At 33.6% G+C, this 60,948-nt stretch overlaps 1 protein-coding gene and 2 long non-coding RNA genes across 10 annotated transcripts; 1 reads left to right on the top strand and 2 right to left on the bottom strand.

The window, feature by feature from the left end:
• The first annotated feature begins 5,067 nt into the window (after positions 1–5,067).
• On the top strand, positions 5,068–36,246 carry LOC127241498 (2-alkenal reductase (NADP(+)-dependent)-like). Of its 7 annotated transcripts, none has more exons than XM_051260589.1 (5): positions 5,068–5,507; positions 5,677–5,857; positions 6,564–6,730; positions 34,734–34,811; positions 36,178–36,246. In XM_051260589.1, exons 1-5 carry the CDS (start codon positions 5,256–5,258, stop codon positions 36,229–36,231), a joined length of 732 nt encoding a protein of 243 aa, XP_051116546.1. In that variant the 5' UTR covers positions 5,068–5,255; the 3' UTR covers positions 36,232–36,246. The 7 variants fall into 7 exon arrangements, with proteins under 7 accessions (XP_051116546.1, XP_051116548.1, XP_051116547.1 ...); XM_051260591.1 differs by having other exon boundaries at positions 36,191–36,226; XM_051260590.1 differs by having other exon boundaries at positions 36,167–36,226.
• On the bottom strand, positions 19,242–24,988 carry LOC127241500 (uncharacterized). 2 transcript variants are annotated; one of them, XR_007836545.1, is made up of 10 exons: positions 24,871–24,988; positions 24,672–24,738; positions 24,008–24,062; positions 21,310–21,408; positions 20,949–21,211; positions 20,797–20,858; positions 20,611–20,695; positions 19,671–19,810; positions 19,485–19,576; positions 19,242–19,363 (listed from the first exon to the last, which is right to left on the bottom strand). It is a non-coding gene; the product is annotated as an uncharacterized LOC127241500 (long non-coding RNA). The 2 variants fall into 2 exon arrangements; XR_007836544.1 differs by having other exon boundaries at positions 19,242–19,576.
• Positions 36,247–40,430: 4,184 nt separating the features above from the next.
• Positions 40,431–41,290, bottom strand: LOC127241503 (uncharacterized). The gene is made up of 3 exons (XR_007836549.1): positions 41,175–41,290; positions 40,676–41,096; positions 40,431–40,600 (listed from the first exon to the last, which is right to left on the bottom strand). It is a non-coding gene; the product is annotated as an uncharacterized LOC127241503 (long non-coding RNA).
• Positions 41,291–60,948: the final 19,658 nt, after the last annotated feature.

The following is a 60,948-nucleotide window of genomic DNA, read 5'->3' as shown; positions in this document are numbered from 1 at the left end:
TGATCTTTGTAATCACCAAATATTCATTATTTGTCTCGTTCATGGTTTCAATATGATATCCGTTTCTACGAATATCAGTGAAACTCAGCAAATTTCTTCGAGCTTTACTCGAGAATAGTGCATTTTGTATTTCAAACTTGATTCCTTCGGGGAAACAGATCAGGGCTCTTCCACAGCCTTCAATTGTTGCATTGCCACTTATTGTGCTGACTTTTGATTTTCCCAACTTCAGGTGGGAGAAATACCTTTGTATTTCAATATTGTGTGCGTAGTCGCCTTATCAATTAAGCAAATATTTTCCTCTTTATAATGTGTATTTTGACACATGGCATCCATATTCGTGCCGAAAAAGCTGATCGTGCTAATAACGTGTTGTAAATATTAATATTATAGGAATAACAAATATTAATTATCCCTACTGTTAATCACTATTTTGTATATAAATATATATATTAATGTATTATAATATATGTATGATATTGTATATATGTACTTAAGTGTATATATATATACACATGTATAGGTATGCTAGGTGTTGCTATATATATATTTATATGTATATTGTAATATTAATAAAAGAAGTAATGATGGAGAAATGCAGGGAGAGAAGGATAAAGTAAATATTAAGCGTGTCTTTCATTTATGGTATCAACATATATATATATATATATATAGAGGAGATTTACACCGCCTAATTGCTTGGATGGGATTCAGCCATTAATTAAGCAAATGATAGTGATGTACATACCATCCACATAGTATACTACGAAATATATATGCATACTTTACGTGTATATATTGTACAACAATAAGACGTAAAAATATTTAATGCATTCATATTTATATTTAGTATTGTATATATGTACAATAAATATAATTTTTTTTAATAAAAAGAAAAGAATACATTTTACATTTGAAGGAGTGAATATTTTTATTTTTTTTAAAAAAAAGTTGTTGATATACTACTATTTTAAATGAAAAAAAATATAATTAAAATAATATTTTTAGGAAATAAAAATATATAATTTGAAAATATAAATGATTCAATATTTTATTTTTATATATTTATTTTCATTTTAAAAGTTTAATAGTCTAAATTTTAAATATGGCGGCGGCTACTGTGCTGACATATTTTTTTGTCAGCACTGTACTGATTTGTTTTCAATTGTTATATCAAAAATTTATAAAATCTGAGGTGTATATTAAATAGGGGTAATGTTGTAATTTTATTTTACTTAAATATTTAATGTGTTGTTTAAACGTTGTTTACTTGTAATATTTTACACATGATTTTACTATTCTAATTTTATTTTCCCTCCAAAAATATCAAATCAAATATTTAATTATAATTTATTTTATTACACTAAAATCTAATTTTACATACAAAATATCACATCAATACATATTTATATAAGATCAAACAACTATTTCAATTCAAAATTTTACTATTCAAAATCAAAACATCTCAAATAAACAGTGTGCTTTTATGTTCAATTAAATAGGATTGTTGTACTTTTTTGTTGTACCGTGCGTGATTTGTTGTTTTGTTTATATTAGTGTAATCGAAGTTTTAAATAAAAACCTATTTGTGTGTTTTTATTATGTTATATCCGAGATTTATTTATTTTTAATATGTGCTATTTATATATTTATATGAAATTTATTTTAATAAAATTATTAAATAATTATAAAAATATAATAATTACTTTTTACTGGCAAATAAAAAAAATATAGTGTGGCCGACAAATAACTTTTAAGATTTTAACTATTTATATTTATTTTATTATATATATATATTTATATTCGCTCTTGTGACATGCTATGTTTCCCCTCTCTATTCCCAAGTAAGGGGTGAGTCCCATGCGTCAGTTTGTGGATCGCGGTCTCACACACTAATGGTATTGTTATTTAAATAAAATTATTAAATAATTATAAAAATATAATGATTATTTGTTATTGACTCGTTAAAGAATACATTGTGGTCTACATATAACTTAGAGTTGTTAGAATTTATATATATTTTTATTGTATATATATATATTGAAATATAATAAATATGCTTTTTTGTTGCAGTGCATGCGATTTTTTAAACATATAAAATTGTTGTTTTGTTTATATTTTTATAATTTAAGTTTTAATTGAAAATATGTGTGTGCTTTTATTGTGTTGTGTATATAATTTATTTATTCGTAATATGTGCTATTTATATATTTATATGAAATATAGTATTAATATTTTAATAAAATTATTAAGTAATTATAAATATATAATGGTTATTTTTTTACTATACACGCCAAAAATGCAGTGCCATCAATAGATAAGTTTTAGTAAGATTTATATTTATTTTATTATATAAATATATTTTTAAATATATATTTGTTGTGTTTTTGTATTGCAATGGATGTGAATCTCTACCTATATAAAGTTGCTGTGTTTTTTAATATTTCTGCAATAGAAATTTTAATTGAAAATATATGTTTATGCTTTTATTATGTTATATATGTAATTTATTTATTTATAACGTGTGTTATTTATATATTTATATAAAAATATGATATTGTTAGTTAAATATAATTATTAAATAATTATAAAATACATAATGATTACTTTTAATGACATATAAAGAAAAATATAATGCGATCAACCGGTAATTTTTAATGTTTTTAGAATTTATATTTTATTATATATATTTTTTAAATATATTTTCTATGCTTTTTTGTTGTACCATATGTGATTTTTTAGCCATATAGTTTTGCTGTTTTGTATATATTAGTGCAATTAAAGTTTTAAATAATAATCTATATGTGTGCTTTTATTATGTTCTATATGTAATTTATTTATTTCTATTGTGTGTTATTTATATATTTGTATGAAATATGATATTATTATTTTAATAAAATTATTAAATAATTATAAAAATATAATGATTATATTTTACTGACACACAAAAATGCAGTGCAACCAATAAATAAGTTTTAATAAGGTTTATATTTATTTTATTATATAGATATATTTTTAAATATATGTTTGTTGTGCTTTTTTGTTGCAATGTATGCGCTTTTCTCCCTATATAAAGTAGCTATTTTTTTTTTTTTTTAATATTTGTGTAATAGAAGTTTTAATTGAAAACATCTGTGTGCTTTTATTACATTATGTATGTTATTTATTTATTTGTAATGTGTGCTATTTATATATTTATATAAATTATGCTATTATTATTTACAAAAAATTATTAAAAAAATTATAAAAATATAATGATTACTTTATACTGATATATAAAAAAAATTACAGTGCTGCCAACAGATAACTTTTAATAGTTTTAGGATTTATATTTTATTATATATATATTAAAATATTTGGTGTGTTTTTTTGTTACACTGCTTGTGATTTTCTAGCAATATAAAGTTATTGTTTTCCTTATATCTTTGTAATTAAAGTTTCAATTAAAATCATGTGTATATACTTTTACTACGTTTATATATATGATTTATTTATTTGTAAATGTGTGGTTTTTATATATTTATATAAAATATGATATTATTATTTTAATAAAATTATTAAATAATTATAAAAATATAATGATTAATTTATACTGACATATAAAAGAAAATAATGTGGTCAATGTATAATTTTTAGGGTTTTTAGGGTTTATATTTATTTTATTATATATATATATATATTTAAAGTATTTGTTGTGTTTTTTTGTTGTAACTTGTGTGATTTTCTAACCATATAGTGTTGTTTGTTTTGTTTATATTTGTGTAATAGAGGTTTTAATTGAAAATTTGTGTGCTTTTATTACCTTAAGTATGTGATTTATTTATTTGTAATGTGTACTCTTTATATATTTATGTGAAATATGATATTATTATTTAAATCAATTTCTTGTCTGATTACATTTTCTTCTGTTACGATCGTCTGTTTTCCATGATCAAATACGAACGTGTGCTCTTCCTTAACATGGTTTTTTTCATATCTGATTGCACTGACTTATCTTTTTATGATTTATAATCGTTGTTGATTAATCTGTTGTTTTATTATAAAAAAAAAAAAAAAATTGATATCTAGTTATAGGAGAGAATATTATCTTGTTATATTATTATACTCTCTCTGTTCTACGGAAAGGTTACCATTTTTTATTTTCGTCCGTCCCAAAACAATGTTATTATTTCCTAATTTAGTAATTGTACTATCTACTTAACCTAATAAATACCTTTCAACTTACAAATGCTATTATTTTTATATTACACCATACTATTAGGGATATTTTTTTTTTACTACAATCCAATATAATAATAATATTAAAAAATTTACGTGCAAAAAGCAAATACCATCCATCCAAAAGTATTTATATTTCCTTATATATTTTATAATAATAAAGGATATGTTAATAAAAACAATACTCATTCCCACCATCCAAAATAATTTTCTAAAATTTTGTAAATTATTATGAAATAATAATATTTTAATAATTTATAAATGTGTAAGATGATTTTGATATTTTTATATATAGATTAATTGTATATACTTCCTTAGTCATTTAAATCTATTTCAATTTTGTTTGTATTTTACAAAAAAATATAAAAGTAAATTTCAATAACAGAGATAGTATAACGAAATATTTGTAATTTATGTAAAATTTTAAAAAATATTTTAATATTAATATATAATTATTTTATAATAAAAACAAATATTTTTAACAAAAAGAATAAAAAAATAGTAAAAAAATATTTTAACTTTTAAAAATTTAAATTTAATTGATATACTCTCTCCTTCCTTGCTACAGTGTTTCCCCTGCCGTATATACTTGAATTTAGAAAAAATATAATTAGTAAATAATTAAAAATATATTAGTAAAAATAATTATTTTATAATAAAAGTAATTAAAATTAAAATTAAAATAATTAATTAGTATAATTAAATTTAAAAAATTTAAAATAACATTAAACTTTATAATAATTTTCAAAGAAAAGAAAATGATAGACGTGGACAAGGCAGATAAGCGGCAAGGGAGTAATATACATCTGTTGACCTTTTGTTGAAGATCTTCCCATTAAAAAGGAGACCGGTAAGTGCACCTACTCGCCGTCCTGGTGGAATCACACACAGTGACAGCCAGTGGCTAGGATTGAATCTGAAGCGACATTGATTGATTGATGATTGAGGAGGGAGGTTCAAGATCAGGCTCATTCATTCATTTCTCACATTTAGTTTAATTTAGTTTGTTTCGAGGATTCAAAGAGGAAAGGGAAAAGATGAGTGCAGCAGCAGTAGGTTTGGGGAAAATGGTGGATAACAAGCAGATTATATTCAAAGGATACATAGAGCAGCGAGCACCTGAGGAGACAGACATGGAAGTGAAGGTGGGAAACAAGATGAAGCTGGAAGCTCCAAAAGGCTCTGGCGCCATCCTCGTCAAGAATCTCTACCTCTCTTGCGATCCCTACATGCGTGCCCGAATGCGCGACTTCCATGGCTCCTACTTTCCGCCTTTTGTTCCTCATTCCGTATGCTAATTAATTAATTTCTTGTTCCTTCCTTAGATTGAAATGCAATGCAATGCTTCTTAATTAATTTCTTGTTCCTTCCTTAGATTGAAATGCAATGCAATGCAATGCTTCTTAATTAGCAGTTTAAGTTTTAACTTACTTTCTGGGGGGTTTTGTTTTGGATAAGGTTGTTGAGGGATTCGGTGTGTCCAAAATAATCGATTCAGATAATCCCAACTTCAAAGGGGGAGAGTTTGTTGCTGGATTTACTGGGTGGGAAGAGTATACTTTGATTTACAAGACTGAGCAGTTGAGAAAAGTTGAGCCTGATCATCGTATTCCACTGTCGTATCATATCGGCCTCCTCGGTATGTATGTATGTATATAGTTCATTAACTTGTCTATGTTTTGGATTGAACTCTTCGATTATATTGTATGTTCTTCTGAATAAAGCTAATCTAACTGGAGGGGGGTTGTACATATCTTATAGATCGAGGAAATGATTATACACATTGTGTGCTGGCATTGCATTGCTAAAAGATATAAGAGTTTGTTGATGATGAGTATTTGAGCAAGTAAGAACCACAACATGTGGCTGCAGTCTGCAGAGTCATTTTTACCAGCTGATAAATCAATCATTATATATATATATATATGTATAAAACATGTTTTGTGAACTTGGGTGTAGCAAATCCAATAGGGAGAAGAATTTGCCTTGAACTTGGACAATAGTGTAGTGAATAGAATAGCAAGTTTGATATTCTTAGCTCTTAATATAATTTAGGCAAAATTACTTATTGGATTAAATACAATATTTTAAAAATTATAAGAAAGTCTCGTGCAATTCTTTTTTAGGATTATGTGTAATGGTTCATGAAATATGAGGGAGTCTTGTGGAATTTCGAAATCACGAGGAAGTATGGTATTGATTTTTCAAATTACAAGTAAACTATATGTGATTTTGCGAATAAATTTATATCATGAGGAATGCCTTGTATGTGTTGATCAAGGAGGGAATGGCATCTTTATATTGCATTTATAACTTGTTTAAGCAAGTAGTTGGAACTTGTGTAGGGATGCCCGGCTTCACAGCTTATGCTGGATTCTATGAGGTTTGTAGCCCTAAGAAAAACGAATATGTGTTCGTATCTGCTGCCTCTGGAGCTGTCGGGCAACTTGTTGGCCAGCTTGCAAAACTACATGGATGTTATGTTGTTGGAAGTGCCGGGTCCAGCGCAAAAGTGAGCATCCACACACTCACACACATATATCCGATATATATATATATAGATACATATTCGAAAGTGGAATTATTGTACAGCACTCAACGAAAACCACAAAGAAACCATTTAAAGGGATCACTCGAAAATCTGAAATTCTTGAGTTGATCCATAGTGATCTCTGCGATTTTCATTCAACACCATCATTGGGAAATAAAAAATATATCGTCACTTATATAGATGATGCAACAAGGTACTGCTACGTATATTTGTTGCATGCAAAGCATGAAGCTTTTGAAAAATTCAAGGTTTATAAAACTGAAGTTGAATTACAGCTTGGTGCGTCAATTAAAACGCTGCGTAGGGATCGAGGAGGAGAATATCTCGACTTTCCATTCTTTCAAGCTGTTGGAATAATCCATGAAACCACGGCTCCTTATACACCTCAACAAAATGGTGTAGCCGAAAGGAAAAACAGGACATTGAAAGAGATGGTAAATTCCATAATGTCTTTTTCGGGTTTGAGTGAAGGATTTTGGGGAGAAGCAACGCTAACGACCTGCTTTATATTAAATAGGATCACTAACAATCGAAACAAGTCACTCCCTATGAGCTTTGGCACAAACGGCCTAACTTAACATACATACGAATATGGGGCTGCAGAGCAATTGTTCGAGTTCCTGAACCTAAAAGAAAGACTTTAGGTGAAAAAGGAATTGACCGCATTTTTTAAGGATATGCCAAGCACTCAAAGGCATATCGGTTCTACGTCCTGGAACCAAATGATTGTCTCTGTACACTCAATCATTGAATCACGTGATGCAATCTTCGATGAAGAACGTTTCACGTCGATGCCTAAGCCTTCATCTAGTGTCAAATCCACTAGGTATGATGAGCATAAGAGTGATGAACATCTACCTCTGGACGTGACCTTTAATGAAAAGGAGGAAGAAAATCAAAATATTGATGAAAATAATCAATTGGCTGAACTTAGAAAGAAGTAAAAAGGCTGGAAAACCAAAGTCCTTTGGTACCGACTTTCAATCTTTATTTAGTTAAAGGATCCGGAAACAAGTTTGGATCTTTATATCAATATTGTCGTAATTTAGAAAAAGATCCAAAGACATATGAAGAAGCCATGAGAACTCGGGATGCTTCCTTTTGGAAGGAAGCTATTAATGATGAGATGGACTATATTTTAGAAAACAACACTTGGGTGATGACGGATTTACCTCCGGGATGCAAACCTTTGGGCTATAGATGGATTTTCAAACGGAAAATGAAATCCGATGGAACCATTGACAAATTTAAGGCTCGATTGGTCATCCAAGGATTTAGACAAAAGAAAGGTATCGATTACTTCGATACCTATGCACCGGTTGCTCGAATCACTACTATAAGATTGTTGATTGCTTTGGCTGCAATTCATAATCTTATTATCCATCAAATGGATGTTAAAACGGCATTTCTAAATGGCAATTTGGGGGAGGAAGTATACATGAAGCAACCGAAAGGTTTTGTTGAACCGGGAAACGAACATAAGGCGTGCAAGCTTGTTAAATCATTATATGGCTTGAAACATGCTCTCAAACAATGGCATCAAAAGTTTGATGAAGTTGTATTGTCAAATGGTTTTGTTTTAAACCAATCAAACAAGTGTGTATATAGTCGATTTGACAATAATGGAAGAGTCATTATTTGCTTATATGTTGATGACATGCTGATCTTCGACACAGATCAAAGCAAGATAGATAAAACCAAAATGTTTCTCGTATCTAAGTTTTCTATGAAGGACTTAGGAGCTACTAATGTGATTCTTGGAATTAAAATTATTCGAGAATCCAAGGGAATTACACTTACACAATCACAATACATTGAAGCATTCTCAAGAAATTCAATTGTGAAAATTGTACTCCGGTTGGTACACCTTGGGATCCTAATGTGAAACTTAAGCCTAACACCGGGAAACCCATCTCCCAACTTGAATACTCGAGGGGCATAGGTAGCTTGATGTATGCTATGACATGTAGAAGGCCGGATATTGCTTATGCCGTGGGAAGATTAAGTCGATTTACTAGTAAGCCTAGTATACATCATTGGCAACCACTTAAAAGAGTATTCAAGTACTTAAAATCGACTGTAAATTAGGGCTTGTCATATGTTGTTTTTCCGTCGATTTTGGAAGGATACTCAAACGCGAGTTGGATAAGCCATGCCGAAGATTATTCTTCTACCACTGGATGGACGTTTTTGCTTAGGGGAGGTGCAATTTGTTGGGCTTCCAAGAAGCAAACGTGCATTACAAGTTCTACGATGGAATCTGAATTTGTAGCATTAGCCGCGGCTGGAAAGGAAGTTGAATGGCTTTATAACCTAATATATGAGATTTCATTATGGCCGAAACCGGTGCCACTCATCTCTATCCGTTGCGATAGCGCCTCAACAATGTCTAAAGCTTATAGTAAAATCTATAATGGTAAATCTCGACACATAGGTGTGAGACATAGCATGATTCGTGATTTAATCATGAATGGGTGATATCGGTTGAGTTTATTCGGTCAGAACATAATTTAGCCGACTGTTTGACAAAAGGGTTGGCGAGAGACTTAGTGCACAAGTCGTCGATTGGGATGGGATTGAAGTCCATTAAATCTTCCTAGTGTGAGACCCAATTCCCTTCTAGTATGACGCTAGAAGCTGAATTCAATGTGAAAAGCTCATATTGGGAAGATTGGATCGCATTTAATTCAAACATCCCAAGTATGCGTTCAGACCTGCAAGAACCATATCTTGATATTATATCTCTTAATAACTCCTTTGAAAAATTGCTTATGCAAGAGCGAGACTAAAGGAGCTACCTATACGAGCATGAAGTTTTGCCGCTTTAAGAAAGTTCGGACTTGCTTTCGATGAGCTCGCGAATGGATATGGACACATGGCTAGAAAAGTGTCAAGTTAGAACCAAGGGAATTGTAAATTCGTGTGTACTCTGCCTACATGTATTCAAATGAGTTGAAAGGGTTCAATCCTTAGCGACACCCTGATTCTCGAATATTTGTAACGTGTGTTGTACTAATGCGAAAATTCAATCTTCGTGACATTCTCGTTTATGCATGGATTTATTGTGTATGGTTGTGATTTAATTTGTGAATAAATCAAGGATTACACTAAAATGGGGGAGGATTGGTGGTAAGTTTAGCGTAATTGATTTTATTCGAGACCAATGAATGTTGGGATTAAGTGAACTTCAGGATGGGATGCGTGGAATGCGCACTCGAAAAAGCTAATTTCGACATAATTTTGACAAGTAACACAAATTCTAGGACTGATTATTGAAACGGCCTTAGTTATGGGTGTCAAAGAATAGCTGAGTTATAATGTAAATATGTTAGGAGAATCAATTTGTAATTCAAATATGTTAAGAGAATTAATTTGTAATCCCAAAAATTGAGGGATTTAGTCGGTCCTTAATTGAGGGAATCAGTTAGTTTGTTTCATTTTTCCTCCTTGTAATCTCCTTTTTAACTCAGTGTATTATCAATTCAAATCATAGTGGAAATACAGAATTTTCTTTCCTTTCATCTCTGATTTCTCGCATGGTATTAGAGCTCTAGGAATTTTTCTAAGGTTTTGTAGTCTTCTTCAAGCAGCCTTCATCGTTGTGTTTTGTTCCAGCCTTAATTGCTATGAATTTTTCTTCTTTCACTAAGTCATGTCTGAAACCATCATCTCCAACAATTCCAACCCTTCCGAAGAATCTAACTCTATTCAGAAAATTGGAGAACTGCAGAATATCCGGGCATCCAATAGGTTCAACTGTAAACCTCCAAGCCGGGAGTGGGGCTACCGTGGGGGCAGCAGCAAAGGCCTCAAGCGCATATGGCAGAGCAGCCCAATATTGAGGAAAATCCAGCAATAGGGGGTTCAGCAGTGAAGAAATTGAAAGATTGAGAAGTTTGTTGGGGTCTATTGAGAAGCCTTCTGGAACATGTTCAATGGCTCTTTCAGGTAAACCTGTGTGCATGAATGTCTTAGACAAATTCTATACCAACTCTTGAATCATAGACTCCGGTGCTACAGACCATATGACCCCCACATCTCAACTCTTCCACACCTATACCCCATGTCCAAGTAATAGAAAAATTGTTGTGGCCAATGGCACCTTAGCCACTGTTGCAGGGATTGGAGATATACATATCACACCTAGCCTTATCCTTAAAAATGTTCTCCATGTGCCCAAACTGTCAACAAGTCTTGTTTCCATTCAAAAGTTGACTCATGATCTTAAATGCTATGTTGTTTTTTGCTCTTTTTATTGTGTTTTTCAGTACCAGGACTCGGGGAGGAGAATTGGACTTGCTAAGGAAAGGAATGGTCTTTACCACCTTGAACCATCCAAAAAACTTAAAGTAACTTGCCTTCTTCTTTCCTTAGTTCCTCGAATAAAGATGCCATTTAGCTATATCACCTACGTCTTGGTCATCCCTCTTTTAGGATTTTAAAAATAATGTTTCCTCATTTGTTCCAAGTATTAAATATTTCTGAGTTTCATTGTGACATCTGTGAATTGGCCAAACATATCCGTGCATCTTTTCCTATTAGCAATAAAAGAAGTTCTCATCCTTTTCATTTGATTCATAGTGACATAGGGTCCTTCCACTATACCTAATGTTTCTGGGGGTCGTTGGTTTGTGTCCTTAATTGATGATTGCAATCGGGTCACATGGCTCTTTTTTCTTAAACAAAAATCTGATGTTAGCACTGGTATACCTAATTTTCAGTCAATGGTTCAAAATCAATTTGGGGTCAAAATAAAAAGCTTTAGGACATACAATGCTAGATATTATTTCAATCAGATTTTGTCACCTTACTTTCAATCACATGGGATTATCCATGATTCCTCATTTGTGGACACACCCCAACAAAATAGGGTAGCCGAAAGAAAGAATAGGCATTTACTCAAACTCTTTGTCGGCGATCGATTGATCAAATAGACAGCACATGAGACTGCCTCTCCCCAAAATTCAGCTGGCATATTTTTTCTTTTCAGCATGCATCAAACTATATCCATGATGGTTCTATTTTTTCGTTTGGCAATGCCATTTTGTTGTGGTGAATATCGGGCTGTCAATTCATGTCGAATCTCATGGTTCCGACAGAATTCCTCAAACATAAAGGACATGTATTCCCCTCCACGATCACTTCGCAGGATTTTTATGTGAGAACTAGTAAATTTCTCAACCTGAGCTTTAAATTCTTTGAAACAAGGAAGTGCATCAAATTTTTCTTTCACCAAATAAACCCAAACCTTCCTTGTGAAGTCATCAATAAACAACAAGAAATATCGGTTACCTCCAAGCGATGGAACTTTAATTGGCCCATATAAATCTGTGTGAACCAGTTCCAAAGGCATTTTTTTATTTCCAATCAGATTTTGATGGGAAAGACTCTTGATGTTGCTTTCCCAATTGGCACTCTTCACAAACTTCTTGTACTTCTCCGATTTTGGGCAGTCCATATACAATCGATTTATTCGACAACTCCTGCAAGCTCCCAAAATTAAGGTGCCCAAACCTATCATGCCACAGCTTGAAGATTTGCTCATTAACAGCAAGATTTCCAGCATTATTTAAGATATCAAGCTTCAAAGCAAACAAATTGTTTGCTCCCAAACCAATTTTTGCTATGATTTGATTTTTCTTCTCCATAGTGCAAAAGTTGTCAACAAAATGAATATCAATCCCCTTTTTCATTAAGTGGCCAACACTTAACAAATTGCTTTGTAATCCAGGAACATAAAATACCACAGACATTTTCTCAACTCTCCCATTTTTCGCCTTGAATGAGATTTCTCCAACGCCTTCGATCTTATATGCCTTGGCATCTCCAATTGTAACCTGCCCATGATTAGCTTCGAGAAGAGTGGAAAACAAATTTTTATTTCCAGTCATGTGTTTGCTTGCCCCGCTGTCCAAATACCGAATATCCCCAATATTTCCATTTGAAGCAATCAAGTTTCTGTATTTTCGACTCCTTTCTCATGCACAAAACCATTTTCACGCTTCTTTTCTGAATATTTTTCCCAACAATCAGAAATTTTATGTCCAGGTTTGTGACAATAATAGCACTCTACATAAGGTTTTGTACCTTTATAATTACCACGCCCTCTTCCTCGTTGGGTGAAAGATCGTAATTTCTCATCTTCACGTCGCTCTTTATTTTCTGTAGGTGGTTGGCCACCCCTTCCTCCTCCCCAGCTTTGATTTCGTGCTCGCCCGTGTCCACGAAAGAACCACGCCCTCCCATAAATTGGGACTTCAAAGCGTGATCTTGAGAAATGGAACTTTGAGAATTCCTTTGAAGTATTCTTACTTCATGGGCCTCCAATCTTCCTTGCAAACTTTCTAACGCCATCGACGAGAGATCTTGCGACTCCTCAATTGCTACCACAACATGGTCGAATTTACTTGGTAGGCTACGCAAGATTTTCTCGACTATCCGTTGGGTTTCAACAACTTCTCCATTTGATGCCATTTGATTCACAAGAGAATTCGCTCTCGTAAAATAATCTCCAATTTTTTCGTTATCTTTCATCTCCATTTTTTTCAAATTCAGCCCTTAATGATTGCAAGCGAACCTTTTTTACTTGATCTAGCCGAGAGTATGTTGTTTGTAGGATGTTCCATGCTTCTTGTGCACTTCTAGCCTTGGATAGTCTTTCATAGACTGGAATCTCAATTGCTTGATATATTTGAAAGAGAGCTTTTCTGTCTTGTTGCCTTCTGTTCCTCAGAGAATTTCTTTCGGAAGCAGTGAGTCGGGATTCATCCTCTGGAGCACCTACACCATCTTCCACAACACTCCATAAGTCTTAAGATTCAAGACATAATTTCATGAGATTGCTCCAGTAATCAAAATTTTCGCCATTGAATCGAGGAATGAGAGAAACTAGATTGTTGGACATAGCCGAAGCTCTGATACCAATTTGAAGGCAAATAATATAAAATAAAAGGAGAATAATAAAATATATGGGGATAATCAAGAATATTCACTCTAAAATATATATATATATCGATTTACTTACATATCATATATATATATAAACAATTCAAACTACTACCATAAATATATTAATTACACTCATTAACCTCCAATTCAAATAATTCACAAATGACAATTAACTCACAAATTCAAAATTCAAATTCAAATTATTCATTAATAATATTTAATTAACCAATTCAATTATTATTTAATTAAAATTCAATTTAATTTTCCATCAAAAAATTGTCAACAAAGTGAAGCTTTGGAGAAAGCTGTTTGCAACATGTATGGTGATCCTTTGCGGATGCCAACCAAGCTGCAGTATCAGCGGCCGTTTCCTGACCAGATTATAGAGGATCCTATTTTCCGTAATGCAGGGATACCCGAATTTACTTTATTTTCGAAAGAGGATTCCGAAACGACCATCAAACACATAAGCTGATTTATGGCTCAATGCAGTGGAGAGTTTGGGACCAATGAGTGGTAAAAATTGCAACTCTTTTCTTTATCAGTAACTGGACCAGATTTTAGTTAGGACATCACATAGTTGAATCTAGTTGGAGATCACATTTCATAAGCATTTCCACAGTTTGCTGCTCGAGACGATTATCACTGACATTCTTAGCTCACGGCAAAGGTCAGATGAGCCCATAGAAGACTCTTTGGAATGATTATGCAAGATATAGGGTTGGTACAATTCAAAAAATTTCCAGAGGATTTAGTTTTAGACATTGCTATTAATAGGATGCATAGTCAATTATGAAAGAAACTTGTCTTCAAATGGTATACCAATGTCTGGATATTGACTTCTAAGGCTATTAGAGCTAAAGAAGCCTTTCTTTAGCTGAAGAAGGTGGGGGAAACAAAATTCTATAGATCCTCAAGAAATTCCATATGATGATGATGGCTCGGGTCTAGAAGATAACAAAAAGGGTTACCTTCAGCTGGTATTCATTAATTCTTTTGGAACACAACCGAGCCAAACCAAGGCACAGGCCTTATCCATACTATAAGAGGTTTGGAAGCCACTTTGGAAGGCCACACTATCTAAACGCACGGGGGTCGGGTAGACCAGTAGGCTGCCAAAGTGCATTTCTATTTTGAATAGACTTTCACCATATAACATAGTGGAGGAACTTCATTTCTACAAGGATGAAAGAGTCTGGAGAGTTACTTCAGTGAACCAAATGGTGATCAATAGGAAGTCCACACAACACCTAGAACAGCCTCCAGTAACTAGCAGATAGGTGGTGAACCTGTAGAAAAGTCAGCAAAAACCCTTAACTAGAATGCAAAAGTGGCGGATATAGTGCCAACATCAGGCAAAAAAAAAAAAAACAATTTAGCAGCCAAACATTGGCAGCAAGACAACACGTAAGGATCCTGGTGAAAATTGCAACAGTTTTTCACAAAAAGATTTGTGGAACCACTTGCGGATAAGGAATGGCGGCCTAAGTGCATTCTAGTGGGAGATATCATTCCCCGTGGACCTAGAGGAAAAACACTAAAAAATTCCTTTGTTAGCAGCTTAACAAAAGATCAGTCAGATGATCCACTAAAGGATGCTCTCATGGAAAAAGATGATGAGTCCGAGACCAGTTTAACAGTCATCATGATGAATGAGGATACAAAGAGAACGATGAACTATTATAGAGACTTTGCAGTCAGTATGATTGGAATTATGCCGAGTAGTTCAATGCACCACCTTCTTAGCCAGAATTTCTGCAAGGTGACATGATTATAGATGGCTCAAGCTCAATTTTATGGGCTGATGATGTAGAGAGCCCAACAGAAATCAAGCAGAAAGACATCGGTGTTAAAAAAAAATAGGTGAAGAAGAAACCCAACACCTTAAGCCATTGTTCCTCACCATCTTCTTTGATAGGTGGATCGTAAGTAAGGTGTTAGTGGATGTCAGAGCTTCCGTCAATATCCTGACATTTTCCATACTGAGGAAGATCGGAAAGACTATGAACGAGTTGATTCCAATGAAATGATGAATTTTATGGGCAATGCCCACAAGGACGCTAGAGTAGCGTGACGGATGTCATTGTTGGGAGCAAAAAGGACCGTATGGCATTCTTTATAAGGGACACCAACATATTTTTCCATGTTGAGTCACAGTTGGATCTACACATTATAGTGTGTGTCTCCTACTCTTTACCATAAACTTATGTTTTGGAATAGGAACAAGGTGAAGGAAAAAGCGGATCCACTTTTGGAGATCCATGCTTTGAAGGCCATTTATTATTCTTAGAATGTGTTTCCTCTTTCAATAATGGTGATTATTCTTTGAATGTGTTTCCTCTATCAATAATGGTGCTGAATTCTGAAAATTGGGAGGAATGCAACATCGCTATCTAGGAATTTGAAGTCCACAAGAAGGCCGATCCAAAGCTGGATTTTATGGAAGAATATGATGGTTGACGATCTCGAAATCGTCGAAAAGTGGGAGGACCAGTTGTGGAAGTTGTCTTTACCAAAATAAAGCGCAAATTGTGAAATCGCTAGGGCAAGAAATAATTGACGATATTTCACCTGCCAACAACAATTTAGATGATGAAAAGTTTATTTTATCGATTCGGAGGATTGTTCCATCAGTTGATGCTCAAGATCGCTAGACGATATCAAATTGAGAAATGGAATAGAACTCAAATGAAAAAATTAGCACTTTATTGGTCCAAGAACATAAGAAGAAGTTAGTTGCACTGATTCGGGAGTTTCGGGACTACTTCACTTGGGAGTATCACGAGATGCCTAGGTTGGTTCAAAGTTTGGTGGAGCATTGGTTGCCTACCAATCATTCTTACTGCCTTCATAGACAACTGCCAAAAAAATTCAATCCAGTGCTGTTGCATGTGAGAGCACCAGGCAGAATCAAGTATAGGGGTACAAAAGCTACTCCCTCAAAATAAAAAACCGTGGAAAAGTGCTAGCATCAGTCTGCAATGATAGAGAAGAAATCTTCCTCTCAAAAATGTTTCTTGGCCCTTCATTTTTCCGCTAAAAGTGATTTGAAGAGAAACACTTTGGAGGAGAAATTACAATAATATTGGATGTTTTCGGAAGGCGAACCATACAAATATTTTTATGGGACATCTGTTATACCAAAAAATCTTCAAGATTTTAAAAGAATCTCAGAGGAATAAAACTAGTGGAAATGAGAACTAAAATAGCGGATCCAGGCCTCAGAAAAATGTTATATGGTCCAAATGCAAGAGGGTAATGATCCAAGTTAGTTGAAGCTCAAAGGGGGTGGACACCGACCAAATAAATGAAATAGTAAGCCATATTTTGTGCTAAAAGTAAGTGTCGAGAAAAGACCAAGAAGAAAAAGAGACCCCATTTACCAAAGGCCCAAGTGATAAGTTGAGCGTAAAGTGGAGGAAGAGTTGACAAGGAGGCAACAACCTGTGACTGAAGAGTGAGGCCTAAGCTGAGTAAGTCCAGCGGAAATGGATGAATACCGTGAACGCATGGGTTATATGATGGACATTCGATAACTTTAGAACTCATTGTGGTAATTGAGATACAAATGCGGCTTGAATAAGAAATTAAAGAGCTGGGGGTTATGAAGATTTCAATTAAGAAGGTGAAGTAATGATAGATTCAATGATGTTTGAGGGTTTTTCAACCGTTATTCATCTCACGGGATGATTAGGGGTTCATAAATTATCCTTTTAACGATTATTCATCAAGGAGTGATGAAGTTACATCGGTTACATGGGCTTATGAAGAGCCATGATCTTTAAATAAATGAGAGCAATAATAAACATTGATTGAAGCGAGTTTATAATGTTTGGGAAAACTATAAACTGGAGGATTCGCGATGAAGAGAAGGTCTCCAACCAACACATTTTCAACCTTATTTTTACCCTTTTTATCAATATTTTTCTCTTTTTTTATATTTCTTGCAATTTATTTTTTTTGCAAGATTATCCATTTTTTTTTTATTTTTATAGTTTTCTTGTTATTTTGCTTGTATTTTTTCCTAGTATTAATTAAATTTCATTTACAAACCCTTTTCTTTTCATTCCGAACAATGGATTTTCTGCTAAGATCCAATTTTGTAGACACAAAGTATCATCTGGGGGCTTTCTAGAGTGTCCTAGAGAATCCTTCGCAGTTTTTCCGATCATTTTCATCAAGTTTTCGTGAGACTGAGAATATAGATTTGCATATACAACAAGTTCAATAATATAAAGTCTATTGAGTTCTTCTAGCCTTGTCTTGTAGTTCGTTTTCTTATTTGTGTTTATTTTTTGCTATCAGAGCATGTTTCACAATCACTGACATCGGTTGTGGATTGGCCGTAACCATTCATGACACATCTTGGTATATCGACGCGACTTATCGAGCTAATCTCAATTAAGTATTAACTATGTAAAAGAATTTATATGAATTTTTTAATTCTGTTAGATACTAATAAATTATACTCCCTCCGTCTCATTTTAAATGGGTCATTTATTTTTTTGTAGTGGATTAAAAATAATAGTATTTATTGGTTAGTGGAAGTGTATAAGATAATTTTACGTTTTTTTCCCTTAAAAAGTACAAATAAAGTAATTATGTTTTTGTAATTTGTGTAAAAGTAAAGATATGTTGGTATTTATATATAAACTACTTTTACTATATTAGGAAGTGATGCTTTTGAATGAGACAAACAAAAAAGTTTTAAGAAAATACTTTGAATTGATACGGGAAAATTTTACCCTGGTAAAAACAGTTTTCTGCTAGGGCCGAAAATTTGTAACAAAAAGCCAATTTTCGTGCAATTTGTGTATTTTCTACGCCTTAGTGACGACTTTTATCTATAATCTGTACTCGCGTCACAAATTTTTTTTGCCACACACATTTTCATAACTACTACTCTCGGTCAACGTTCCTTTTGGCAAGGTTTTTGTTATGATATTTGATATGAATATTCTCTCGTAATGAAAAGTCAAGCTTTCCACGCGTGTGGCAGGACTTTTAGTCACGATATTTGTTACAAAAGTTCCTCTCGTTACCAAAATATTTACAATGACCGCTTGTCAGTGTACGTTTTTTGTTACGTCAATGAAGCCGTGTTAAACAATATATTTTCCTATGGTCACAAAACCCGCTGTGAAAAAATTATCCTTTCATATTTGTTACGTCCAAAAACCTCTTTTTGTTACATCATTTCATTTTTTTGTTATGTCATTTAATTTTTTTGTTACGCCATTGAACCCTTAACAAAACTATCCATTCTTAAGGTCGCAGAACTGGTCGTAAAAACAAACATCCAAAACAACATTTTGTTACGCCATTTCTTCCTTTTGTTACGAAAAATAGTGTCTCATAAAAAAGAGTAGTTATGGTACAGTTGAAATTGTGTGTAACAAATTAACCTGTTGTGATCTTTCTTATGCCAAAGGAAAATTTGTATACAACCATGCTATAAATATTACGATCGGCCATAATTGCAAACAATAAACACTATAAGGGAATACCAACATTATTAACGTAACAGTATTTACTAGTCGATGTCCAACACCAAGCAACAAAATAAAGTAACCCATCAAACAAGCCTAGCAACATCTCCGCTTCGACATTATGTTCCGCAAAATGCAACCATTTCAAACATCCAACCTAGTAATAAGCAAGTGGGGAAATCTATCAATCCATAGCAACAATTCTCACCACACAAAAAATAACTCTAAATGTCTATGCATATATTCCATATGTATTTCACATAGCCATTAAAACCTACCATCCAAGCACATCTACGACATGCAATTGATAAGGCAAACAGAGACAAAACATAAAGGAATCGGTCGATATGCTTCAGGGGTGGTGCATGAGCTGCAATTACCAACAGAATAAGGTTTAGTTTAAGTAATATTTCTTTCAATTTTGGAAGTCAAAATGTGAAAGTTATGAGAAAGTAGATCCGTACGTCCTTATAGTTCCACTCAATAGGATCTTCACTGACAACCACCCGAAAAGTAGTCGCCCCAGCAATTGTCGTCAAAATAAGGGGTGTGTCCGGTACTGAGGCAGATGTAACGAACACCTTGACCAACGAAAGTGTGTCACCTACAACATTCAAAAGAGCAATTTAAAAGTATGTAGTTCACCATATATTTCCCAATTCATATACCACGAGTATGTACATTCGGACATGTAGTACAATACATGGTATTTGACCCATTAATTAGGCACCAAACTACACTACTTTCTAATTTTCAATGCATTTGCAACTCGAACTATAAACCAACCATCCAACAATAAAACCTATGTAAAACAGCAGTTCATGTACAATATTAAAATAATAATTTCAATAATTAATAACTCCTTCTGGTTACCCCCAAATAGGACTGCTCCATGTATGTGTCGTAGTATCATGCCATTGGAGATTAATCATCATTTATGCACTAAATATGAGCAGACCCCCACAGATGAGTTCAAGTTCAGAGTATTGACCACTAATAAATCAAATTATATGTTAGTGATCCTCATCACATAAAAACCTATTGTGTGCAGGTTGGGGCTACACACATAATCAATAATAAAGCAACCATTCATCAGCTTTAGGACTGTAGTGTGGTCCTAAATAATATAATAACAGCATAGCCATAAACAGTCATTGTGAACGATAAAAAATATAAGATCAGTACAAAATCGATATTACAGCAACATAGCCACTGTCCCTACATTAACAGCCTATATATACATAATATTCTAACTGCCACATATGTCAAATTAAATATGCCCATACTCAATAAAACCATAATCAACTGCACTATGAGACCTGTACAGTCACAACATCGACAATGCGGTATGAACATCATATTGAAGGATTTAAAAGAAAAAATTTGAGGCACAATGCTACGAACCTGGTGCAGGGGGGCAGAGCAGAAGTCCCTCAGCAACAACTTTCTTCTCTCCGGTACGAGATAATATAAGCATACGGGTGCCAACCTACAACAGAGATTGCAGAAGAGTTGGAAGGATACAGGTTGGAGAAGAAGGTTAGCCTAAAGTTGACACTTAGTTAACTTTAGGGTTTGAGAAAATCATACCATCATAGGTGATTCGGACACAGGCTTGAGAATTCAGAGACCGTATCAACACGAGCTGTGGCCTATCAAGAATAAGTAGATCCTAGTGAATATTAAGAATACTTAGAGATGGACCACTAACTACTCCGGATTTTTTGTGCATGAATGCATACACATCAGCCTTGATGGTTTTGAACTCAGCCATCGTTGTCTTCAACTCTGCAAATCCGCTCTACATTTCTTCCCACCCTTGCTGGAATGCTACATTATTTGTTAAATCAGTTGCATCATTACGGGGATGAGCTGAACTCGTGGCACTGTAAACCTTTGAGCGCTTTTTGCTCTTTCCCCCAATAGCCCGTCAGTAAAGAGTCTCTCGAACAGCCGGAGTCCGCCCTTCCGAGGGAATCTTGTTTAGCTCATTCTGCAAATATGTCTACAACAAAGGAATCAAGTGAGGCCGACCTTGCTCGTATTGTTATAGAGGCACTTAATGTCTAAATTTTATTAACGTAAGGAATAAATTTATTATACCAATATATCTTCGGTTTGTTAATTGTCTGCTCCCTTGGCTTGTATCCAACTGGATATCCAAATCTCTAAATTGTCGGGGTCCTTCCCCTTCGCCTTGATCTGCATCAACACAAGACATTGCGTCATTGAAATACATATCAACTATGCGAAAATAAAATATAGGGATGGAGCGTAACATAGAAACAAAGGAAATTTGGACTGATTACTTAATTGTAATAAAAGGTACATCCTCCGCGAGAGTCGTGAAGGACTTCCACCCAATACGATGTGGAAAGTTTTTTTTTTTGTACGTTAGATGCATTTTTCTTGGATTGAAACTACATATATAAGAATTATTTAGTTCTCAAATAAGACTCTGCAAATATAATAATCAAATTATTATTCGTCTCTATTGTTGATGCATGCATGGATAGTCTTGCATATGAACTCCAAGTCCTTCGTGATCTTGTTAGCCTCGTAGAAGTTCTTCGGGAGGACAACATCGTCTAGCAGTGCATCCCTTAACAACTCTAACAACAAGTCAATAGGTTTATTAGCCCAGTGGCACAAAAACTTCAAGTGCAAAAGGTGAGCGATAAATGAGATTCTGCTCATTTTCTTGCACCGTGGTATAAGCTCTTTCTCTACATCTTCTAACCTTTTTTGTATCCCTTACTGCCACAATGTATATTTTCATCTTTCTCATCGGTGTTACTGGGCCCCGGCCCAATGTGCTCTGTAGTTGCGCACTCTTACAACAAAAGTTCTAGTTCATCGTCTCAATGCATTGGAACATTGTTTTCTATAGCCGCATAGTTCGCCTCTCCTTTCCCATGAGAAGTCCGGACCTTGTAGGATTGGTCGAATCCATAGCGAATACAAATGGAGCAAGATATCCCTACGAGATTTTGTTATGCGATCTCCACAAGACGTACAGGGACCATAGATAGAAGCATCAGAGTTCCTATCTTTGAACGCAAAATCTAAGAAAGCCCTGACCCTATCCAAAATTTGAGCCAAGATATAGTTCGCATCGTCTATCCAACTCCTATCCATCTAAAAAGGCAATATACATGCAATTCCATCAACATATCATAAATTCAAACTCCTAATGTTTAAGTATTGATACGGGCATGCACCCTCAATTTAAAAGAATAAAGTTATAGCATCGGCTTTAAAAAAACCACATATCTGTCTCTACAAGTCCATGTAATGCACTTATAAGTAAAACATAACATTCATCACAACATTAAGGCTCATGGTTTAAAATCAGCCATCCTCTCCACTTTAGAACCTTTTATGGATGCAATTTAATGAGAATTGAGTGATTTCTACGCTCCGCCAAATATTATGATCCGTCATCTCTAGACACTAGAGCAGTAAGAATTATCCATACCCTACTTATGTCAAGAAAAATTTATAACTATTCTAAATATTTCCTTACCCTTTTGTACGAATATGAAAAAATCCTCAAATATGATGTCCAAAGAATATTTCAGATTTGTGGGAATGCATACAACACTTAACTACACCACCACCCGATAAAACATAGACCACGTAGAAGCTTTGCACAGTGGAAATGCATTAAAAAGAAATCAGACTTTCCTTTAAACTCAAGTATGCTTATCCTGAATTCACACTGCACGCCTTTGTCTCCATAATTTAGTATCCCATAAAAAAAAATAAGCCTGTAAAATATGCACTAATTTTCAGTAAATAAAGCACAAACTACTACAAAAGTTAAACACCCACTAGTTCACAATATCCATTCTTTATTTTAGGATTGAATTGGTACATATATATATATCACTTTTAGTATTATATGCTGATGAAGGGACTGAAACTGCAGGATAAGCCTTTGAATTAGTTCATTCATTAACTTATCATAAGTGACTGTTGTTGACACTATAAATTCTAGGATCTCGACACTATATGAAATTAACACACAATCAAAAAGCATGATGCATATTATTTCCACAGGTATACTTTGTTTTAGAAGAAGAATGAGGTTATTCACATTGTTTAGAAACAAATGACATTTATGCCTATGCAAGGCACATATTGCGTATTCATAACGAACACAAAATCTTCAAAATATAAAGGGAAAACCGACGTTGTTTACCTCCCTAACAAGAGTAACAAATATCTAAAACACGGCCAAATACTTTTCGATAGTCACAAATCTTTCTTATGAAACCAGAAAGGATGTACTATTATATAAAATGTGTATCGGGTGTCATACCAACTGTTTTTTTAGATTCAAGATCACAATCAGATTTGATGTATCTATTTCCACCCTGATTTTAGGTGTTTTGTAAGTTTAAAATCATCATTATTGTGTTCGTCATCTAAACTCTATCCTAACTGGTCGTGGCTCTAATTAAGTCTAAGATACAACGATTAAATACGTTATACAACATAGTGTTAGTTTTTTCAACCATTTAGATGTTTGCAAATGAACAATGAGATACTTGAAGCCCATAATCATGCAGGACATAGATAAGATGACTTCCAGTTTTACAAGGTATTCATAAATTTTTACAGCTAGAAGATACAAAAACTAGAGACTACGGTAGTATACATTTAAGAAATTTATCCAAATTACATAACAGCAGATGCAAAATCAAACAAACAATGAGATGTCAATAGCCAGAATTAAAGAAAATTGAATCATGAAATATTCATAGAACATAAGCCATATAAGTTGTCAATCACTAACCCAGAAGGTGGTGCTGGGTTTCGGAAAACTTTAGAACCACCAGGAGCCCAAGGAACTGTTTACAGAAAATGAATATGAGCACTCACATATTGTTGCAACTAATAAGTGCAATGGTATTAATTTTACAAATTGATTTCGATGATTATAGTACGAGATTAGAAAAAAAAAACAAAACAAAGTGGTTTCAATCATGTAATATCACACTATATGAGCATAGCAAGATCTACATGCATCCGTAGGTTGCAAAAAAATAAGATCCAATAGTTGATATAACAGGCTGCATCATAGATGTTACACGCCACACATTCCGGTATACATATTCAATTATAGAAATAGTTAAACAAGGGTTACCCTTCAATTTCAATTATTCTAAAATATGCATATATCTAGTCAAATATAACATAACAATTAGGATGAAAAATTTTAATAATACAATTAAATTTAAGATAAAAAAAAGTTGCACAAAACCTAGGGCAGCCCACTGTGTAAATTTCAACTATGAAATCTCGTTCTAAAACTAGTTCAATTATATCATACCAATTACTGGAGAAATCCTAGAGTCTTACAAGATATCATCAACGAATTACAAGATATCATCAACGAACAATCTTTCTACAAAAAAAAATTTAAAAATCGACATCAATGGCTTGCTCTAGACACATACCTGAACAAAGAGAAAGCAATCATGCCATACCCTAAGCCACTCCCCAAATCTACTAGTCCGTATGAACCTAAAGAAGAAATGGAAGATTAATGCAAGCTAGTTTTGTGTGTTCCTCAAATCAATATCGGTTTGCGAATGCAATGGACGAAGAACCGTAGGTCCACACTGAATCTTAGTGGACAAAACGTAAACACCTTACCTGAACGCCGGCGCCGGAATAGCTTGTCAATCCAACCAATTTGACGATGATGGTCATGTCGGCGCAAGGAGGGGGGAGAACAGCGATATGCGAGGGAGGAGAACAGCGTGAGGGGGAGAATGTGTGCCCTAATTTGTGTAGTTATGATTTTTGGGTGAAGACTATAAATACGCGTTTATATATATATATTTTTAGAAAAAATTCAAATATTAAATTTAAATGGAAAAAAAGAAATTAATATCAGTGGTTACGAAAATCTATGATAACTAATATTATTTTGACCAAAATTTACCATTTTCCTAATTGTTACATAAAATTCTACGTAACTACTGTACCTAAAGCGTTGACCGGACAATAATTTTTTTGTCACAGATTTTATCGTAACTAAAATACCTATTTGTTACGATGCTATTGTTACGAACCCTCAACCTGTAGTTATTACCTTTTTTTTTTTTGTAGTGAAAGTAAATTATATATAAAAAAGTTACAAATATGTATTAACACAATTATTATACCTCAATTCAACTTATATATTCAATTTTATATTTTTGCATATTATTTTAATATCATAGTAACATAAACTATTTTAATAACAAATATTTATTATATTTTTATCTAGATTTATGTTTTTTTTATAAAATTTGTAATAAAAAATTATAATATATAAATAAATTTTAAATTATTCTATTATTTCATTATTTTCTAATTTAAAAATTAACCCTTTCAATTATAATCCAATCCCATAAGAGCATTAATGCATTAATTATAAACCAAGTGTTGGTTTTTTGGTACCCATACCCTGAAACTCAAACTCAAATATGTGTAACTCGACCTGCAACCTATTTATCCAAATTAGATCCAGTCCGTTCATTTAATTAGGGTTAATCTGGATCATTGATTTCTTAGATATATATATATATATATGTGTGTTGTGGGTTGAGAAGAGAGAATTATCATTCATTCACGCGATACAACAGCCCTAATCTCTCTTCTCCTTCATCGCGATTTCTCACGAGCTCACCTGTGAATCGATTCCTTGAGGTTTTCCGGCGTGCCTCCATTGACCGGTGCCTTCCTAGTCCGACGAGCTTTCTTCAAAGCAGTGTAAGTTGTTTGCAGTAAGATTTAGTCGCGAATAAGCATTCGTGTGTTCTTTCTTTTGCCCCGTCGGTGAATATTTTGGATTTGTGGTGAGTGTGAGTTGTTGACTGCCTAGTTTGGGTTTGGTTCCTTGTTTCTTGGCTTGGTCACCATTTTTTGTTGGGTTTCTGAAGGGCCTGAGCTTTATTTGTAATAAACTGGTTTTATTTGAGGTATATGATGTGCAATTCATAGAATCGTGTTGTTTGTTATCGATTCGGATTAGAATTGTTAATTTATTGGGCGAATCCTTGATTTTGGTTCTAGATTGTTTTCTTACACCAAGTATTCTTCTTTCTCCCACGGTTTCCATCTTCTTCTTTTCCTAAATCCTAACAAGTTGTCTCTAACTTCTTTTATTTTATTTTTTTCCTCTCCAAAACCCTTGACCCGTCGTTCTCATTTTTTCTCTTTCCTTCACTGTCTTCTAAACCCTAAATCCATCATTTGCATCTTGTCCTTCTTTGTTTATATATAGGATCGAAATGAAAAAAAACTCTATTTTGGATAGAGTTAGCCGATTTTGCGAACCATGATGGGGAGTGGGGAGCGTGGACATGAAAGGGGATTTGGGAGGATTATATATATGTTTAACCAAGTGTCGGAGAAGTGTAGTTCCATTGAGGTGTATTCGTGTATAAGATGGTCGTAATTTTTGAGAATTTTTTTTTTTAATTTCTTATATATATATATTGTTTTATTTCTTTGTTGACATGAAAATGCAACAAATAGTACCATAGTTAATGTTTATTCCTCCAAGCTCCTATTCTAAGTCCAAGTTTTTTGTTGACATTGCAATATATTAGATGTCATAGTTTTCATCATATCTTCTAAAGTATTATCCGAATTTCTTGAGAAGGTTTTTGGGCAATCACCAATCGGGGGCCTTCAAGTAGAAAGAAAGTGAAATTACAGTACAATGAGTGGTGTTTTTGGGCAATGGCAACCTTCAATTGCCTCAGACGACTTTAATTAATGTTGTCAGTATGATTCAATTTCGATATTTTGTGTCCAACCTTCAATTACAAGGTGATGTTTCTTTTGTTTTTTTTGGATTACAAGGTGATGTTAAGAACAAATGGATCATATTGTGTGAACAAGAACTTCACAATTGTTGAATTATTGCCACTTTGGAATCGTGTTTGGTCATTTTGACAATGTGGATGTGACTGAGATAATTAACAACACGTGATCAAATTCAAATTAAGTCGGAGTCCTCATCACTACTATCGATAGGGAGGGCATCCTTATATTACCACTTCTTAACGTAACATACTCCATACATTATACATATGAATGAAGAAATTATTATTGTATGTTTTCAGTCCCCAATATCTCATAACGTTACATACTGTCTGAATTAAGAGAACAAAAAATGATAAAAATAAAAATAAAAATAAAAATAAAAATAATGTAAGTAATGTAATAAAAATATTATTAATTGTAAAAAAAGTATTTATCTCTTAACAGTTATACCCATGCCTTGCTTTGACGTGTTTTATCATGTTGACTGGTCATCACCTGGAAACCGTAGCAATATGTTAACATAACGACTTATGTCATTTCCTAATAATAATAATAACAATAATAATATAATAAAGGTAAATTACATAATACCCATTTTTCTTTTATTGTAAATGCATTAAAAAAAATAAAAATCTAGTATTTTATTTATTGTGCTAAATTTCTTCATGTTATTATTCATTATTGGGATGAAAAATATAGTTTGTTCTTAAAAGAGGATTTTACGCAAAAAAATAGAACATAAGTGTTTTATCCATTTATAATAAAACATAGAGAGGTATTATGCAATTCACCATAATAATAATAATAATAATAATATGTACCTTGTCCGTTCACTGAATTAAAAATGCGTAGATGAGGGTCTACAGGGAGACCCATTTCTTGATACCTTCTGTCGTATAATGACAATCTGTAAAAATTCAATAGGATTTTCTTAAGTACATGCACGCAGTACAAGTATAATAATACTGTTGAATTCTAATTCTTACAATTTATTTATAGTTAAAAGTAACTTATATATATCAATTACCTTCGACTGGAAGACATAGAGGGTTGTGAGGTTTGTCCATGATGGAGCCTTGAAGAGATCACATTAGGTATAGATGCTGAATGAGATTCCCGCATTGCCTTAGAATTGGTACATTACAGATGATGTAAGCAGTTTGAATGATAGATGAAATTGTTAGTAAGATCCAATAACAAATTAAATAAACTAAAATAATTAATACAACTATTATAAAGAAATAGACATGAAGTTCTTTAACTTGAGAAAACTTCAAGAAAATGAATGTAAATTTTCACCATTTAGCTTTGAGGTAAAACATAGTATATTGCTAATTTTAATATAATTGGATATATCGAACTGTTGGGAACACACACAAGGGAAAAAAAAAGAGAAAGCCTAATAACAAAACACGAGAATTTAACGTGGTTCGTTCTCATAAGAGACCTACATCCACGATCCCAAAATGGGATTATCCACTAAAATATTTATTACAATTTTTTGCACGGACAAAATTGTAAAACCCTCCTCACAACAACTCACCAAATCTCAATTTCACTATCTCTAGGTACTAATAAAAAAAGGTTTGTTATCATACTTTAAAATAGGACCCAAATGGGTCAATTTATAGGAGTCAATGCCCCCACCTTTTTATAACATTTCCGATGTGGGACATGGGAAGTTACACAACAATTCCTCCCTCTTCCCATAGTCTCACATATTTCGACCATGTCAGAAAAGCGAACTCTCTTCTCGATTTTCTGATTCTTCGTATCATTGCTACTCTCCACATTTGCTCCCAAGGCGCATCCATCTAGATAACAGATGTTGTTTTGTTTCTTCCTCCCTTGCATAATCAAGCTGTCACTCTTGTACACTTTGCACAGATTTTTAGTGTCAATATATCTATACTCATGTGAAGCCAACTCGCCCAATGAAATAACATTAGCTCCAAAAGTAGGCACATACCTCACATTAAAAATTGTTTTGAAATTACCATTGTGGAGCTTCAAACGAACTCTTCCAATGCCTTCAATTCCCTACTTCATCTTATTCCCCACATTAATATAGCCAAAATCTCCCTTTGTATGCAAAGTATCAAATAAAGCTTGATCTTTACATATATGGACATCGGCAGCAGAATCCATCACCCAATTAGAATTCTCAATAGGATTTGTATTTAAAAGAAGTAAATCACCTTCATAACTGACCACGTTCGCAGAGTTCTCAACTTTCGACTTATCCTTCAAATTTCTCAAACTTCTCAAGTATTCTTTAAAGAGTCGACAATGATTTTGAATGTGACCAAACTCTCCACAATAATGACACTCAATAGAGCTGTAATCTCTAGGCCGGGATTTCAAGCTTACACCACGGTCACTCTTCATTTTTCTCCCTCTTTCAGAACCCCCCACAGCTAGTATTTGACTCTTCTTTGAAGCGTCTTCATTTCCCATTATCTTGTCATTCTCCTTCAAAACCGTTATCGTCTCATTCAATTTCAATGTAGTTTTTCCAACTAACATTAATTGCACCAACAGCTTGTAGGATTTGGGCAACGAAGCTAACAAGAGCAACGCTTGCTCTTCCTCTTTAATTTCCTCTCCTGCATTCAATAATCGACATACTAGCTCATTAAACTTGTTAATATGGTCAATTATATTACCTCATTCCTCCATCTTCAAAGAGTATAGATCCATTTTCATAATCAGGCGGTTAGTCAACGTCTTCGTGGAAAATTTACTCTCCAAAGTATCCCACAACCTATTCGGAAATGTTTCCCTCAACACGGTAACCTTTATCTGTGGGGTGAGTGCCAATCGAATCGTGCTAACAACCTTTTTCCGAATCATACTTCAATCACCTTCTTTCATACCTTCTGGCCTTGTATCTTCCAAGGCAACATCAAGACCTTGTTGCACCAAATAATCTTGAATTGTGCTTTGCCACATAGTAAAATCACTTTTTCCATCAAAGAATGGAACCTCATATTTCATAGTAATGGACATAGTGTTTAATAACTCTCCAATAAAAAAGCACTTTCAACAACCAAATAAACTGAGGCTAACAATTAAAGCCAGGAACTCACAGGCAGAACCGACCTTTCTGGCAGAAATCTGGTGTGTTCCCAGAACCCCGCTGCGGAATTGCAACCTGACTGCTGGCATGCCGTCAACTTCTCTCGAAACACCTCTTGCTTCTTCTCTCCTCCCTTTGCCAAGACCTCGCTAAAAAATAACCTCGCTTTGATACCACTTGTTGGGAACACACACAAGGGAAAAGAGATAAAACCAAATAACAAGACACAAGAATTTAACATGGTTCGGTCTCACAACAGGCCTACATCCACGATCCTAAAACGGGATAATCCACTAAAATGTTTTTACAATTCTTGCACGGACAAAATTGTAAAACACGCCTCACAACAACTCACCAAATCTCAATTTCACTATCTCTAGTTACTAAAGAAAAAACGTTTGTTGTCATGCTTTAAAATAGGACCCAAATGGGTCAATTTATAGGAGTCAATGCCCCTGCCTTTTTATAACACTTCCGATATGGGACATGGGAAGTTACACAACACGAATTTTTACTACACAATATTAGAGCACAATTATGTTTAATTGATCGATCACGTTCAGTACTCTTCAAGTATTAAGATTGATTAGTTTATGGAAGCAACATGTATATATTTCAGCCAACCAGTGTAAAATGATGTTTCTTAATCTAATATTTGTATGTAGACGACTACTCATCCAGAAATGAACAAATGATATATATGCATACTATGTACAACTTTACCATGAAAAATTTTGGACGAAACTTATAATTTCATTGCTTGCAGCATCAAGAACGGCTACTAATTCTTATTATGAGAATAGTAATAGTTATAATTATAATAAAAAAAAAAAAGTGATTTTGAAAACTAACCATTTGCTGTGAGACATTATTATATCCTTGGCCTCTAGAAAACGATGAGATTCCCTGAGTAGTGCCAGAGTTACTTCCATGGCCGATTGGAAAATTATTTGTATCACTGAAGGCAAAACACCAAAACAATAAACAAAACACAGCTGATCAGATGAACTTAGAAGCCCTTGTATTTTCAATTTTTTGGAGTGGATGCAATATAAACAAAGCAACTCCTATTTATAAACAAAAAATAGCCTATGAAAAGGAACAAATAAACTTTCTCCTAAACAAAAATACAAATTTTTATGACGTGAGTTTTTCATCGACACGATGCATAAAATTTTTGTTTAGTACTTTCTGTAGTAGTCGATAAAGCCAAATGTCCTAGCAGGTTGACGTTGCACTAGGAATGTACTCGACTTCACATGAAGAAGGAGCTATAACATGTTGTTTCTGGGACTACCATGAGATCGGACTCTTTTTAATGAAGAAAAAAGTACTAGCAGTGTATTCCCACTATCTAAGTCACCATCCATGTTGATGTCACTAAAACTTGACAATGGCAATCTTTCTCCTTTCTATTTGGGGTAGGCGACATCAAAAGATTGTGCCTCAGTGATCTATCGAATGATTCATTTGACTGCAATGAGGTGTTCATCCTATGGATCCTCTATAAATCGACTTACATATCCATAGCATGGATTGCCTACCATACTTTGGTACGAGGTAGAGTTCACGTGTGGAATTGTCGAAATATTGGATGGCTTGAGCTTTTCTTCCATTGGAGTTAGGCAAGGATTGCAAGTTTCCATGTCGTCCTATTTATGAAGCTTCTCAACATCGGCATTTTGACAAAGTGTGATCCCACCTTCATAATGGTTGAACCTGATGCCGAGGAGTAGGTTTGAAGGCCGAGGTTGCTCATGCAAAACAAGGACATAATCTCACATTTGAACTAATCAATCTTGGCTTGACCTGTTTGAGTAATGATTGCCTCATCGATGTAGTGCCGATGATTAGTGCTTCATAATGTCCTCGTAAAGTGTATAATATGTGCTCATCGATGCATCAAAAGAAGCGCAGACCCAAGAGACTATCATCATGCTTGGTGTTTCAAGCACGCGGGTTTTCGCGCAATCCACACAATACTTTGCAGAATCTAAGAACCTTGTACTCCTGCTTCTTGATGTCAAACCCCAGTTGTTGTTGTTGTTGTATGTAGACTTCCTCTACATTCTTTATTAAAAATACGAGCTTCACATCCAAGTGGTGATGTACATACCGACCTTCACATAGTGCTAGAGTCAGCAGAAGTCTTATTGACTATCTCCTTAATACAGGAGCAAAGACTTACTTGAAGTCGATCCCCTCGTGTTGTGCATATTCTTTTACAACGAGTCACACCTTTTGTTTTTTGATGCAGCTATTCACATCTCTATATATCTTGAAGACCCACTTCAACCAAATTATCATGCCTAATAGGGAGTTTGGTTAGCTGCCAGGTGTTATTTTCTTCAATAGAGTTCGTTTGTTTTAGCATCATTTGGCATCTGAATGGGTCGCAGCTTGTGTACATCTTTAATGACAGGTTCTTGAACTATGTCACCTATCATCCTAAACCACCATCATGGATCTCTAAAGTGATCATTATTGATATTATAAAAGGACTCAATATTTAGCGACACAATTAATCATCTAGGGTTGAATCTGAACTATGTTGCACTATGTCTATGGTGATTCTGTCGGATGCGCAATGGCCATCTCACCTAAAAGCTCGAACTATTAGAGAAACTCAGTCATTAATCATATATTCACAAATGGGAGTCCCCAACAGATTCTTTGTCTGGAGATGTCAGGACCTCATTATGAGGTGTAAGCGGCTCCCCTCAAATAATGATCACTTGCTCAATGAAGGAAGTTCCAATATTGGCCACATCTTTTTATCATGAGTATTTTCCCAATCCATATTGCCTTCTTATCGAATATCACATCTTGAGAGGCCTAGATACGTTATGGGATCATGTCATGCCGATTATGGTTTGGTTAGTTCATTTTATTTATTGGGGGCAAATACGTACCTTGAGCTATTGTGGATTCCCTTTATCTATGTAGTATTGCCCATGCTAGATCAATTCCCCTTTGATTATTTATACGGCTTATAGACAATGTCATGTTTCCACAGTGACATTATCCTTAAACTTTTTTATGGTAGCTAGTGTTTGATCCTTGTTTGGCTAGAGATACCACTGCATACACCAAATTGAGTAGTCTATATGGTGTTGAGCTATTGAAAAAGAAATAGGCCTTTGTTTGCCAATAAATAGAACTCGTAACTTTCCTAGGATTAATGGTCATTGGGATCCTGAATAACATGTTCTCATTATCTATCATATAGAAAGAATCGAAGTTTAGATAATCATGCCATACATGCCATAATCATGTCTCATTGTCCTTTAGTGCCATTAAACACCCTAGCTTTGCATTAATTAATTTTAACATATACATTCAGTTTTTGGTGTGCATTACTTTGCCTAAAAATCATCATTATTGATTGCAAATCCTCCATACTCCTTCTAAATCTATACCTCATAATTGTTCTCATTTAGTTTCCCGATGCTTACGATGTTTTTTTTAGCCTTGGGATGTAGTTGATGTTAGTGATCGCACGATGTTCCCTTTTCTTATCTGGGAACATCACTATGTAATATCTATAGATACCAATAATTGAACTATCATTGAACTTCACCAATGTGGTGATGTTTATCGCCAATTCTAAAAAATAGTCGTTGTTTCCAATCGTAGGGTTCTTAGCACTATTATCTAGATATTGTATGTCACTACAACACTTTTTTTTTATTCATTCCCGAGAGTAACTTGGGCACGTGATTCATTGAGCTCGATAAATCTAGAAAGTGGCAGATGAATTTTGTTAGTGATTGAGCATACCTCCGCCATAAGTAATGTTGGTTCATCATCATCTACCTTGGTGGGGTGCGGTACGCCTACTCGCATTGTGGCTACCAACAATTCTAGCTCACTTATCAATCTTCTTATAGTACAGTAGTTTTCCCTACTTTCATTGCACGCACGGCCCACTCTTCTAACCACCATTAATCTTAGGTGTTCGTTGGTCACCTTTGATATGATGATGAATATGATCATCATTATTGCTCGGTGTTCTCTTGTTGCTCTATTTGTATTTGTCGCAAGCCAACTATTCATCCTCAATTAGTAAAAGCTTAGCTTTTTATGGTTATAGTTGGTGTCATTCAATGTGAGAGACATCAATCTTCGACACCTTTAAGATGGCCAATAAGTTCTTTATTGGATAAAATAGAGAGAGGTAATGCATTGTCTCCATGGTATAAATGACATGGCTGAACTTGGACAGCACGGTGCAGTAATACCTCTTAACAACCCTCTACTCATCGACGAGCTTGACATACTCCGCAAGTTGGCCAATCAAATGACTTAAAAGAAGAGTGAAATATTCTGGATCTCCGTCTTTCATAAATATAATTGTCTCAATCTTTGCACGCAGTTTCTATAACTTTGCTCGATATATGTGATTATATCCAATCTACACATACTTTTACGCCATTGCACACATCTCATTTGATACCTCCTTGATAAGTTCTTCTAACGCTGCACGAATTTTCTACTGATCAACATCCCAGTACTAAATTGCATCCCCGTACTAAATTTCATCATGAATGATTCATCTGTGTAATTATTGTGTTTAAGTTTTGGATAAGATGCCCTTGACTATTTATTCTATTTTTAGGAACACCATGTTGTCACGACCAATGGTGCGGCCAAAATGAAGGATGGCCAGCAAGATGGACCATCATCTTCGTCCATGGTTTGTTTTTCACCGTTTTAGTCATGGTCACCCATTAGCGATGATATTATTTTTCGGGGATCTCAATTTTTATATCATATTGAAGGAAAAAAAAGAAATAAACAAAATAAACAAAACATTGTTGATTGGAGGAACTCTGAAGTCTTTGTATTTAAAATTTCTTGAATTTATGCAAATTTTTAAAAAATAAATAAAAACATGCAACTCCTATTTATACACCTAAAATAGGCTAAGAAAAGAAATAAGGGAAATTACTCCTAAACAAAAGCTGGAATTTGCTAATGTGTGTGTTTTGGTTAATTAGTCTTGATGTTAGAGCTGGAAAATATTAAGATGACACAACGAACTCGATATGAAATAATTGTATTTTAGTTAAAAAGTTTACCACAATTATATAATTGGTCAATACGAACTCGACATGTTAATAAATGAATTGGATTAGAGTTGATGCCCTCAACTTGAAACTTACACAAAACAACTTAATTATAATATAATAATATTAATTTATTATATATGTACAATAATTTTAATCTAATAATCTGTCTATATATTAATTTAAATTAAGCTCAATCTTAAATTATTAAGCTTAATTCACTATACATATTATACTAGAGTTGTAAAAAAACTAGCATGACACAACAATCAAACACAATAATAGGATTTGTGTCAAAATTTTAGATCCAATTATATAAATGGATCAACACAAATTTGACACGGTAAATAAACAAGTTGAGTTAGGGTTTGGTGGTTTCACCCGTTTAAAAAATTCAATCTGATACAAGTCGAGCCATTGCCAGTCACACTTGATTTTGGACTGATTTAAGGCAATGTATTATGCCTAACATTGACTTCCATAATTGAGGAGACTTGAGAAACACATAAAATTTGCAATTTCCTGATTATTTACTTATATTTTAAATTAGAGCAAACTATTATTTCTATTTTCGAATATCTTAATAATAACAGTATTAGAACGTATGTTTGAAAAGTATTTTATGCATAGTTTCTCTACGTATGTTATTAAAACTGCATTACGGACCGAAGAACTCGAAAAAGTAGTATGCATAAAAATTAGAGTAACTCTTTATGGGTTTATTCTTAACAATTATACCTTTGTGTTGTGGAAACTCCAAATGTCATAGGACTCCTATCTATCTGCACAGCCTGAGTAGAAGAACTTGAATTATCCTGCAACATTCCAGTCTGCATATGTACAATACACATTTATTTATTTGACAATTTTATTTGATCAAGTAACAAAATGTTCAATTTAAGAGTTAATACATAAAGAGTTCAATTTGCATATATTATAATTTTATTGCAATGTTTTGCATTTTAGTTGACTGCATACTTAGACAACTTACAGAAACTTCAAACAGCTGTTCTTGGGGCCGAAATGATCGAAGTTGAGAAGGCGTAGTAATATTCGGACAAGGAGTGATGCCTCTGCTGCTTCCAACGGGATTCTCCCTTGTTGAATCATTATTGTTTCCTTGGTGTCTTTTTTGAGAACATGAAATTAATAATTTCTTAACAATAATTATATATATGCTTCAAAATAAAAATGTTTGGTTTTATTATTATTATTATTATGGATAAATTATATAATATACCATTGTGTATTTTATTTATTATGTAAAATTCTTTGTATCAAAATAAACTATGTACAAAATATTTTAGTGGTATAAAGATGAAGACTTAATCAATTATTTATTTATTTATTTTAATTTATTCAAGTAAAGCTATTTAAGATATTTTACCTATTTTGGTTGTATAAAATTTGCATATATATAATTAGGTTAGTGTTTACAACAAAGCATCATCATATTTTAATTTAACACAAGGAGTTTCAGGCAAAATATTTTATGCAATTATACTAAAATACAAAAACAGATCTAATGCAATTTATTTATTATTATTATTAAAAAAAACACACACATATATATATTATCATAAATCGTATTATAGTAATACTTAATTACCGGGGTGGAGCATTTGAATGTGAAACTGCCTTGTAATATACGGAAAAAAGATCTTCATTATCCAGATGGTACGGAGGAACTGTGTGCTGCTATTAATTAAATAAAATACTTTATTTATTTTCTTATGATATAAATAGTGTTGCTAATGAAAATAAACTGAGAAGGCAGGCACATTGCATTGAGAAAAAAATAATATCTATAGATATAGATATATATTTATATAGATTGAACCATATATGTTTAGCACATATATTATTTACTTTCTTACCAATTCTCCCACTTCAATAGCTCCCCTACCTTGTGCAGCAGTCGAGGTTTCAGCTTCCGATGCCTGAAATCTTGTTATTAGACAAACGAAGGTTAGTATATGAATATTGAGCAAATTTCTTAATTAATTACTTTTCGAAAGTAAGTTTTGTTTATAAATAATATATGTGATTTTTGTCGAATCTTCAATATCTCGTTTTGAAAATTTTACACCAAAATAAGGTGATATTTTGGTTAAGGGATATCTCACCAATGTTAGGTCCCAAGAGTGTTCTAGAGAATTTCTCACGACTAGAATTGGTCTATTCCATATAATGGCCTTAAAATGAATGAACTCTACAACTTTTGATAATATCATAATTTTTTTAAAATTATATGAAAAATATTCGGATATTGTTTGACCAATAGAAAAATGATTTTGAACAACCAAAAATTACCTTTCCAGAACTCATTATGATAAAGAATGCTGAGACAATAGCAAAATATAGATAAACTGCTAGAAAAATAACATAAGCATAAGGTAGAGTAAAAATGATAATTAATATGTTCGTATCCCTTTCCATGTCCATCCCCAAAATAGAAATATGAGCATAGCTATGATTTATTTGTGTTTGTTAGGGGGTTTGGATTTTGAGTTGAGATTTGAACAGTAAAAAATTTGAATTTAAATAGTTGTATGATGTGATATAAATAGATGTTGACGTGATGTTTTGAATGTAAAATTGATTTTTAGTATAATGTAAAAAATAAAAATTAGGTGTTTGAATTGATATTTTTGGGGAAAAAAAATTGGATGAATAGTGAAAATTAAATCCAATCCCCCAAACAAACACCATTTATGGATTGAAATAATATTCCCATAATCATTCTTATTTTCATAATAAACAAATTTTTGTATTCATCTTTTATGTCCATCAATCAAGAAGGTTTCAAAAATCAATATTTTAAACCATTCTAAAAAATCACATTCTTCTCCCCGTAAAACTTTTTTCTCTTTTTTTCTTTCAAATTATGTGTTCATATCCTCGTCATTTTCTTTAAGAAGAAAATTCTTGAATAGAAAACTCTTTTCAACTTCCTCTAACCATCCAAACTCCGGTGATTATTCTAACTATCGATGGAAACAAAATACTTTTTCCATTGTGAAAATCTCCGAAGGACTCCTGAAGGTTGCAAGAGGTTGTGATAAGAAGCACAAATCCTCTTTTGACTTCCAATTCAGAGTATAATTTCACTAAAAAAAAGAGCCAAGCTTTTTCAGCTTCTAGAATAGGATTTTGGATTGTGGGTTGTATCATTGGAAAATAGGATTCTTGTTTCCATCCCAACTTTCAAGGGTTTAGGTCAAGGCCACCCTTTGGACAAGGAACCCAAGGCTTTTTTATTATTTTTGTTTGTAAATATCTGGTGAGTTAGCTTGACGAGTTTTAAAAACATTGTGAACATCCTTCTTCTACCACAAGCTAATGAGCACGCTGAGGGGGCGAACAAAATTTTCATTGGTATCATCAACAAAATGATAGAAACGAATCCAAAGAGATGGCATGTGTTACTGCCACAAGCTCTCTGGGCACATCGGAATAGTAGGAGTTCGGCTACAGGATTCTCACTGTATCAACTTACGTTCAGACAGCACGCAGTGTTACCCGCAGAACTTCAGGTTACATCAGCCTGAACAACAGCCACAACAGTGGATGTCAGTGAAGAATTCCAGTAGAATATGATACAAAATTGGAACAATTGGATACCATCTGATTAGCAGTCATCGATCGAATGGTCAAACAGAACAAAGCGCGAGCAAGGTACTATAGTAAGAATGTTTGGTATCGGACTTTTAAAGAAGGAGATCTGGTATGGAAGAATATACTTTTTATCTACAAGAAAATTGATCAGTTAGGGAAATGGTCTACAAATTGGGAAAGACTATATATAGTCCACAAAGAGATTGGAAATGGAACTTTTATTATCATGGATCAAGAGGATGAACTACTACATGGGAGTATTAATGCTAAATACTTGAAAATATGTTATCATGCTTTTTTAAGTAACAAAAACTAACATTATTCATTGGGTTTATTCAAAATCCCATGAGGGTTCTAACCTATGTTGGGTTCACTCATCATCCAAAAGGGTGATATAAGAATATTCTTTTTCTGATTCAAAATCTCCATCCCACTGGTTGGAGGTCGGTTCTAGTTCTTCATCCAGTAAGTCTTCAAGATCAGGATGGTACCGTTCCCACTATTCCTGCATTTTATCCAAATCCTATTTGGTATGAATCTTCATGTCTAGCAAAGATTGGCGTTCTTGATCAAAGAGAATACAAAGTCTTAAAAAAGATGATCTTTGTTGAGAAAACACGTTGTTCCAGTTTAGTTCTGGAAGAATGGCCATGACATGATGTTCTAGTAGGTCCATGTGATGATCAAGTACGAGCACTCAACTAAGGATGTCATGGAATGGTTCATACACACTCAAAACACGTTCATGAATCACGGCGTGGTGTATTGTTCTCCTTCCACTTTGTGAAAATTTGAATTTGAAATCAAGTTGTTTTAGTATTTCTATCATGACTTCTGTGTGACCACCAAAAGGATATTACCCAACCAGGAAGAGTTCTAGAGAGTTTCCCCAATCTCTGCTAAGGATTCAAATGCGTGGGGAGGACATTTTTTAGTGGTGATAAGGAGAAGTAGTAGATATGTATCAGGCGGAGTTTGGAAAGGCAATGGGATTATCATGACGTATTCCTTATTTATAGATTAAGTTTAAATCTCAGATTCAATCTCTTGTTATGGCGTGTGGTTGGAAGGTTTGGATCCGCTAAAATACACTTAGTTAAAGGGAGAATATGACTTGATCAAAAATAGGAAATAACTGAAAATTATTACAGAAAAGCATCTAGTGCAACTCGGATGTCGAAAAATTTGAGCTCAAGTTGGCCGTTTTTGTGATTATGAAAAGCGACGTAATGCTCATGCATAAGCCTCGACTGAATTAAAGTTTGCAGCTCATGAGGAAGTTGAGTTCGGCTCTAGTGATAGTCATCTATTAATTGCTTCTCTTCGTAAATGCAACCATCCAGGGTGGTCATCTCCCTCCGAAGTCCATCCAGCTCTTTTGATAGACGATCAGACTCTACTTTTTTGGTGTTGATGTCCTCGGCCATAATGGATCCGGAGTGGAGAAGGCCTTCAAGGGGATCATGAGCTTGCCTAAGATTTTCATCGGCCTTGGAGATGAAGTTTTCAATCTAGAGCGAGTCGGTTGCAAACAGTTGAGAATGTCTTGCTGGATAGATCCGCATTTAAAAAAAAAAAAAAGAAGTTAATTTGTACTTTAGGATCCGCTCCATAAGTGGGTGCAGAGTGGCACTAGGATCAACAGAGGGATGAACCAACAAATGAAGCATGAACTGAGCGAAGGCTTGAAGGTCTGATCGTCCAGGTCACGAAAGGAAATTAAGGCACATTTGGTCATCACTTGCCGAGCCTCGGGAGTGATGGAAATACTGGCTAAGGGTGTGAGGTTAGTTTGGCCCTGTGAGCATAAATGATATAAGTGAAGTTTCAGTACGGTACTGTTTGTGCAGTCAATGGAAGGAGAAGTTGATACCTGGCCCTGGACGACAGTAAGGTTAGATGGGGCAATGAGAGGTGTTGTGTGAAGGGGGATCCATAGAGCGCCCAGACCCCAACTTCTGACTCTTCACCGGCGGGTGGGGGGTTGGGCCCGAAAGGATTACATTCCGAATTATGTAAGAAAATTGCAGTGAGGTTTTTAGATAGGGGCACGAACTAAGGAATCATTTTAAACTCACCATTTTCTCTTAGGCTTCGATCAAGCCCCCAACCTCTTGACTAATGGAGGGGTTCCCAGAGTTGGAGAAAGATATGTCTTCTAAATGTACATGCGGTTCCCTCACCTGGTCGCCCGAAGGTTGGTTGACAATTCTAGTCAGTTGATTAACGTCCTCGATATGTTGATCGGCTGCACCAACTGATTGGCCAGCAGCCTCATAAATGGTAGTACGTACCTAGGAAAGATGTCAAGTCAGATGAAGACGAAAGGTAAATACGAATCCTCAAGGAAAAAGTCATATCAAGGGAGAAACCATTCAGACAGAATAATCGGCTGCAGGGGTTTGCCTCATGGTCGGTACCTCTTCCGACCGGTTATCTGCGGTTCTTCATACACGGTACGTATAGCTTGGTTGAGTTTGGTCTGTTTGTGGGTTGGGAAGTTGGGTCTCAGACGGCTGTTGCACGGGCGCCTAGAACACATAAATGTAAGTAAACTTCAGAATAAGAAACAAACAAAATATCATTAAGGAAATCACTGGTGGAGGCAATTTAAGGCGCGCAGTCAATTCGATGGGGGTGGCCTGAGTAATTGGTCTGAAGGCTTGAGGAAAGTCAGTCAGAATGGCAATTTGTTCAGGGGCGCTAGTGGTCGGTAAAATCGGATGAACTACAAGAAAGGCATTTTAGTAGGATTAGCTAAAAAACCAGAGTATGAGAGAAATAGTAAGAAATACTACTGATTTTAGGAAAAAGCTTAAGGCGGAGATTAGTCGACAGCCAATGGGTATCTATGGGTAGATAAGCTAGGTACTCACTAATAGCTTGTTAATGTACCATGGTTGGGCCACTGAGCTTTGTTCAAGCAACTACCTTTGTCTTGGTCCTCTTTTTGGGAACACTAGGGTCAGCTTCAACCATATGTGCCTGTTTGTGGGGAGTGGTCGGCGGTAGGGCAAGAGGCGGTTGAGGCTCGATGGTTACAATAGTCTCCAGAAGGCCTATCAGCTTTTTGCACGGGTGGCCAACCTGTGCCCAGGTAACCAACCACCACTCGGGAAATGAGTCAACAATTTTGACAGAAGGTTTGAATGGGATATACGAGTTTAAAGTAATGTATTAGGGAGTTGGGTAAGGTAAGGTTGAATAAAGTAGGATTTAACGCTACCGTTAGGGCTTTGGTTGATAAGGTGACGGCTGGCGACTAGAACAGGTAGACCCTGGCGATAGCCGAATTGGCGTGCAAAGAATTGAGGTTGGTAATGGAAAGTGGAGTATGATTTGCGGCCCTTTTTATCAAGTCTCTTACTAGAATAGAGATCTAGGCTTCAGGGTTGAATCCCAGGAAAATGGGTAGGTTAGATTAGGCAAAGGATCTAAATAAGGAATAGGGTAGTCGGTATTACAACAAAGCCAAAAATAGTTTATGGAATATTTTTCTTATATTTGGAGGGCATAGTAGTGGGTATCGATTCGGTGAAGAAAGAATCTTACGTAGAGTGTCTCTCGCGGGTTTGAGGTTGGATGTATCATAGCAGAATCGGGATAAAGATAGGCCTAAGAAATGGTCAGAATCCAGTAAAAGGACAGACGACCATAGAAAGTGGCAGGAAAGTAGAAATGAACTATAGCTCAAGAAACCAAAAAGAACCTGAACATACATTATTTAATTTTTTAGTATCAAGTAAGCGGGTGTTGACTTGAGAAAGACCCTAAAAAGGTTGGCCAGAAAGAAGGTGCAAATTGAAAATAAATGATCGGAAGTTAAGTGTATTTCGAAATCTAAATGAATAGGGAGTACACACTTAGATGGGGAGAGAATGACGTACCGATAGAGCAAGAAAATATAAGGAAAGTGGTGTGTTTCTTGTTGGTCGCATGGGTGTGAGGAAGACCTCTGTACAAGGTGCGATGTTGGTCCACTTTTTATCATGTATGTCGGTCAAACCCTAGCTCGCATGGTCAAAAGGGAGCTCTTGACCATTGAGGGTGCCAACACTGGATGCTCGTCCACAATTAGGAGGTAGGCGATCATGGCTACGTCCATTAACGTTGGGCTGATGGGACCTGCGGGCAGTAAAAAGGTGTTGACTTTGTGATCTCATAATGCTTCAATAGCTAGCAAAACCTTCTCGTGAAGGTGGAAAACGTTAGTGGAGAGGAAGATAGCCTTATCAAGCCCTTTCCGTTGCCATTTATCTTAAAAGTGTGGGGTCCAATCTTGAGTGCCAAGTTCGAAAGGCATTTTTTGGATTGATAAGGTGGATTTTACGATCTAAGGAAGAGATCTTAGTATCTCCTGCACTCACTTTGCATCTTCTGAGGTTGTGCAATAAGGGCGAAGGTTTGGAATTAGAACCCTTGACAAAACAAGATCAATGTTCGGGTTAGATCCATCAAAGGGAAGGGAAGGAATGTGGTGTGCCATTACAAGGAATGTGATTTTCCAGAAATTAAGGGATGATGTAAGAAAGAGAAGATGATAAAGATTATTTTTATACAAAGGAATTTGTATATTTGAAAGGAGAAAGTGAGAAAAATCTTAAGCATCCATAAAAGGGTTTGTTATAAACCTTTATATGACAGTGAAACAATGTGATTATTACTTTGAGAAGGTGATAAAGACTACTGTCTATATTGTAGTTTGAGAAGTGGGGTGTGAAACTCTCGTCAGTTAAGCGCTCAATCTAGGTAACTGATTGATAAACAGTCAAAGATAGTTTTATTGTTTTTATAAAAGGACTTCAGTGGGAAGGATTAAAGGATTTTCAACCGATAAGAATTCAGATAACTTCGTTTAGGATCATCACTAATACAGTCTATTTTCATTTACTTTTTAATGTAATTAAGTCATGTATTTAAATATTTCAAATCTCAAGTACAAAACATCAAGTTCGAAGTTTGTTCGAATTTCACTATTTTTTGTTGAAATTTTCTCCTCAACAAGTATATTGCAACTAATATAAATACACCACCTCGCAAATTTCACCTAGGATAATCTAGTCATTTCTTATCATAACTAATCTTAAACACAAATAACTCATGCCACTCTTCCCATCATAAATATATAAACTCAAAATTTCTCCAACACTTCTACCCAATGTTTTCATCAAATTTCAACCACATTACACAAGTACATAGTTCCCACCTTTCCCGAACTTCATTATAATCATATATCCGTCAAGTTCACTCGCTAACATCTCATGCACTAGTATCCGCCACCTTAATTATATCCCAACATTCACCCATTATATTTTGCTTTAATTTGCTTTATAAGAATTAGAGTTCTTTTTTTTTTCTTTCATATATTTTACTTTGCACAATCGCAATCACAAACTCACTGTAATTATTATTTTAAAATTATTTCGCGATTTAAAAAATCTATGATTTCGACTTGGAAACTCATTAGTAAAAAGAGTATAAAATCATCTTTGATGTAAATGAGGTAACTACAACTTCGACTTCATTTTATTTTATACCGTCAACTATAAGCCACAATCACAAGTTCTATTCAATATAATTTCCGTCAACTCAATACTTCATCAAATTTTTGGTGCTATTTCTAATAGTTTTAAATCAAGAATTATTTCTTAGAAATACTTGAGTTCTATTTACAAAATTTTATGCCTTACTTTATTATTTAAATTTCTAATCGTTTAATTGGATGTGGTACAATATTCATAGGGGTATTGTTAAATATTTTCAGTGTGTACCAAATTTCACTCATTCTCGAACTCAGAGACGTATGTTTAGAGAAATAACTATATAAATAATCAAGACCATGCAGGGAAACAACAACCAAACTATTAATTCCGCGCTTACAACACTACTTCATATGGATTTTTAGAAGCCTGCCAACTGTTGCAATTGATCCACAGCTAATTCAAGTTCTTTGCACCATCAAGAAAGGTGGGACTAAAATGCGGCAACACATTGTTAGGGTTGAGAAAGCCAAAACTTTGCAAACTCAGATGATCAATGCACAAGCCTCATATTACATTAATTTATCTCAGGTCATCCCCAAGTACGTTGTTCATCAAGAAAATCTTTATTCATTTTGCCTAAGAAATTTAACATCATAAGATATAGAAAACAATATATGTCCCTATTTTATAATCACCCGCCTTCTGTTTCTATGAACCAACTGCAACAACATATTATATGACAAGCCAGTCCTTCATATCTACTTATTTATTCAATCAACTTCAATCCATCTGCTTGGAAAAATTACTCCTATTGTATATGGTGAAAGAAGTCAAATAGATTATAATACTGAAACTGTAGATGATTTAGAAAGCATGATCCCAGGAGCTCTTGAAAGCAAGTATATTTGATTAATGTTTAAACTTCTCTTTTTCTAGATGTTCTAAATCTTTCTTTTTAACTTTATGATTCTTCAACCAAAGATTCCACCATAAGGTGTACTTAACATAATGTCCCAACTTTTTCAAAAAGGAAAATGACCGACATATTTTCTCCAACTTTTTCCAAGTGCATTAAATTCATCTATACTTTACTCTGGCGTTAAATGTTTTATTAAACATGGTGCATGACTAAACTACCTTTTTTTTACGCACTGTAGCTCGTTAAAAATCATCCAAGGAAGGTATTGTTCAGAAACCATTATCCATTGTTCGGGCCAAGTCCAAACACAAGAAATAAAAAACATCTTCAGTATTTTGTTCTTTTCTTTGATCATGCTATAACATGTTTAAACATTTTTGAATTAATATATTTTCATTAACTTCTTATTGATCACCAATAAAATTGTTGAGCAAGTAAGGAAAGATTATTTTCTGATATTGACTATTCTACAAACTTGCCAATTACAACAACGTTACTCTTTTTTAGAAAAAATATAGATTTATTAGAGCAAAAAATAAAAATGCAAGTTGAGTTACAAAAATAATCCAGAAAATGGATCCAACTATTAAAGTTATGAGTAAGAGTAAAAAAATAAAAAATCTTCTCTTTAGGCATTGTTTCTTCACCAGTGAGGGTGGGTATTTTGTTCTGGTCCACCCAATAAGAGGCTTCAGGAACTTGATCAGGAATGATTGGATTTTTCTTCTAGCTGGAATTAAAGGAAGCAATCAAATTTTAAAACCGTCCCTCCTTTAGAATACATTTCTAATATTTCACCTCCCGTTGTAGAAAATTTGGTTGATGATATTCTTCCAGATGAGACGTATCCTGAAATTTCTATTAAAGAGTCATCTTCTCTCCCCTTATTAATCATTCATATTTCTATAAACTGCTCTCCTTGGTTCGAGATCTAAACCGGGTCCTTGGATGTCGTCTTTGAGTGAAGAGATCATCATTGTTGATGCTGGAAATAAAAGACACGATACAAATTAACCCATTGTCATAGGTACACAGGACTCTTGTAGGGATGTCTTTTCACCCTATTCTAACAAAAATATAATGATGTGTGATAAATTATGTAGGTTTTCAAATTTTATCATTTTTATATGTTGATGGTTCTTCAATGATTTTGATTAGATAACCGGTTTTGTGGTCATTTATTTCCCTTATGCATTGTGTTTCATTCCAAAGGTTATGGCCTATTCAAACTTTTTTCTCATTTCTCTAATAAATGGTGGTATTAATTCAAATATTTAGCATCTATGTATGTTTTCATTTTTTTTCTCATGAATATAGATCAATTTATATGCTTCATTCCAACCAATTGAACTAAAATGAAAAAGATCTTTCCAAGCTGGAGAATAATTCTCAAGTCTTGGATCCTTCGTTCATTCCAGAAGAACTACTTTGCACACCAAATATCTAACTCAAAAAGTTTTATGTTTTATTTTTTTCTATTATAATGTATGGCTATATTGTCTTTATTCACCTTATTTTCATGGATAGAATGTAATCTCCATAGTATAGCAACATCGTAATGCTTTGGAGACAAATTATTTTGTTGAAGAATCATCAATGAAGGAACTGTTATCTTCAAAGATAACACAACATATTGTCCACAGTCTAACTAGAATTTGCCATATCATGTAACTTTTGCTTTACAATTTCTACAAATCCATAAGGCTTTTCCAAAATATTTCATTCCACGTTTGAGGATTATATTTTATATCTTTCTTTGTTATCCCTATTAGGATCTTATTAAAAGTCTTGGAATATCTATTAACTTGAGCATAGTATGGGAATGAATAGATAATCTTGATCTTGTATTGAATCAAGAAATCTAAAACGTTATCACTTGTAATAATCATCCCTTTGATCCGTTGTGAAAGATTATAGAATTCTAAATCTATGAATAATGCTTTCCTTGGCAAATATGATGATTTCTATAGTAGTAATATGATCAATAGTATTTTCTCGATCCATTTTGTAAAAAAAGAAAGCATAGCTACCATCATGAACAAATACTTTTTACAAGATGGAGGATAGATTTTACCTATGCTATCAATTGCCCAACCCCTAATTGGCCATGGCTTTACTATAGGATGCAATCCTTCTGCAGGGACTCGATGTGTCGGTTCGTGCTTTTGAAAAGCTTCACATCCTTTGCATATTGAATGCAATCTTCCATCATAGATGCCAAGAATTCTCAATATCTACATTTAACCTAATGCGTCGTGATACTTAACCTTTGTGATCCATATATTCCTTTGCGAACATCTTTCATCACCTTCATAGATTCCCCCATATTTAAAAATTTGAGCAATATACATTCAGTAGTTTATTGATGAAATTCTTCATTTATCACAACATTCTTTAATGCTTCTTTCCTAAGATATTTTGTGCTTATGTTGCTGCATTATCAAAGTACTTGATTATATCAATTCTTCAATCCATTTTTTAAGATACATGATATAATTCCATTTTACCTCTAGCACCATAAGGTTTGTGTCCCCATGCTTTTTAAGCCAATTAACTGGCTTCCATGTTTTCTCATTTTGAATAAAAGTTATAGTAGCATCCTCAAAATGTCTCAGCAAACTAAGTTCTTCTCTCCGTAATTCTGCTAACTTTGGATCTTTGCATTTTGTACTCACCACTTAAGTGTTTTAAAACAAGTTGGGAGTCGCCTTCTATGTAGATAGTTTGTACCCCTTCCTTTATCAAAATTTTCAATTGTGTGATATATGCTTTGTCAAATCTTCAATATCCCGTTTTGAATATGATTCTTCGAAATATATGATGTATTTGGGAAGGGATTATCATCAATGTTGGTTCCACAAAGTATTTCAAAGGTCCTCTCACGACTCAAATCGGCCTATTTACAAAGAATGGTCTGAAAATTGATAGATTCGACAGCTTTGGATGATACAAAAAATTATATGAACACTATTGGGGAATTTCTTTTTTATTTTTACGATGTGGGAACTTGCAGCCGCTATCCGAAAGTGTGCACTGGGTAAACCTCCGGCCAAACCTAATACCCTGCAAACTAGGTCCGACAAACAAGTCACACTAGGCGAACCATGTGTGGTAGGTGACCTGAGGCGGCGGAGGTTTGAACCCATGACCTCAATGTCACACGTCCAACCCCCACACTAGACAAAAATGGTTGGCCAAAGATTACCTTTTCAGAATTGATTCTAAAGGATGTTCAGATGGTAAGGTAATATAGGTAAACTACTAGGAAAGATAAGATAAGATAAATTTGAGATGATAATTGATCTGTGCGTCCTCTTTTTCCATAAAGGATTGAGGATCTAAATACCATCCGCAAAACAAAAGAGAAATATAAGTCTAGCTATGAAAATCTTATTGATTAAATTACCATTTATTGGGATACGATTGATTATTTTCATAATAAACTATCTTATTCACCATCCACTCCATCTATCCATATGGATATTATTTATTCCCTTTACTGCAAATATATCTCGTTCACTAAATATGCTTCAAATTTTTAGCTTCTAATCCACTCATATCTTTATTTTTGGATGATCAACGAATAGAATATTTGGCTTAGAAATCATATGCCGAACAATATATTTATTGATGCTTTGAGATCGAGCAAATTTATGTTTGTGATTAATAAGAAAGATGGCTAAAATCAATAGAATTTTATGTTAGCTTGAAAACCTGAATCCAAAAGGGTCACTCAGGTTTCCTTGGGGCAACTCTTGCAGCGGCGCATTGCCTTGCTCCACATCGTCTATGTATGCTGCGCCTTGCTCCACGTCGTCTATGTATGCCTCCGAAGAATTATCTGTCCATCTTTGAGCCATCTGATGAACACTGAAACACATAAATTATATATGGTCCAATAGTATAAGAAACCTAGAGTTGTTTAATCGATTCAACTCGATCGGCTGCTGCATGAAACATATAGAAATGATGGCCTAAACAAACCATTTTATATGCATTCTCAAAGTAGATTCAGCGTTCATTTTTTCTCTTTTTTTATTGTTTTTATTATTCATATCGAACGATTTTTTAAATAAAATGTATTTCTTTTTTCACAAAAATTATAGAAAATATTGTTTATAAAAAATTAAATAAAAAAATAAAAAGAAATTAAAGTTAAACACACCCTTAAAAAGTTACTCATTTCTCCACCTACTATTTGCATTATATGATTATTTTGCCATTGTCCATTTTTAGAAGGGTTTGTGTTATTTATAAATTACCTAAAATCTATCAATATGTGTTTGTTTGGGGTTTGGATTTTGAGTTGGGATTTGAACAATAAAAAATTTGAATTTGAATAGTTCTATGATGTGATATAAATAGGTGTTGATGTGATATTTTGAATATAAAATTGATTTTTAGTATAATATAAAAAATAAAAAATAAGTGTTTGATTTGATGTTTTTTGGGGAAAAAAATGGAATGAGTCCCCCAAACAAACACACCATAAACATAAAATTTAATAATAATAATAATAATAATAATAATAATAATAATAATAATAATCAAATACCTCAATCCAAATGTGTTTTAGATCGTTCCTGCAGGATAAAATTGCGAATTACATAAACTTAAAGAAACCATTGCAAATATTTCGAAACTAATGAAGCGAAGTTCATTACAAAGAAACCAAATTCCTTTCAGAGTGAAGTCCACTTTTTTATATAGAAAATGTTGTCACTTTATATAAACTCTCTGATATTTATATTTGGTAAACATAATAAATCCACTTTCAATTATAAAAATTGGAAATGTTGCTACAATCCTATTGCTATGTGAAGAATACTTGAATGACATTAAATTAAATTATTGATATCTACTGTTAAAGAGATAATAATAATAATACTGCCTCCGTTTCATAACAATTTATCTATTTTTTCATTTTGGTCTGTCCCGTAACAAAGCATCTATTTTTTTTTTTAGTAATTGTACTATCTATATAATATTACAAATACCTTTCAATTTACAATATATTACACATATGTCATTATCTTTATATTATACAATACTAATAGGGTTAATTTAGTCTTTTTACCTTTATTTCTACTTTATCTTATTGTAATATTAATATTTCTAAAACTTCGTGTAAAAAGTAAATGGATATATAGATATAGGACGGAGGGAGTAATAATTACTCATTCAATCTCATTTCAAAATTAATTATTTTGAATTTAACTTAGTTGTAATATTGTGATATATTTTATTTGTTTAATATTTTATGGATAAAATAGATATAAATAAATTTTAATGTAAATATTTTTGTATTTATACAAATTATTGGTGTAAGGTTTGTAACAATATTAAAATTTTAAAAATATAAATTTAAATTTAAATTATTTTTAATGAATTATTATTGTAAATGTTTAAAATATATAGTAAATTTTTTATATTTGATTAGATTTTTCCTAAAATTTTCACTATTCACCAATTTTTCGTCAAAATAATATCAAATCAAAATTTTGTTTATATTATAAAATTATACATACATTCAGAACATTAATATTATATATATATATATATATATTACATCAAATTATTATTCAAATTAAAAAATTTACTGATCTAAATTCAAACCCAAAATAAAATTTTGACCGAGCCCTACAAATGGAGACCGTGGGACTCTAATTTGAGACCTCGCTTAAGCTCTAATATTCTTGGATGTAAAAGTTTGAATTTTTAGAAAAATGCAGTCATTAAATATATATATCTTCGCAAACGGGAGTCCCCGACATACCCCCTCATGTACAAGTGGGAATATGCGAAACTTGCACATGCGTATGCCGCAAATAAGGACGGCGGCACTAGGTCATTCTGCACCTGACATGGTATCAGAGCCTAAACTAGGTCTTGAGTTCGAGTTCCACCATCCCCATTTGTGCAAGTTTAATAACAACATCCGACAATATTGTTGAAAATATTAAAATTATTTTTAAATTTTTAAAAAATTCAGTTAAGTCCAGCCCCACTTGAATCGGATTTTCAGATCATACATATTTTTGTCTATTCTAATTAAATATAATTAAAAATAGGGATGATTCAGTATGGCATATAAAAAATCCGAGTCATATTGTATACCGTTATGAAACTTCTGTTATATTAAAAAATATACTGATATTCTACTAAACTCGGTATACTAAAAATTTGGTAACAAATAAATATACCGTACCATATTGATAATTCGGTATACCGAAAGTATATGTATTTATTGTTTCATACTGAAATATCAAAATTAAATATAATTTTATAATATAGAAAAAATAAAAAATAATAATTTTTGTATCAATATACTTAATTATTGATATATACCGATATATCAAACATTAAATTAAAATATTAACACAATATATAATATTTTTGTTGTCTACCGAAATAATTTCGGTATTTTGATATATATCGATAGTATCAAACCATATATTGATTTCGTATTGAAAAGCTCAGTACAATATTTTTAGAATACTGAAAGTTTTAAGTTTTTGGTATTTTTTGGTATAATATGCACTATATTTCTGCAATTCAATATTTTTTTTACCTCTAATTAAAAATAAATCATTTAAATAATTATGGATAAAAAAACAGGATGTTTTCACCCAACAAAATTTTCAATATGTTTCACAATTAATATAATAAAAATTACAATACAATATAAAATACATTCACATAATATATAATATCTATTTTACACACTCATAAAAGATAAATAATTCAATATAAAGTATTATTTATTTTACCGACACTATTTCACATACCTAATATAAAAATATTATAAACTAAAAAAATAAACAATTACACCCTAAATAAGTTAAGTTAATTAGTTAATATTTAATTGTTTAATTTTTACCTATAAAAGGTGGTGTAATTGAATAGGACAGACAAAAAAAAAATTGACGTAATATAGTGAGACGGAGGAAGTATTATATAAAACATTCTGGACCGATTATCTTGTATTTGTAAGCATATTTTTCATTATATTACAAGAATAATCTACTATCTTAAACAAGATTGACTACAATTTATTACATTTGGGTGTATATTATAATGATTGGTTGGAATAATATTATTTCATATATTCAATCAATTGTTTAGTTTGAGCTTGTTGACTTAGTTTTGGTTGTTGTTGTGTTCTTTCCAAATTCATCGAATGATTATCAGATCTCGTAAAATTTGTTTGTCTTCAACTTAAATTGAGGATTTAGAATAATTTTGAACTAGTTGCATATATTTCTCACCTTTTTTTTTTTTTTAATGACGTGAGAACCCACAACCGCTATCCGAAAGTGGGCACTAAAGTCACATTAGACGAACCATATCTGACAAGTGACCTGAGACGTCGGAGGTTTGAACCCATGACCTCATGATCACAAAGGGGTTCTCTGAAGGACTCTTATTGGCATTTCTAAAGCCAGATCCGACCCGAATACACATGGCTGGACCTAAGATCCGAATTGGACCTGATTATACTCGAATCCGATCCGAACAATATTCGACAAGACCCGATGGACACGACTGACCCGAATTTTTTTTTTTTACAATTCTTAAAATTTAATTTGGACTCAAACCCAGATCCGGATAGGTGAACCCGAGACCCGAACTGGACCTAATAAGGGTACAGAATACCCGATTCGGACCTGAACTCGTTACTCGAATAATGAATCCAATCCCAAATAAATAGGTCAGGTCTCGAGGCTACTCGGACCCATTGTCATCCCTAACAAAAATTAGGTGATGGGTTTAATCTTTGTAATCAATGAAAATTGAAATTATGAATTTAAGTAATTGGATGCGGAAAAGCTTACCAAAGAGTTTGGCATAAGGCCCAAGAGATATAATGGGCCTGAGAATGAAATAAAGCTCGAGGGGCTTAATAGTAAAATCGTGAAATTTCAGAGGCTATTTGGTTCAACAATTTGATGAAATTTTATGGGATTTGAATTTTAAAAGCTCTATCAATTTATATTTGGTTAAAAATAGATAATAAAATTTAAAGTGAATGAAATTTTAAAATTTATATAATTTTTCAGTAATTTTATTACTTTAAAATCTCGTTCTCATTGTATTTCATATTTTATCATTGTACTCTCATATTCAACAAAAAAAAAAAAAAAAAAAATCATTTCTTTCTTCTCTTTTTTAAATATTATTTGTATATATATAAATTTTTATTTAAATATACTACTTCCTCCGTCTCAGTTAATTTGTTCACTTTAGTCTATGTACGGAGTTTTAGGTATTGTATAATTAGTAAGTAATTAAGAAGTGTATTAGTAAAAATAATTATATATTAAGATTAAGATGACTAAATAATTTAATTAAAATAAAAAATTATAAATTAGAAATTTTAATACGTGATTAAAGTGAATTATTTTTTTTTCAAAAAAAGAAATGATAAACTATGTCGAACGTACGAAAATAGAAACATTGGACAAATTAAGTGGGACGGAGAGAGTAATATAAATACATTTATTAATTTATAATCATTAATTTTATTCATATTTAATTATATTACTAATAATATTTTAAATAATTAATAATTTAAATTCATTTGAGTGTATTAATTTTTTATTTTTAGTTTAAGGTATTTTTTTTTATTGGATATGAGAAAGAGTGACGGTAGTATAAAAATATTTTATGTTGAATTATTGTATTTTTTAGTGTAGAGATTGTATATTTTGTATAAATCTATATATATTGTATATTTTTAATATAAATCGAAAATCGTATTAAAATATTTTTATTAGAACACATCTAATTTGGTGAAAATATAAATAAAGTTAAAAAATAGATATGAAGTTTAATTTATCACAAGATATAAAACTGGTAAAGGATATTTGGTGTCGACTACATATTAAGGTAAATTTTAATGAAAGTGCTAATAATGATATTTAAAAAAATTTCGATGGCAAATTATCATTTTATATTAGAGAACCACGAAATCAAAAACCATAATATAAAATTAATCTAAATATAACAAAACTTAATCATAAAACAGAAATTCAAAAAAGTAATCTACAAACAAAAATATAAATTTTGTAATTATTAAAATTAAAAAATTGTCCAGGAATCATATATATTGTGAGTTTGGGCTAACGTGGGGTTCACATTATCTATTCTATATGACTATGATTGAGAATGCTCATAGCACCGGAGTTTCAGAAGGTTGTTGGTATTTCAAGCCTATGAAATGGGCTTTGTGGAAATGGGTTTGCAAGATTATTGTAGATTTTTTTTTTATTATAATGGAATGAATTTTATTATTAAACAAGATGATGCGAAAAATCAATAATTACACTAAAGATTTGAGGTCTAAATATTGATTACATAAGTTCGTAACTGACACGTATTAAAGCCTCATAACCATATTATTAAATTTTTAATTTGAATTTAAAATTTCAAATTCAAGATTTTAAATTCAAAAATTCAAATCTGAGAATTTATTTTACAATTATTCAACACATTAATTTCAATATTATCACTGTTTTTCTTTACTTGCGACACATAATGAAGAATATAATTTTGAGAGCCAGTGTGATTGACTTTTAGAAATTTCAAATATTATGTATTTGTTGAACCGCGACTTGTATTTAGCGGTCTATCCGACCCGAAATTAAAGCGAAAAGACTCTTTCAATTGGCAGGGTTCCTTTTAGGCTTATCCTAATTAATAACAAATAGGCTTAGGGTTTAGGGTGTTTTGGGGTGCTTATAAATAGATAGCTATGGTTCCTAGTCGTATGACATGATTGTAACTCTCTGAATCAGTATAATAGAATCTCTCTGGTTCCTGCCCGTTAACGTAGGTTGACACACCGTCACCAAACCACGTAAAACATCTATATTCTTTATTTGCTTTCTTTCTCGTTTTCTCATAACAAGTGCTATCAGAGTCATATCTCATCGATTGAAGATGTCCTCGTCTAAGTTTGATCTGAAGAAGTTTAATGGGTCGAATGATTTTATGATCTGGAAGGTCAAGATGAGGGCACTTCTAGTTCAACAAGGATATGCGGCTGCGTTGGAGGGAGAAAACAAGTTTCCTAAATACTCGTATGAGGAGATAAATACGGAGATTTTGGCAAGGGCTCCTTGCGCGATCTTGCTGTCAGTTACTGATGAGGTGTTATAAGAGGTTGTAGATCAGACGACGGCTTTTGGGCTATGGAATGTGAGAAGTACCAGAATAACTCTCTCACGAAAGTACTCAGGTAAATGATCATCTTAATACCTTTAACTGTATTATTCTTGATCTTCAAGGAGTTGAGGTTAAAATAGATGATAAAGATCAAGCCCTAATTTTACTGTGTTCACTACCTGGTTCATATTAGAATTTTGTAGATACTATGTTATATGGTAGAATTACAATTTCTGTCAATGATGTGAAAGATGCCCTTATGTCTAAAGAATTGAAAAGAAAGGTTTCTCTGGAAGAGGGTTCTAGTTCAGGTCTGTTTGCAAGTAGGGGAAGACCACACGGGAGGGGTACTGGAAATGGGAGGTCGCGTTCAAAATCAAAATCCTCTAGCAAAGTTAAGTGTTATCATTTCAAGAAGAAGGGGCACATTAAAAAGGATTGTCCACATAAGAAGGGAAATACAAAAGTTTATTCCAGTAACAGTGGCAGTAGTGCTGCTGTGGTACAAGACAGTTCTGATGATGGAGACTTTGGTGAAGTTCTGATAGCGTGTAGTGCTAATACTACTGATTCCTGGATTATGGATACCGGCGCTTCTCACCATATGACGTTCTCTCGTGATCTACTCACTTCTTTTAATGAGTGGAATGGAACGGTGAAGTTAGGTGATGATGGCGTTCTAGCCATAAAGGGGAGCGGGATAGTGCAGATAAAATTGCATGACGGTACTGTCAGGAAATTTGACTATTGGTATATTCCTGAACTCAGAAAGAGTTTGATTTCTCTTGGCACCTTAGCCAAGAATGGTTTAAAATATCATGGTGAAGGTGAGTGGGTGAAAGTCCTCAAAGGTGCTAAAAAAAATAAAAAAATAAAAAATAAATAAATAAATGAAAAATGTCTTGAAATGTGCTCTGGTGATGATGAAGGGAAAACTGCAGCATGGAATTTATTTTTTACAGGTCAGTTCAGTGATGGGAACAACGGCGGTATCCCAGTCATTAGATAAATATGATGACAAGACAAATTTGTAGCACCGTTGATTGGGTCACATAAGTGAGTAGGGGTTGTCTACGGTGAGCAAGCATTTTATATGGTTCGGATGTGACATATAAAATTTAATTCTGTGAGGCTTGTGTAAAAGGGAAGCAATGCAGGGTAAGGTTTAGTACCGGTCATCACACTTCAAAAGAAATTCTGAAGTATGTACATTCAGATTTACGGGGTCCATCTCCGGTGAAATCACATGGCGGTTGTTCTTACTTTGTCACTTTTATATATGATTATTCAAAAAAAGTCTGGTTGTACTTTCTGAAGACTAAAGATGAGGTGTTTGAGAAGTTCAAGGAGTGGAAGACCATGGTTGAAAAACGGACGGGTAAACAGGTCAAGACTCTAAAAACTGATAATGGGTTGGAGTTTTGCAACGCTCCATTTTATGATTTCTGTAAGAAAGAAGGTATAGTGAGGCACCGTATTGTACGACGCACACCAAACCCTCATGGCGCGTGCTAGGTGTATGCGCATATTTGCTGGCTTATCTAAGCAATTCTGGGCTGAAGCAGTTAACACTGCTAGGTATCTGGTTAATAGATATCCATCAACTGCAATTGGCTTAAAGACTCCTCAAGAGGTATGGTCCGGTAAACCCTCTGATTACTCTAATCTAAGAATATTTGGATGCCCTGCATACGCTCATGTGAATGATGGTAAGTTGGAGCCGAGAGCGGTAAAATGCATATTTCTAGGGTATGTAACAAGAGTTAAAGGTTATCGACTGTGGTGTACAGAAGGTAAAAATCCCGGTAAATTTCTTATTAGCAGAGATGTAACCTTTCATGAATCTGCTATGCTTGATCAGAGTAGAGGTTGTGAAAGTATTGCAGGTACAAAAGATTGTGGTGCTGACCAGAGGGTGGAGTTTGAGACTCCTGACAGAATTATGATAGAGAAAGAGCAGCAGGATAATACTATTGATCAATCCGATCAACCAGATCAGTCAAAACCTCAAGGGAAACCGGTTGAGCAGGAAGTTGATAACGTTGGTACTGGGGTTGAAGATTCCATAGTAGCAAGAAAGGGAAAGAGAAATATTCAGAAACCAGCTAGGTTTGAAGGATGTGTCAATACATGTGCCATGAATTCTGTGGCTTATGCATTGGCGGTTGGTGATGATCTTGGATCTGATGAGCCAAAGACATATAAAGAAGTTGTGGCGAGTAAAGATGCAGAAACTTGGATTATAGCAATGAATGAAGAAATGCAGTCTCTTGAAAAGAACATAACTTGGGATCTTGTTGCACTACCAAAAGGGGTGAAGCCAGTGGGATGCAAGTGACTCTTTAAAAGAAATGAGGGAATTCCTAGTGTTGAACCTGCTAGGTTTAAGTCAAGACTGGTGGCAAAAGGGTTCTCACGAAAGGATAAAATCGATTACCGTGAAGTCTTTTCTTTTGTGATGAAACACAAAACCATCCGAGTTTTTTTGGCAATGGTGGGTACTTTTGATCTGGAGCTGGAGCAGCTTGATGTAAAAACAACATTCCTTCATGGTAATCTAGAAGAACGGATTTACATGTCTCAACCAGAGGGGTTCGACAGTTCTAAAGGGGACCAGGTATGCTTGTTAAAGAAATCTCTATATGGCTTGAAACAGTCTCCGAGGCAGTGGTATAAGAGATTTGATTCTTTCATGATGTCTAATGGCTATACTCGTAATCAGTTTGATAAATGTGTTTACTCGAAGAAAGTTTCTAGTAATTTCTTTGTGTATCTGTTGTTGTATGCGAATGATATGTTAATTGCAGCTAAAAATATGGTTGTAATTAATGACTTGAAGGCTCTACTAAAGAGCGAGTTTGAGATGAATGATTTGGGTGCGGCAAAAAAAATACTGGGTATAGAGATCTGGTGTGATAGAGAAGCAGGACGGCTATGGGTTTCTCAAGAAAAGTATATTAAGAAAGTTTTTCAGGCATTCTCTGTTGACCAGTCCAAACCGGTAAGTACCCCTTTGGCGGCACACTTTAAACTTGATCGAAGCACTATATCGGCTACAGATTAAGAGGTTAGCTACATGAAAACGATTCTATATTCAAGTGCAGTTGGAAGTCTTATGTATGCGATGGTATGTACGAGACCGGATCTCATTTATGCGGTTAATGTGGTGAGCAGGTTTATGGCTAATCCGGGTGAAACTCACTGGGGAGTTGTAAAGTGGATCTTGCGATATTTGAAAGGAGCGTCTGATATTTGTCTGGTATATGATGATAAAGGCCATGGTGATGGTTTGGTTGGCTATGCAGACTCTGATTACGGGGGTGACTTGGTGAAACAAAGATAACTGACTTGCTTTATCTTCACTTTGTTTGGATGTGCAGTCAGTTGGAAGTCTACTTTACAACCTACGGTTGCATTGTCGACGACTGAGGCAGAATACATGTCAATAACTGAAGATATTAAAGAGGGTATCTGGTTATATGGTATCGTGCAGAGTTTGGGTTTAAAGGTGGAGACTCCGGTGTTATTTTGTGATAGTCAAAGTGCTTTGAGTTCGGCTAAAAATCCGGTGTATCATGAGATAATCAAACATATTGATGTAAGGTTGAATTTTATCCGTGATGTTTTGGAGGAAGACGGGTTTTCTATTCAGAAAATAGCTACAGAACACAATCCAATTGATATATTGACAAAGACGCTACCGACGAAGAAGTTCAAGCATTGCTTGAACTTGGTGAATATTCGCAAGAGGTAAAGTCCTCTCGGGGCATCTGGCAGGAAGGAGACGACTGAGAGATACTGACGAACCTTTGGCGGTTGAAGAAACTCCAAGTCAAGGTGGAGATTGTTGAAACGTGACTTATATTTAGCAGTCTACCAAACCCGAAACCAAAGCGAAAAGGCTGTTTCAATTGGCAGAGTTCCTTTTGGGCTTATCCTAATTAATAACAAATAGGCTTAGGGTTTAGGGTGTTTTGGGGTGCTTATAAATAGATAGTTATGGTTCCTAGTCGTATGACATGATTGTAACTCTCTGAATTAGTATAATAAAATCTCCCCGATTCCTGCCCGTGGACTAGGTTGACACACCGTCACCGAACCACATAAAACATCTGTGTTCTTTATTTGTTTTCTTTCTCGTTTTCTCATAACAGTATTTAATGGCCTGCAAATTTAATGGCCTACAAATGTAATATTAATCATATGGTTGTGTTTTTCTCTATTATAACAAAATGGGATGGAATATGGGAGGGACCATTTCCAACTAATCAAAAGTTTTGAAATTTACTTTGTGAAGAAGGTTTTAGTATCTATAGATGATTTACCGAATTTAACCAACTATTTATTCAATAGTTTAATAAGTGTTGTAAATATTAATATTATAGGAATAAAAAATAGAAATATTAATTATCACTACTGTTAATCACTATTTTGTATATAAATATATATATCAATGTATTATAATATATGTATGATATTGTATATACGTACTTAAGTGTATATATATATAAATACGTATAGGTATGCTAGGTGTTGCTATATATATATGTATATGTATATTGTAATATTAATAAAAGAAGTAATGATGGAGAGATGCAGGGAGAGAATGATAAAGTAAATGTTAAGGCGTGTCTTTCATTTATGGTATTAACACATATATATATAGGAGATTTACACCGCCTAATTGCTTGGATGGGATTCAACCATTAATTAGGCAAATGATAGTGATGTACGTACCATCCACATAGTATACTACGTAATATATATGTATACTTTATGTCTATGTATTGTACAAAATTCCCCCTTGGATGCTTTTATATAAAGAATGTGTCTCGTTAAAACCTTAGTATGAAAAAAACCCTGTGGGAAAAAATCATAGTGAAGGGAAAAGAGTACACCATTCTTGTATTAATTTGTTCCCCCTGATTTAGACTTTACTTGAGATCTTTAAGCCGACGCATTCCAATTCCTTTCACCAATTTGTTGAATGTTGTTGTCGGTAGAGCTTTGGTTAATAAATCTGCAAAATTATCAGATGATCGGATTTGATGCACATCAATTTCACCATTCTTTTGCAAGTCATGGGTAAAGAAAAATTTTGGTGAAATATATTTTGTCCTATCTCCTTTAATATATCCGTCATTTAATTGAGCAATGCAAGCTGCATTGTCTTCGTATATAGTTGTTGGGGGATTTTCACTTTCCGATATTAACCCACAATTCTTTCGAATGTGATGGGTCATTGACCTCAACCAAACACATTCTTGACTGACTTCATGAATAGCCAATACTTCAGCATGATTTGATGATGTGGCAGTTATCGTCTGTTTCGTGGATCTCCATGAGATCACAGTATCGTCACATGTAAATATATAGCTGGTTTGCGATTTTGCTTTATGCGGGTCACACAAGTACCCAGCATCGGCATAGCCTAATAAATCATGTCGAGAATTATTCAGATAGAATAGGCCGAGATCACTCGTCCCTTGAAGATAGCGTAAAACGTGCTTAATCCCATTCCAATGTCGTTTAGTAGGAGATGAACTGAATATAGTCAATAGATTTATTGCAAATGCA

The sequence above is a fragment of the Andrographis paniculata genome, unplaced genomic scaffold, assembly GCF_009805555.1.
Source record: "Andrographis paniculata isolate CXL003 unplaced genomic scaffold, ASM980555v1 Contig82END, whole genome shotgun sequence".
Classification (NCBI taxonomy): Eukaryota; Viridiplantae; Streptophyta; class Magnoliopsida; order Lamiales; family Acanthaceae; genus Andrographis; species Andrographis paniculata.
The sequence above is the reverse complement of the archived record's forward strand: the minus strand, read 5'-3'. Positions and strand labels throughout refer to the sequence as shown.

Bases quoted from the DNA above. Each gene is read 5' to 3' on its own strand.
- LOC127241498 (XM_051260588.1), top strand. From the start codon at position 5,256: ATGAGTGCAGCAGCAGTAGGTTTGGGGAAAATGGTGGATAACAAGCAG. The intron at 5,508-5,676 runs GTATGCTAATTA...GTTTTGGATAAG, and splicing joins CGCCTTTTGTTCCTCATTCC to GTTGTTGAGGGATTCGGTGT. The intron at 5,858-6,563 runs GTATGTATGTAT...GAACTTGTGTAG, and splicing joins GTATCATATCGGCCTCCTCG to GGATGCCCGGCTTCACAGCT.